This window comes from Humulus lupulus, chromosome 4 (assembly GCF_963169125.1).
Source record: "Humulus lupulus chromosome 4, drHumLupu1.1, whole genome shotgun sequence".
NCBI lineage: Eukaryota > Viridiplantae > Streptophyta > Magnoliopsida > Rosales > Cannabaceae > Humulus > Humulus lupulus.
The window spans coordinates 188,140,385-188,212,473 of NC_084796.1; the positions used below are offsets into that span (position 1 = coordinate 188,140,385).

A 72,089-nucleotide genomic window follows, 5' to 3' on the forward strand; every position below is an offset into this window, starting at 1 on the left:
TGTTTGAGGTAAGTTTTAGAGATTTTCGGTTTTAAGGGTTTTGATGGTTTGAGCTGTGTTTTGAGCTGGATTGATGGGAATCTCAGGGGATTTCTGGGCAAGCTTTGGGGGATAGCAATCTAAGGAGGCCTAAGGTTGATTCAAGGTCGAAATTTGCAGCAATGGTATGATTTCTAAGACTTTATCTTTGTGGTTTGCATGAATTTCTGGTTTAGGGTTGTTCATGGTAGATTTTGAGATTTGGGATAAATGATCTTGGGATTTGAGGATTTGGGATGCTTGGGATGAATGGAGAGTGTTCATAAGCTTGATTTTGAGTTTGGTAAAGATTTGGGGAAGTTTGGTTTGAGATTGGGTGAAAGAAATCGCAGAAATGCGATTTTGGGTTTTCTGGGCTGCAACTAGCGCTACAGCGCTAGTCAGTGGGCGCTGTAGCGCTAGTCCCTATTTCTAGAGGGGTGTTCTGCTTGTAGCGCTACAGCGCCCTCTTTAGAGCGCTGTAGCGCTGCACTGTTCACAGAGGGGAATTTTTGAGTTTTGATGAGGGATTTTGACCTAGGGTTCGGGGCTTGTTTCCGCCACTTTGTTTTGGGGATTTGGGACTTCCCGGGGGCTCGGGATTGGTCCCGAGGCTAGGTATTCGGACTTGGGGTTCGGTGTTGACTTTGACCTATGTTTGTGCCTAGGTGCGCGCGAAGGCTCGAGTGGGATCGTGCTCAAGGAGTCAGGTGATTTTAACTATCGCATTGTCAGGTAAGAAAACTATAACACCCGTAGGATAGGGTGTGGGCCCATAGTATGATTGCGGGGGCGCGGCCCTATATTGCATCACATGTTAGGGTGCAGACTTAAATGAATTAATATTTGATTGCATGTTGTTGTGTTATATGATATGTGTGATTATGATGAAATGAACGGCAAGGGCCGAGTACGGCGTAGGCCGGGGCGGCCGTGGGCCGAGTACGGCGTAGGCCGGGGCGGCCGTAGGCCGAGTACGGCGTAGGCCGGGGCGGCCGTGGGCCGAAAGTAACACCTAGCACATGGGATGCTATATTCAGGGTGGGACCCAAGGGATACATGAGTTATCCTCGCGGTGAGAACCGATACCCCAGGGCTTTGGTAAGGGTCCTGGGGCGGCATGGCCGTGTTTGCTTAGTCTAATGATTGACTTGTTTATTTGTGGATGATCTGTTATGATAAGCTGTATACATTGCATATGTTATGTTCTGCATGAGTTTTCTTGCTGGGCTTCGGCTCACGGGTGCTCTGTGTTGCAGGTAAGGGCAATGACTGAATCAACCAACCATGAGTACGGAGAGCGTGAAGCGGCGCATACATGTTTGGCCTGCCCGACTGCTTTGGTTGGGGGTTTATTTGAAAATGGCTGTAATAATCTACGATTTTATGATTTATCGACTGTAAACTTATTTCAAGATGTAAATAGTTTTCAAACCTTATTTTGGGATCCCAAATGTTTAATAATAGAAGTTTTAATGAAATGACGCATTTTCAAAGATTACAGCCTTAACTTTTAATTAGTCACACTTTTGTTTCAAAACCTCGGTTAGCGAGTCCATTGCACACTGTTTTGTCTTAAAAACTCACTTCGTAACGGCTCTAAGGAAGTAGGGCGTTACAAAGACAAATATGACTCGGGGGACGAGCTCAAGCTTTTTGCCCCCAACATCGCAACAACGGCGTACCCGCCGGGTTTCAAGATGCCCCAGCTATCCAAATTTGATGGGGATGGAGATCCGTCGGATCACTTAGGGATGTTCAACACCCTGATGATGGCCCACAATATCGGGCCCGAGCTGAGATGCATGATATTCCCTTCGACTATGATCGGGCCAGATAGGCAATGGTTTAAGAAATATAAGAAACATTTTATCAGCTCGTGGAAGAGTTTCTCTGTCGATTTCAAGAGGGCATTTTGGGCCTCTCAGGAAATTCGTGTCAAGGTGGACTCCCTTGCTAACGTAAAGCAGTAGCCCGAAGAACCCTTAAAAGCTTATTGGAGCAGGTTTGCCAACATTGCAGCCCGAGCTAGAGACGCGGACGAAAGTTCCAGACTCATGGCTATGAGAATTGGAATCCTTGTTGGGGGTGACCTATGGAAAGAAATCCAGGGGAAGGGCGTCAATACCGTGGATGAATTCCTGAACAAGGCCCAGAGATGGATAAACTTGGAAGAAGCACGAACGTCGGTCGCAGGAACTGGCCAAGTCCCTGACAAGCCCGCTCGAGCAGAAACGGGCGTCGTAACTACGACTCAAACTGTTGCCCTGAATAACTATGGGGGAGGAAGCAAGAGAAAGGGAAACGATGAGGGCGGCCAGAATGGTCCAAAGAAAAACAAGCCCGTGGAGAAGTTCAAACCAGTCTACGCGACTTATGCCGACCTCACGGATACTAGAGAGCGTATTTTTCTGGAAAATTCTACTCGCCTTCCTTGGAAAAAGACGGAGCCCTTAAAAAATCAAAGGGCAAAAAGAGACCCTTCAAAATTTTATCGATTCCACAACGACATTGGTCACAACACAGATGATTGCAGGCATTTTAAGGATGAGATTGAGACACTCATTAGGGCCGGACCCTTGGCTCAATATGCACAGAATTGAGTCCCTCCCACTCATCTCGCTGGGCAAAGCATTCAACAAGCTGCGGAGGCTCCTCTTCTGGCAGGCACGAGCATAGGTTCCTAGAAGAGATACATCAATGAACTGAGGTCTCATAACGGAGTTGAGTTTATCCCAGAGCAGCATCTACCTAAACAGTAGCGATTGGAGAGACAGCCCATCATTTTTACCGAAGAAGATGCTAGTCATGTCCAGTTTCCGCATAACGAACCTCTAGTCATAACCGCCCATCTCGCCAATCGGAGAGTTAGGAGGGTACTAGTTGATAATGGGAGTTCGGTGAACTTGTTGTTTCGGTCCACGCTAGAAAAAATGAGGTTGTCTGTAACCGAGCTGAAGGCCACCTCCATGATGTTGTATGGGTTTTCTGGTGAAGGGTCGGCAACGATAGGAACAATTGAGTTAGTAATAACCTTGGGTGAGGGACCCCGAACTGTTTCCAAGATCCTCGAATTTTTGGTCATCGATTGTCCCACCGAGTACAATGCAATTTTAGGTCGGCCTACATTGATGGCATTCGAAGCCATAACTTCTTTCTAGCACCTCGTAGTCAAATTCCCCTCCTCTACAGGGATATGTACGCTCCGAGGCGATCAGCTCGCTGCCAGGGAATGCTATAGCATTTTCATGAAGGGAAAGTCACAACCCGAGCAGCAGACGATGGCCATTCAGGGCGGGAGCGAGGAATCCCATGAAGTGAGGACTGGCCCTGGGATAAAAGAACCTCAGCAGGCCAGTGGCGTAGGTACCACTCGGAGTGATGATATCGACCCTAGAGTAGGCAAAGATAGATCCAAGCTCCAGGCTATTGAGGTAAACATAGATGTTAAAGACCTTTCGAGGGTGGTTAGGCTCGAGAAAAACCTTGGCGATGAGAGAAAGGCGGAGCTGCTAAAATTTCTACAAGGAAATCTAGTTGTTTTCGCCTGGTCTCATGAAGACATTGTAGGGATCAGCCCGAGCATCATCATGCATACCCTTAACTTGGACAAAAGCATGTCTGCGAAGTCCCAAAAACAAAGGTGTATGGGCACAACCCAAGCTGCGGCCCTGGAAGAGGAAGTAGCTCGACTTTTAAAATGCGGCTTTATTCATGAAGCACAATACCCGATCTGGGTCGCCAATCCTGTTTTGGTCCCAAAACCTAACAGAAAGTGGCGGACCTACATCGACTTCTCTGACCTAAATAAAGCATGTCCCAAGAATTGCTTCCCCTTGCTAAGAATAAACCAAGTATTAGGGGAATACCAAGCGCAGGGAACCAAGATGGCGGCCTACCTGGCCAAGGTCAAGAAAGAGCTGTCTGAATTTGAATATAGCCTAGTCGAGCAGATCCCTCATGAGTAGAACGCCAATGTTGATGCTCTAGAAAAACTCGCCACCTCCAAGGAGGCTGAAACCTTGAGCCTGATACCGCTATAATTCTTGGAAAGACCAAGCGTGGTGGAGAAACAAGGGAGATCGAGATGATCGACACTAGGCCAACATGGATGACTCCCATAGTGGAGTACCTTACAACAGGGAAGTTACCCGACGAGCAAAATGACGCGAGAAAGATACTCGATCAAGCTCTGAGGTATACAATCATAGACTGGACTTTGTACCGATGTGGCCTTTCTCTGCCTCTTCTACGATGTGTTCTGCTAGAAGAGGCTAAAACTATTTTGCAGGAGGTGCATGAAGGCTTTTGTGGAGATCACGCTGGGGGGAAAAACCTGGCCTTGAAGATATTGAGGCAAGGATATTATTGCCCCACTCTATCAAAGGACTCAATTTCCTACATCCGAAAGTGTGACAAGTGCCAACGGTTTGCCACGATAGCCCGAGCTCCACCAGTCAAGCTAAAGATGATCTCGTCCCCATGGCCATTTGCGGTCTGGGGAATTGATTTAATTAGAGCCCTGCCCACGGGAAAAGGAGGAGTTTGCTATGCAGTAGTGGCCATTGATTATTTCACGAAGTGGGTAGAAGCAGAGCCCCTGGCAACAATTATGTCAAAGAGAGTCCTCGATTTTGTGGTTAAGAATATCGTTTGCTGGTTCAGATTTCCAAGGAAGATCGTATCAGACAATAGAACCTAGTTCAATAGCGACCTCTTCACCGAATTTTGTGGAAGACACGGCATAATTAAGAGTTTCTCCTTAGTGGCCTACCCTCAGGCTAATGGGCAGGTCGAAGCTGTGAATAAGACACTCAAGGCAAGGACCCCAAAGATGGTGCCTTAGGCCCGAGCTGGGAAGGGCTCTATCAGATAATCAAAATCGTACAAGAACGTACTTTCAAATTGGCTCGACTTAATGGAGAAATGGTACCACAGACCTGGAATGCTATACATTTGAAAAAGTATTATCACTGATCAAACCACCTGTTTATGTAAGGCTTGAGTATAGAAGCCATTTAATTTTAGAAATATATAATTTAGTTCTAAGAGACAATCTATGGTATATTTGTGTCTTTGCACGATTTCATATGCATGTTAGTTCAAAGTAACCCAGAAAGTCCACTTCCTGATTACTTGGGCAGCAGACAACCCGAGGACCAGGTTCCAAAACTTGGAAGTTGGTTAAATTGATTAACAATGTTTTTTCTAAAGAAAAAGCGGAGTATTCAATAAAACTAACACGAACTAAGTTTTTAAATTAAATATCCTGGACACGACCAGGTTCCGAAACTTAGAAGTTGGTTAAATTGATTAACAATGTTTTTTATAAAGAAAAAGCGGAGTATTCAATAAAACTAACACGAACTATGTTTTTAAATTAAATATCCTGACATGACCAGGTTCCGAAACTTAGAAGTTGGTTAAATTGATTAACAATGTTTTTTCTAAAGAAAAAGCAGAGTATTCAATAAAAATAACATGAACTAAGTTTTTAAATTAAATATCCTGGACACGACCAGGTTCTGAAACTTGGAAGTTAGTAAAATTGATTGACCAGTGTTTTTTCTAAAAAACACAAAACGTCAATAATACTAACACGAACTAAGTTTTAAATTAAAATTCTGGATACGACCAGGTAAAAAACTTGGAGGTTAGTAAAAATTGATTAACCAGTGTTTTTTCTAAAAAAACACAAAATATCAATAATATTAATGCGAACTAAGTTTTAATTTAAAACCCTGGATGCATCCAGGTCCAAGCCCTGATGTTTAACAAGTAAGATATAAATCGGCATCAATTTTGGTCACGACCAAAGTTAAAGTATCTATCTCAACCTAAAACTCATTTCCCTTAATTTTGGATGAACGAGTAATAGGCATATAAAAAATATTTAATCAAAACCAAGGAATAATTGAAAAATAGATACTTAAATTACAGATGAATTGTCTCGAGGAAAATAACCTCATGTCAAGCCAAAAATGGCAAATGTGTACAAAAAAAAAAAAAAAGAGAAGTTCTTTAAACAAAGAAATAAACTAGGATTCCCCTGGACGCCTCGAAGAGGTCACCTCCTCGGTTTCTTGCTTGCCGATAGCAGAGGTCTCCCCGGTCTCAGAAGGCGGCTCTTGTTGAAGTCGAGCCTTAAACTTCTCGAGATATGGCTCCCACACCTTGGGGGCCAGGAAAGAGAAGTTGTCGTCTTGATTGAAGGCCCAACAGTGGTAGAGCATGGCCTCCATGGAAGAGCTAGAAGACACCTTCTCTGCCTTGGTCGCAGCCTCGACCTCCAGCTGTTTAGCCCTGGCCTCCGTGAGCTCAGCCTTCACAGCAGCCAAGGAGGCCTGGGCAACCTGCTTGCCTTATTGGGTAGCCATCAAGGCAGCCTTGGCACTTTGCTCTTGTTAATGAGCGGTTGCGAGGGTGGCCTGAGCAGCGGCCTGAGCAGTCTAGATCTCGGCCCTGAACTCTTCATTCCTGGCCCTGGATCGAGCTAGGCTGTGATGTAGGGCCAAAGTCGCCTGCAAAAAAGTAAAGAAAGTTAGGCGGGTGCTTGGAAGAAAGCCAAAGAATAAATTTAACTAAGTAGGCTTACCATGAGGTTCATCCCCAATGCAGACTCTATGATATTCTTGAGACTCCTCACCTCGATCTCCCTTAAGCTCTTCGGATTGGCTTTGTAAAAATGCTCCACCGTGTAGTTCGCGGTCTCATAGACCGTTCCCCGGAAGGTGTCTGGGATTTTCTCCAAATCTTGGGCGTTGACCGGGATACGCACAGTGGTAGTGGGGACTGGTGGAGCTCCGGCTGGTGCCACCTGGTCCCGAGCAGGGGCTGGGTGTCGTGGGGGAGGAGGTGGCATCTTCTCCGTAGCTGCAGGGGTCTGACCTCTCCCCTTGGCAGGGGACTTGGAGGTTGTCCCAGCGGCAGGAGGAGTTTTATTGGGAAGCCAGGGCCTCTTTACAAGTGGCCCGGATGGCCCAGAGGAGGGATTCCCCTCCTGGAAGATGGAGTGCAGGTCGTTGTCCCCGGCCTGTGCCATCTCCTCGCCTGAAACAAGAGGAAAAGGACGTTATTATACATGTAAAGTTATTATATTACAAAGGAAATCTAAAGGTGTATTGAAAAAGTCCTACCCTCCGAACTAGAGGATGAGTCTATTGCCACGAACTCCAGCCTCAAAACTTCTATAGGGGAGGGGGAATCTAAGTCTACTACTTCATGAATCAAAGGGGGTTCAGGGTCAGGATCTGCCTTAGGACTGGACTCCTCTACGTATTGTCTAAGTCTTGGAGCAACTATACCCTCGAGAAGGGAGGGCCACGACCTAAGGTTGGTCCCATACTCCTCAAAGAAGGCCGACCTAAAAGATAAGGTGTTGTCTACTACTACGGTACCCCTAATTGATCTATGCACTGGAGCAAGGTTATGTTACGGTCTAGGTCATTTTGGTGATGGTGTACAAGCTGGTTTGGGTTAAACCTAGCTAGCCTGAGGTCTACGGCAGCCCTGTCTAGGTCCCTAAAAGGGAGTGGGTTACCTTGGCCGAAAGGACCGGCTACTACCCCTGATTGAGCTCGTTCGAAATCAAGGTCCCGAGCAACCTCCAGAGCTTGCCTCTTTCGCACGAGCAACACCTCGGTCTCTTCTTCCTAATCATCGCCATTGTCAACTGCAGCGTCTCCCTCGGGAATAGGCACCAGCTCGCGGGCTACTGGGTAATTAGCCTGCGTCCTCCTCAAGGCCAGAGTTTGGTCTGTAGAGATTAACTTACACGCTAACATCGTGTCATCATACATGAGCTAGCGGTAGTCCTTCTCACTGAGCGGAAGCCCTGCCAGAGTATCATATTGACCCCCAAGGGTCACGGATTTGGCCCTCCTTGCAAAAATGGTTGCACGATGGTGCTCCAGTCAGTATACACGCGAAAAGACAGAAAAATAAAAAGTAATAATAATTTCGTGAGCTAAGAATAGAAAGGAAACTTACGAGGATGGCTGAAGTAATGGTGCTCGCAGTTGCAAAACCCATTCGACATAAAGAACTGATTTGGGATGGTTGGGCAGTTCGATGACTGCAGGTGAGTTCGGGAAGCGGGTCAGGTAGTAGAACCCATCACCTCGTCCCCGTTGATCCGAGCTGGCCTTGAGATAAAAGAAGTAGAGGATATCTGTAGGGGTGGGGACCTCCCACATTTGCTTCAAGAAAAGATGCCTCAGTCTGACCAGCAGACGATAGGAATTCAGAGGAAGTTGAAATGGTGCCAACTTCATGTAATTAAGGAAGTTGGAAAAGTACTAATCAAGGGGGAGGAAGGCCCCGGCCCTTAAATGCTCGTCACTCCAGGCCGTGAAGTCCTCCTCGAGGGGTGCGCAGCTCCTCTCCCCCTCGAAGGGAGGTCGGGCGATAAGAGCACCAGTCCCAATCTCGATGTTATGGGACAACATTATTTTGTTGACCCTCCCTTGGGTCGTGATCTTCGAGACTATCATCTCCGCCTCAAAGTAAGCATCAGGTCCCACCTCGAGCTCCTTCTCCACCGTGGGACCGAACTAGGGGATGGGGGATTCTACTGCGACCTCCTTTCCCTTGCTGGATTGCTGGGACGATGAGCCGGCCTCGCTTTTCTTGGACATACTCCTTTTGGGCGCCATCTGATCACTTAGCAAACAAGAATGATGAAATACTTAGTAGGCGACCTAAAAGTTATGAAAGGACAAACAACACAGGAAGAACAAAGGTTTTTCATACATGTGCTGAGGTAATCTCAGCCCGCGGTGTGACGCCACGCGCTGTCGTGAACACGAGCCTAGGTTTCCAACAGACCCCTGATGTTCAGGGATCCGTGTGTCAGGAGGGTCAAGCTATTACTTGCCTTGGGGGAGAGGTTTTTAGAGAAAAACCACCTAAGAAGTGTGACCCCTAAGCTACCCGGTTTTATACCCTAAAAACCTCTCATCTTCCGTATCCCAAATGGGTATTTCCTATTATTACCCAGAAGTCACCCAGAAATTTCCTAATTATGAACATCACAATCTTAAACAAATTTATGATCGACTCAATAAGCCTAAAATTGAAACTTATGCACCAAAGTTATTTACAAATAGCCTACCGTTTGTCACTATAAAGTACAGATCCACATAAAAAAAAAAAAACAGGCAAGTCTCGGAAAGACAGGAAACTTATAGTATGTTCTTCAAGTGAAAGAGGCAAGCAACATAGAGAAAAAGTTCCTAGGGAAATCCTTGATGCCCAGGTTTCCAAGGGTTCTTTTTGTGACGAGGTTATTGAGATTTTGGGATTTTAATCAGGAAAAGAAGAAGAAATTTTGTTTTCTTAAGCTCAGAAGAGATGATAAAATGGAGAAAAATTTCGAATGAAAGGTGGTGAACACTGAATATTGCCAGCCCTATTTATACGTAAAAGGCGTAAGGAAACGAGGATCGTCCAATCAAGCTGATACGAGATACGAGGGTCATGATTTGAAAGATAAAACGGTGGAGAAAAGGTGGCCATACCATTTAATATGATCCTCGAAACCCGAACAGACGCCAATCACGACGTTCCACGTGTCCAGTACTCAAGTGATGGGCAGGGTTTGGATGATCGCAATGGGAGTTTAAAAGTCCCTACTGTGTAAGTCAGAAGTGATGTCATGGAACACGAGCAGGGACTTGGGGGGCAAATGTACGCCCTGAAAATCAGCATGTACCTTTTTAAGCAGCTCGGGTACAGCTGGCAAGCAAAAGGATATAATTGATGTTCCACGTGTCCACCTTTTGTCCGGTGAAGTCTAGCATGATTCCCTAGACAGAATGGCACGAGCTGATGAGTTTGTGGCAACATACTATCTGGAATCACTTGTGGAATACAACATCCATTGGCACGAGCTTACAGTACGCTAGCTCGTAGTACGCCAAAGGTCTGACGTACCCCAGGGTCTTTATAACGTTGACTATGCAATGTAAACATGTGTGAACAGACATCACGTGTCTGTTTTATCCCGAATTCCCAGATACGCAATATAAACATGCGTGATTAGATATCACACGCCTATATTAGACCATGCATCCAATGATCCATTTTACCTAATGATTAGACCACACTTTAATATAAAATGTAAATATTAATCATTGATGCGACAAAGATGATGCGAGGGATCAAGGGATCATGGGATGACCTCAATACCTACCCAGGGATCATTCCCCTATAAATACCAAGACCCTGGGTAGTTTTGAGGGTTGGATTTTCTCTGTAATGCAAGGGCTGTAAAGTTATAGAAAGAGATACAGTAATAATACAGACTCGTGGACTAGGGGGATTTTAACCTCCGAACCACGTAAAAAGGAGTGATCATTTTCTTTGCATTTGACTTCCAACATCCTTGAGTATTATCACTTTCTTAGTACAGTTTATCATTAAGCACTAATCCATCCTAGTTATTCATATAATTCACTGTTGGCGAAAAACAGCGGCAACAGGTCCTATCTTTCTTTAGAGAAAGGTAGAACGTCTGCTAAGGTTTACTTTTGAGGACTCTATTTTATGGACTTGGTGAAAGTACTCAGCAAAAATTTCAACATTGCGTAAGGCACCTATCATTTGAGCCCCAACGATGGCTTGCACAAAGTTTGGGAGAAATTTCCAAAGGTGAGCTTTCGATGAAGAAGCAATCTAAAATAGCATGGCAAGGAGAGGGAAATGAAGCCATTTGATGTGCTTTAAACTTAATATGATTTCCCGCAGCCACACTGTAACAACCTGTGTTTTGAACACCCGATAGTAGCCGGTTGGAGCCGATGAAGAATTATGTGGAATATTATTTTGATAAATGATATTATATGAATTGGTGATGATTAGTGAATTTTATAGCTGTTGTAATAATACGTTAAATGATCTAGCTTTATGCAAAGAAAGATTGGTCTCGGACCAAGGAATAAACCATAATGGGAGAAAAATTTCGGATTAAATAAAATAGGAAATACTATGGCATAAAAATATTAATTTTTTTCTAGAAACTAAGACTTTATAGTCAAGCCAATAAGTTAAGAAAAATTGATTGAGCTTTGAATTCGAATCAACTGGGCATAAGAATGAGAATTTCTTGCTCTGGTCTCTACGGGCATTTTGGTCAATTTGATAAAATTACAAAAATTATGTGATATGTGACGATTTTATTTTTGGGTCACATTTAATTTAATTAATTAATCTTGGCGATATTTAGAAACTATAGGTTAAAAGTTATGGGAAATTTAGAGCACAAAATTCCCAAAGGGCTCTTGGATTCCTTATATGTGAGGTAAAATAAGCAAAGGAATAAAAGTAAACTCCAATGAAAGAGAGAGAGAGAGGTGGGAAGCAAGGCTAGGGGTAGACCCTAGGGCTCTCATAAGCTAGGTAACTTACCCCACAAGCTAAAGAATGGGAAAAAGTCTCTTACCTTCTTCCACAAGCCAAAACCTAATCATTTCTCTCACAAAGTTTCTTTTCTCTCAAGAAACACTCTCTCTACCTATCCCTCTCTCTAAAAATCCGAAAAACACTCTCTCTCTCTACTCTCCATTGCTGCAATTTTTCTCTCCATGAGCCAAGAGCACTCATTTCCCCATTGAAGGAGGGAGAAGCTCAAGAGCACACTTGTGTAGAGTAAGTTTCGAGACCTACTTCATTTTTCTCCACTTTTCCTCTTCAAACCCGAAACTCTAAGGGTTTATTTTGCATGCATTTGATCTAAAATCCATGCATGACATTGATCTTGTGTTCTAAGGGTTCAAGAGACACTTGTACAGGTAGGATCTCAAGGATTTAACACTTTGGTGATCAAGCGAATGCAAGGTAAGAGATCTTGGTAGTTTGCATGTTTTCTCCCTCATCTAAGTATTTCTACCCTAACTCTCTCTTAAAAATCTGCAAGTGGGACTTTGGGGCTCACTTTGAGATTGTAGAGCACAAGGGGGAGTTTGAGAAGCTAAGGAAAACACATCTCCAAGCTAGAAATATCAAAGGTAGAGATTTATGGTTGTTCTTGAGTTTTGTTATTTATGTTGGTAGATCTGGTTGTATAGGTTATTTTAATGGATTTTAGATTTAATTTTATGCTTGAGGTTTTGTTTTCGAGTTTGTGTGTGTCCACCGAGATAGACACACTTTTTATAAAAAAAAAGGGGATATTTGCGGCAAAATACCCCTATTGTTTTACAAAATTTGCGACAAACCCCCCAATCAAAAAATTTAGTGACGAAACCCCCTATTCTTTTACAAAAGTTTCGACAAACCCCACAATCAAAAAACTTTGTGACAAAACCCCCTTCCGTTAATGGTTTGTTGCAAGTTACCCTTTTTAGATGTTAAATGTCATGTAAGCAAGTTAAGTGCCAACTAAGATACACGTGGCAACACTTTATAGGGTCACATGTCAAAAAATAATTAATTATTATTTTTATAAATAATAATTTTAATTAATAAAAAAATAGAAAAAATAAATTTAAAAACTTTTTCAATTTTAAGTTTTGTTTAATTTTAATTATGTATTATTATTATAAAACATTAAATTAATAGAAAAAATCATTAAAACACTAAAAGAAAAAAAATTAAAAACTTTTTCAATTTTAAGTTTTGTTTAACTTTAATTATGTATTTTATTATTATTGTGAAACATTAAACGAATAATAAAATAATTAAAACACTAAAACAAAACATAAAATACAAATATAAATTTAAAAACTTTTTTCAAAACTTATTAAATTTATTCCCTTCAAAATTTAAATTTCCTTGAATAAAGTTCTTAATTTTTTTATTTTAAGTTGTTTTAAAAAAATATTATAATATTTTAATGTTGTATAATAATTATTATTATTATAATAATACATAATCAAAATTAAAGAAAAAAATAAATTGAAAAAAAATCAAAATCTATTTTTCTATTTTTTATTAATTAAATTTATTATTTAAAAAAATAATAATTAATTTTTTTGACATGTGGCCGTATAAAGTGTTGACACGTGCATCTTAGTTGACACTTAACTTTCTTACATGACATTTAACACCTAAAAGGGGTAACTTGCAACAAACCATTAACGGAAGGGGGTTTTGTCACAAATTTTTTTTATTGTGGGGTTTGTCGAAACTTTTGTAAAAGAATAGGGGGTTTCGCCACTAAAATTTTTTATTGGAGGGTTTGTCGCAACTTTTGTAAAAGAATAGGGTTTTGTTGTAAATATCCCAAAAAAATCAAATTTTGCCCAAAAATTGGGCTTTTCTCGGCAGTCCCCCTCAGGCTCGCTGAGATAGGCTTTCTTTTCTTTCTTCCTCTTTTCCCCTCTCTTCTCTCTTCCTTTTCTCCATTCGGCCAGCACCCAACCAGCCATCATTTTTTTTTTGGGTTATAATTGAAGTTTTTGAGTTATTTTTCATCACTATTTTCTTCTAACATCAAGAGTAACTTTGGGTACTTGGTATTGGTAAGTATTTTTCCCTAATTTCTAGTTTTTTTAAGTTTGAGAAATTGAGAAATATATGTTGTTTTATGGATGTGTTTAGGTTGAATCTAGAGTGGGTAATATTCATAGAAGACTAAAGGAGCTTGAGGCATTCATTTGGAACTATCTTGGGTAAGGTTTGCTTTTTTTTTTTATATTTGGCCGAAAATTGAATTTTGTTAGCTTTAATTTGTGTTATTTTTGTATATTATAGAGTTAAGTATATTGGGTAATGGTAGTAGTGATAACTAATTTGTTGTAAATTAGTTTAGAGTTATTTAAACCATTATTTTTTTATTTTGGCTGAAAACTAGAGTTATACTTTATTATTTTAATTTTTTAAATATTTTAAATGGTATATTGTGCTTATTTAAATCTTATTGTAGAAATGTATATGCTAGAGTAGTTATTTTGACATAATTTTTATTTTTAAAGTTTTTATTTTCTTGGTTTAGTAGTTTAATGAGATATAATTTTTTAATTTAATTTTTGTTTATTGTCTAGTTAATATCTTTAAATAATATTGTTAACATTGTAGGTGGATTTGGAAGGACTTAACACTTTGAAAGGTATGTGTTGCCCATATTTTTCACCGTGAACACGTGGCATGGTCAAACGGGCTTCATAGACTCTCAGGAAAGGCCCGGGCTCAACCAGGGCCCAGTGAACGATGAGCAACAAAACCCTATAGGCCCGAACCATGCTAAGCCCAATAAATAGCGAATAGCACAAGCATAGCAAGGGGCCCAGACATGAAATGTAGGCCCGAACCAACTTTACAAGCGCACCCAATCTCCATCCTGTGGGATTTAGATTGTGGTTGTGGACGGTTCATTCTAGAAGAAGGATCCCATCATGAGGGATCCGAATGAAGTTTCTAGATCCACCCTCAACATTTTGACTTGCTATCAGGATACGTCCCTCGATCCGTCATCACTAACTGATGTCCGCCTTGGTGAATGAACCCAGGTCTTAGTAAATGAGCCTGAATCTTGGTAAATGAACCTGAACCTTCGTAAATGAACCCAGACCATACGTCCGAGTAGAACAGGACCTGTTCTTCGTGCAGTTGACATATCCCTGGGAAATCCAGCAGTTGGTCTCCTCAACTAACCCAGGCAGCTGTAAGGCTCTACCATTCTTAAGCCGGCCCAGTGGGCCTAGACTAAACCATATGTAATTATGTTACACACTTGTATTATAGCTCCATTAGAGAGCATTTATGCTTATATCCTTATTGGGCCCAAATTAGTCCGCCCCAAGCCACATGACCGCCTATAAATAGGGTCATTTGTGCACTGTAGCGAGGATCTGATTTCTCATGCACGTATAAACGGTGCTGAACTTGCAAAAAACCTCCATTGCTAAACTCTCTAAAGCTCAATACTATTGACTCGTGGTCTAAGGATCATTAACGCCCCAGCCACGTAAAAATTGTGATTTTGTCCATTTCTTTGCCTTTCTTTCGAGCTTTTATTTGTCAATATATTTGTAGTTTCTGAAAAACTCGATAAACATTTTTGTGCTTTCATTGAGAGCCAGAAGAAAGCTTGAACCAGTCTTTGTCATCTACGAAGATTGTGAATACCAAACACATTGTGTTTGATCCGCTCAATAGCAGCAACAACAGGATAATGAAGAACCATTGCAAGGCCAACAACTTCCTCAACACCAACATGAGGATGTACCTTATCACGGGCCCCTTCCTCAACACCAACAGGATAATATGACTAAGAATATTACGAGGAAGACGAAGAGGGCTACGAAGACCATGAAGCCGAGAATCCCATCAATGCAAGTGAGAATGATGTGGAACTTGAACAGGAGGACCCAGTAAGTGGTTTGTTTGAGACAACAGGTCCTCAATCAAGAAGCAAGGATGGTAGAACAATAAGTAACCACCCGCCAGATGCAAGAATCCCTCTTGGTTCTTCAAGCATTTATTGCTGCTCAGGGATTTACAGTTAATCCCCCAACTGTTCCTCCCACAGGAACTTAGCCACCTGTCCCACCTACAGGGACTGGCGCTCCCAACAACGCTACAACCCCTACACCTCCTCTGGGATGATCCACTCATCCCGGAGTCAGTCCTTCTAACTCAGCTCAAGAAAAAGGGAAAGCCAAAGCGGCCGATCCCATAGGAAAAAGCAAACCCCCAAAACAAGACTCCTTCCACTCCAAAAACTAAGGTTGACCTAGGGCATTTCCCTAGGAAAGAACGGGTGAATCCTGTCCCAAGACGGAATCACCTGAACAATCCACAGGGGAAACGCCATCAGGGCAATAAGCCCCAAAATGTCCCGAGACATGACGACAAGGGAAGACGTTTTTATGCTAGAGCATCCGTGAACAAGGATCACGAAGTCCATAAACGCGGAGAGGAGCCGAAAGCTGTTAGTTCGGGAGATGACACACCTCGTGTAGATTTGCGAGAGAACCTTAATGCTCAAAAGGAGTAGGCCCATAAAGAAAAGATTCACCCTCGGGGAGGCGACTTGAGAAATAACCTCAACGACAGGAGGAACGAGAGAGTTCCCATTAATGATGGAATGGCTAGGCAATTCATAGAGCAGCTGGCCGATCTCAAAAAGGTCACGGACCACTTAGTCTAAAACCAAGAAGGAAAAGGTTTCAATTCAAAAGATGAAGAAAAGGAATCGTGTGCAAAACACATCCTCGATGTCGTGTTACCCAAGGGGTTTAAGATGTCGAATATACTCGTCTATACCGAAAACACCGACCCTAAAGACCATCTATCTCGCTACAACCGCCTAATGATAGTAGCCCATGTCTACGATAACAGAAAATGCCTATGCTTTTCGATAACCTTGGTTGGATCCATTGAAGAGTGGCAGAAAAGTCTCAAGACAGGATCGATCCAATCTTAGTCTGGATTGTAGTCGGCTTTCCATAAGCAATTCGTAGCTACCCAGAAACTAGACATGGAGGCCAGTGTGCTGGCAACCATAAAACAACATCCCATTGAGACCTTAGGGCTTACATCCAATGTTTCACAGAGGAAGCTTCAAAGACTAAGGTGTATGATGGGCAATGCTTAGTAGCCCTCTAGTCTGAAATTAGATCTGGATCCCCTCTCTGGGATGACATGCAACGCAGTAAGGCGACCATTCTTGAAGAATCTATTAGAAGGGCTCAAGGCTTCATAAATTGGGAAGAAGCTCAAATCCAAGATTTTAGATGGCCTCCGACACCACAACCAACAACCCAAACCATTCCTGGGTTCGAGGCACGATACCCAGCCAATCCCAATCTGGTGCCTCTAGCGATGCCCGAGATGCAATACATGACTCCGGCCGTATATGCACCTACTTCATCAGCATATATTCCAGCTTCTTTTTCTAGGTACAAAGTGGCACTGACCGGATATAGTGTCGCTCCCAGAGCAGTTCAACCATCCCAAATTGAGCGGTAGAGGCGAGCATAAACCCTTCCGGAGGAAAATGATCCAACAAGAATCAGAGTCGGGTCGAGCCTGCAAAGAAGAGAAAGAGGGGGTACGAGCTCCATTACACATAATACACAAACTTGGTGGATACTCGGGAGGATATCTACCTTGCAATGGGAAATGTAGTCCACTACCAAAAACTAAGCCCCATGTTTAAAGGGGAAAAAAACCCAAGAGACGCGAGCAAAAGAAGTGCCTATCAAAGGAACATAGGCCATGCAACTGAGGAATGTCATCAGCTGAGGGATGAGATTGAGAATTTAATCAAGCTGGGGCACCTCCACCAATGGGTCAAGATGCCGGCTGGAATTCCAAGACAACCCACAGCTCCAGGACAGCCTTTTTCCCATGGAGCACAAGAACATTTCAGAACTCCTCAGGGAGAGTACGCTCCAGGACTAGGAGCACAGGCCCCTCAGAGGGGCCCAATAGTGCGACCTCCTGGAGGTCCTATGGCTCCTGGACCCAGGATGTCGTATTAGCCTGAAACTGTGCCCCCTTGAGTAGATGGCCACATAGCCACCATCTCAAGAGGCCCGCACCTGGGAGGATCGTCCCAGAATGACCAAAAGAGGTACCTCAGTAAGATCTACCATGACCATGAGATGTGTGCGTTGGTCCAAACTCTAGCCCAACGCCTAATGCTGATGAATCTACCAATAATGTTCATGAAGGAAGATGCCTAAAATGTCCACTTCCCACATCACGATCCCTTGGTCATTGACGCCCGAATTGCCAACAAAAGAGTATCCTGAGTATTGGTGGATAATGGTTGTTTTTTCAATGTCTTGTTCAAGCCGGCTTGCACATCGATCGGCCTAAATAAGGTGGACCTAGCATCATGCCCAACGCAAATCTAAGGCTTCAATGGGATTCATTGGTCCTGGTGGGAAAGATATAGCTCCTTTTTACATTGGGGAATGATGTTAAAAAAACATTCAAGTATTTCACATCCATTATGGTGGATTGTCCCACTGGGTATAATTTGCTTTTTGGGCGCCCCGCTTTGGTCGACTTTGGTGTCGTTACCTCCATCTGCCACCTATGCTTAAAGTTCCAATGTGATAACGGCGGAGTGGGGACAGTACGGGGGGATCAAAAGAGCACCTAGAAGTGTTATCACGTCTCCACCCGACCAATCTTCATTGTCTGCGAAGAGCCCCTCGAAGAGGAGAACATTGCTCCAGTCCCAAAACTATAGCCAGCACGGGGGTGTTCCAGGAAGACGATGAATTGGATCCTCGGATAGAAGCGAATAGGGCATTAGAACCTATGGAGGAGATTGAAGAGGTGTGCATCAATGACACTGATCCGACTAGAGTAATCCGAGTAGGAAGAAATTTGAATCCGGAGGTCAGGGGTGCCATAGTTACCCGAGTAAAAGAAAACCAGGACGTCCTGGCCTGGTCCCACTCGAATATGACAAGGATTGACCGCAACATTATATGTCACACCCTGAACATCGATGAAAACGCAACTCCAATTTGGCAGAAGTGATGGTCGTTGGGCACGAAACAGGCAGAGGCTCTCAAGCTAGAAATCAAGAAGTTATCCTCGATTAACTTCATCTGGGAAGCATTGTATCCCATTTGGCCAAAACCAAACGGGACATGGAGAACTTACATAGATTTCATGGACCTCAACAAGGCTTGTCCAAAGGACTGCTTCCCTCTGCCCCAGATAGACCAGATGGTGGATGCCACATATGGGTACGAGTTACCAAGCTTTATAGATGCCTACTCCGACTTTAACCAAATTTTGATGCACATAGCAGACCAGGAACACACCAGCTTCCAAATGGACAAGGGTGTATACTTCTACATTGTCATGCCTTTCGGGCTAAAGAAAGTCGGAGCCACATATCAAAGGCTTGTCAACCGGATGTTCCAGAACCTACTCCGGAAGAACATGGAAGTCTACATAGACGACATGTTGGTCAAGTCCAAGACGTCGGCGTAACATGCAGACGACCTGGTTGAAGCATTCGCCATTAGCTGAAAGTACAAGATGAAGCTAAATCCCAAGAAGTTCACTGTTGGCGTGGCATTCGGGATGTTCCTAGGCTTCATAGTAAGCTGAAGAGGGATAGAAGCCAACCCAGATAAGATCAGAGCTTTGATCGACATGCCATCACCACAGAAACACAAAGACGTTCAGAGCTTGACGGGAAGAATAGCAGCTTTGAGCCGCTTGTCAAAGTGCACAGACAAGTGCATCTCTTTTTTCAACATACTTCATGGAAACCAGAGGTTCTAATGGACAGCCAAGTGTGAAGAGGCTTTCCAAAAATTGAAAGAGCATTTGGCTCAAGCACCAATCTTGTCGAAGTCGGTGGATGGGGAACCACTTTACCTGTATTTGGCCGTGTTAGAACATGCCATAAGCACTTCCTTAGTGTGAGAAGAGGGAAAGGTCCAAATCCCAGTCTATTACATTAGAAAAAGGTTGCTGGGAGCGGATTCCAGATACCCTTTGATCGAGAAACTGACATTTTGCTTACTGACCGCTTCTAGGAAGTTAAGACCTTACTTTCAGGCTCATGCCATCAAGGTATTAACAAACCATCCTCTACAACAAGCATTACAAAAACCAGAATCATCAGGAAGACTTTTGAAGTGGGTCATGGAGCTGAGCTAGTTCAATATTGCCTACATTCCCAGAATCTCCATCAAGGGACAGACCCTAGCTGGCTTCATCGTAGAATGTACCAGGATTGTTGAGGACAAAGAGCCAATCGACCCTGTAATGCCCTTTTTGGAGATCTTTATTGACGGAGCCTCCAATGACAATGGGGCCGGAGTCGGGATGATCCTAATTCCCCCCAAAGGTCACCAATTGCAAAGAACCCTACGCTTCTAGTTTGAAGCATCAAATAATGAGGCGAGCACGAGCCCATGCTGGCCGGATTACGCTTAGCTCGGGATGGGGGGGCAGAAAACATTGAAGTCCACAACGATTCCCAGTTGGTGGTAAGGCATATTTTGTAAGGACCCGAATTTGCTAATCAGGCTTAGGGCCTTGATTAGTGTGCATGGAGGGCAATAAGTGGTTTAGATATGCTTATATGTGAATCTATGTGTATATATGATTATGATGCATGTTAATTGAGTTAAATGTGATAAATGAAATATATGTTGTATATGTGTGATATGTCTGTACAGCACGATCCGAGACAGTCTTGGGGAGCAGTTAGCCAGGGAGTCACAACGGGGTTGAGATTCGGACTCGGGGCGAGTCGAGGGGTAATTCTGGTATTAGCTGAGTTATGGGATTATCGGGACATAGAAATAAATATTTGGAGATATATTTGAGGATAGAGTGTCTAGGTGGGAATATTTGGGGAATTTACCATTTTTGCCCTCGGGGACGTTTTGGTACCCCGAGCCTTGAGGTAACCTTTAGACTTAAGTCATATAAAACAAATAAATGAAATGGAACTGTATAGAAACTGAGGGAAACCGACTCATATCTTCCTTGGAACTGAGAAATAGCTTTTTGTCTCTCTCTTTCACTCTCTCTAAGGCTAAACTTGAAGAAACTTAAAGGAATTGCTTGGAAAATTGAAGGGGTTCTACTGGGAAACTCTAGGGGCTTGAAGCTTTGGGATTGAGGATCAAAATTCTGGGATTAAGCTGAGCAAGGTAAGCTTTAAACACTAAGGTCTAGTCTTTAATTTTCTGCTGGTTTAGAGGTTTGCATGTAGTTAAGCTTGCTTGATCTTTGGGTGTTTTAGCTAAGTTTTGGAGCATGCTTTGATGAGGTTTTGATGTTGTTTCTGTGCTGGAGTAACTGTGTTGAATATTTAGGAGTCTTAGTTTGGTTTTGGTGATAATTGGCTTGAAGAAGGGATGAAAAGTTGATGGAAATTTTGGGTTTGCTGTTAGTGCCGCGGCACTAGGAGGGGTGTGCCGCGGCCCGCATGCGCGCACAGCCGTGGGAGGCTGAAGGAATTCGGGTGCGCCGTGGCCCGCGTGTTGGTCAGTGGAGAGCTAGCCTTTGTTTTGAGGCTAGTCGCGGCTCTAGGGGGGTGAGGCCGCGGCCCTTAGTGTCAGTGAGGAATTTAATGATATTTTTGACTTGGGAACTTTAAGGGGAAGGCTCGGGATGGATTTTATCACTCGAAGTGATCGAATTCAAGATCCCGGAGGTTAGGGTTACGGTTCGAGGTTATTTGTTGGGTTGGAATTTGATGGTCGGATATTGTTATGTGTTGTGACTAGGGTTTCGGCAAGGCTCACGTTAGCGGACTGTGATCGGGGCATCGGTGCTCAGGAAGCTCGGAACTCAGGTAAGGAAACCCCTGTTTCCATAGAGCTCGTGTGCAGGGCTGAGCCCATTGTATTGAACGGAAGTGATATGCAGGGCCGAGCCCTATATATATGTTGGTATTGTAGAGCATGGCTCTTTATTTGTTTATGTTTGAATTATGTGCTTGTGGCTATATGGTGTTTGATATTATATGTGTGATCGGCAAGAGCCGGGAATGGTGTAGACCGGGAATGGCGTGGGGCCGGGAACGGCGTCAGACATGTTGAGTGCAAGGCTGAGAACGGCAAAGGGTCGGGAGCAGTGTTGAGCAAGAGGGGTGCGAGTTGCCAGGGCGAGTCCCTAAAAGGATACCTGGGATATCCTCACGGCGTGGTCCATGAACCTAGGGCTTGGTAAACACCTAAGCGGCTAGGCCGTATGCGTTTAGCCATTGGTGGCCTGTTTATATGTTTGACTTGTAATTTGCATATGTTATCTGTTTTGGATTTTCTTGCTGGGCTTCGGCTCACAGATGCTCTGTGGTGCAGGTAAGGGTAAAGAGAAGATCAACCAACCATGAGCACAGCTGGCGTGAGACGGCGTGTACATGTCCGGCCAGCCTGGCTGCCACAGCTAGGGGATTTTGGGAGATGTTTGTAAGGGAACTTAGGTTTTGTCGTCTAGTCGACTCTGATCAGTTTTGTGTTGTAAATATTTTCTAAACTTTGTTTTGGGATCCCTAGTGTAAACCTTTATGATTAACAATGAAACCTACTTTCTCTAATGTTTTCTTTTAATTATGGCTTAGTTACACGTTTTTGATTTAAAACCTCGATTAGCGAGTTGAGGCACAATTTTAAACACACTTGGTGACGGCTCTAAGGGATTAGGGCGTTACATATTTTGGGGGAGAAGATGACTGCCTATGTGACACGAACTCGAGAGTTACTCAAATCATTCGAAAGATGCGTCATCCGCCAGATCCCCAAAGAACAGAATGTGTTCGCAGACACACTGGCAAAGTTTGCCACAAATCTTGAAGGAGTACTCTCCAAGGTAGTCCCAATCGACCATCTACCCGCACCCAGTATTCAAGCCCCCAAAATTAAAAATGTCATCGATTACACAACGTCCTGGATTGGGACTCTCATCCAATATCTAACCATTGGAGAATTGCCAACGAACAAGGCTGCCTCCAAAAAGCTTCAGTACCAGGCCCTCAGATACGTCATGATGGATGAAAAGCTCTATCATAGGGGTTATCCATGTCTTATCTTTAATGCGTATCTGGGACCAAGATGAGTGCGATCACGCATGAAGTGCATGAAAGCTTTTGCGGAGATCAGTCAGCCGGACTCAGCTTGTCCAAGAGAATCCTAAGGCAAGGATATTTCTTGCCAACAATGAAGAATGACTGTGTAGATTACGTCCGCAAGTGCGAGCAATGCCAAGGGTATGCGAAGATCCCGCGAGCTCCTCCCATGGAGATAACCTTGATGACCAGTCCCTAGCCTTTTGTAGTTTGGGGAGTTGATTTGGTAGAATCCCTCCCGACCAGGAAGGGTGGATTGAAATAGGCCATTGTCGCTGTCAACTATTACACCAAGCGGGTCGAGGCGGAACTAATGAACACCATTACCTCCAAAAAGGCCTTGGACTTTGTCATTAACAATATTCTGTGCCGATACGGCCTCCCTCATAAAATCGTGTCTGATAACGAGAAGAAATTTGATAGCATCCACTTCACCGACTTGTGTGAAAGACATAAGCTTCTCCGCAATTGTAAGGCCTCAAGAAAATGGGAAAATAGAGATCGCAAACAAAATTTTAAAAAGGACATTGAAGAAAAAGCTACAAGCTTGCAAGAGCAAGTGGCAAGAAGAATTGCCTCGTGTCTTATGGGCATACCGGACCATGAAAAGAACTTCAATCGTACATACTCCATACTTGATAGTTTATGGATGTGAAGCAACCATCCTAGTAGAAACTACGGTCCCGTCCCATAGACAAGATACGTACGATCCCGTCAAGAATCACGCCTTGTTCCAGGAATCCTTGAATCTCATCGATGAGGTATGGGAAGAATCGCAAGTGCAGCTGAAGATGTATTAGTGAAGGATCACAAGACACTTTAACTCCAAAGTTAAGAGTCGAAGTTTCGGGACCGGTAATTTGGTCATGAGAAGAGTCTTCCCTGCATCTCAGGATCCGGGAGTGGGGGTTCTAGGACCTAACTGGGAAGGAACGTATAAGATCCAAAATGAAGTATGTTCGAGAACATATCGCCCAAAGCAGCTAGACGGAACAAAGGTCCCAAGGGCCGGGACCACCGAACACCTCCACTGGTACTACTAGAATTCAAGAGGATTTAGCCATATCTTCTCTCTTTAACATGTTAGTTTTCAAGTAATATACACCCCAGGGGCATTTCTTATTTAATGTAAATGGTGTGAACAAACCACCATAGGAAATGTTTTAAGAAAAGAAAAAGTTTATGTTCGTCTTTAATTTTTACATGAACAAGTGACCTAAGACTACACTCTTTGTTCACTTGGGGGGTAGGACCATCTATACAGTCCAGGATTAGAAACAAAAGGGGATGCAAAGCTTAGAGCTTAGTCCTAATCCAGATTCGTATAGACTGGGGTTCAAAACCCAACTCCCAAAAAATTGGTGTAGACCTTACATGGTCCGAGACAATTTAATCCTTATTTTATGTTTCCCCATAACGGTCTAGAACCGTTGGAACTCGAATCTTAGATTTGAAATAATTAAATTTAGTCTTTTAAACGGTCCAGGCCGTTGAGACTTGAACCTTAGATTTAAGACAAATTAATCAGATTATATTTGATAATTCCTTAATGGCCCAGGTCGTTGGACCCTGAACCTCGGGTTCAGAATAAGTTAATTAACTAATTTCTACCTTAGCCCAGGACGTTGGAACCTAAACCGTAGATTCAGGATAAATCAATCAAATTATATTTGGTAAGTCTAAAACGGTCCAGGCTATTGAAACCTGAACCTTGGATTTAGGACAAGTTAATCAACTTCCACTATTTTTTCCCTAATGGCCATGGCCATTGGAACAAGGATTCCACATCTAAAAAATTCATGCATAGTGGTAAAACACTTAGTGAATTTTTAAAGAAATATATGAGCATAAAATGGGAAATAAAGGTGGGCAAGGATAGAAACCAATATAATAACTGAAGAATAAGATAAATCATTGTCTTAAGCACATCAGCGCCCATAAAAACTATGTTAAAAAAAAGAGGGAGGAAGCCCCAAATAAAATTACAAAGGCTCAGGCCTGGGCTTCATTCTGATCCAGAACATCTGAAGCGAATTCACCCTGTGGATCCTCAGCAAGAAGCTTCATGTCTTCTTTCTCCTTGGCCTCAAACTCGGCCCTTTTTGCATCCGGATCTGGATAAACAAAGAGATTCATATTCTTGTCCTGGAACCAGGCCATGTAAATGGCTTCATCAAAAGTGGCCGCCAGCAACTCTTCAGCCTGCTCCTTCTCCTTGCGAGCCTCCGCGCACTTCTTCAACTCCATCTAAGCCTGGACCGCCAAAGCCTGGACTTGGGACCTGAGAGATTCCACCTTCTCCCACTCTTGACAAAGTTGGGCCTCAGCCACCTCCAAGAGTTCCTTGGTCGAAGCTTCTGAGCCACGAGCATGGGACAATTCTTCCTCCAAGTTGTCCACCACCTTCTTGTAGTCAGCATCCTTCCTAGACAAAACTTTCTCATGCTGAGCTTGAACCCGAGTAGTCTCCTTAGAAGTTTCCAGTTGCTTAACGGCCCCCTCTAGCTCCATCTGAGTCGTCTCTAGCTTCATGGCCATCTCATACACTAGGTCCGCGTTCCTATGAGGCAGTAGTGCAACATGGAACTAAGCAAAGTTAGAACACCACAAAAAGAAAATGGTAATAAAGAAAAAAGATGAGGAAGTGGCTTATCGTCGTGGCCTAATGATGGATGGCCTTGGAGATGAAGAGGACGTCTTTGCTAGCCAGGGTGGCATAGAGCTTGAGTTGAAGGGAGGACATAGATGTCCCCACATGGGCTAGTAATTTCGCAGCGAATGGGGCCACGTCCTGCCCCAACTTAGGCTGAAACTCAATCTCGGCTCCCAATCAATCCATGAAATGCTGAGGAGTGTTAAAAGCCTTGAGACGTTCAGAGAACTCCACATTCTGGTGAGTCATCAAAGCCCAGGCCGCCTCATTTTGTTCATTGCAACCCTCATCCCAAGCACGGGATACCATCCCCATCCTCTCCTTCAGGATGATTAACTCCTCTTCCCCAGAAAGAGTCAGGTGGATGGAGAGCATGGAAGCGTCGAGGAGCTCCAATGTGATGATAAGGCCATCTTCGGGGCTGTGTGAATGGAGCCCCCTAGTGTCTTGGCCTTATTTTCCCACTTCGAGGAATCATGGAAGCGGTGTCCATCTTCCTTTTACTCACCCCGCCTTCTACTGGAGGTTTCTGCTCCAAATTTATGACTTGGAGAGGAGCAGGTAAGTGTAGGCGCTACTCAACAGATGCCATAATGGTCGAAATGGCACCTTGAGTTCCCTCTAGGGCCCCCATAGTCGGTTCTGCGACCCCAAGTATCAGGTCAATGACCTTCGTCCTGGTTGGACCCTTGGTGGCCTTCTTCGCTGATGCATTGGCTTTGGCACTCCTGGCCTCGATCATTTCTTTCATCTTGGCCACGAGATCAGCCATCACCGATTCACCTGAAATAAGAGCAAAATATAGATTAATAACGAAGCGGAAATGACATATATAAAAGAAACATGCAAATCTAAGTCCTCTGGGATATACCCTTATCTATGGAATGGGATTGACTTAATTCTCCTAAGTCAAAAGCATGAATTTGATCCCCCATGTCATCCAGACCCAAAAAGCTACCATACTGAAGGAATCAGGACGAATGCATGAGGTTCAGCATGTCCACGGCAATGGGTCAAGGAAGCCCCATGTTGCTAACAGTCTCAGTTAAATAGTCTCGATGTTGTTGCCTATTCCTAACAAAACCCTTAGTATGAGGAGCATAAGTAAAAAACTAGAGGTGTTATACCTTGCCCTGAGATTCTGGCCCCGGGAGCTGAAGTGTTGGGTTACCTCCCCTCGAGCAAGGCCTCCAGCTCCATAGATTTGGCCAGCTTCTCAAAATGTGAATGCTCTGCCTTCAACCTTTGCATACGGACCTGTTCAAAGGAACGTGAGTATCTGATGAAAAAAAAAGGATGAGACAAAGAATGGGAAAGGATAACTTACCCACACTTTGAAAGTCCAGCACTAAAGTGGGGTTCTTCTCCAGAAGGAACCCAAATGTCATAAACCAGTAGTGTCTGACATCCGGGGGATGTTTCCAGGAGTTGTGTGGAGCAGGACTGACATTACGGCTCTTCAATTGATAAAATGAATCCCACGTCTTATCATTGGAGCTCAGCTATGGCTCCAACCGATAGTAGTAAAACACCTCCGTGGAGGTGGGTGCTACGATCTCCTTCCAGGCGCAAAATAGACGCCACCTCGCAAGCAACTGGTACGCTTGGGGTAGGAGCTGGAATGGCGCAATCCCCATGAACTTGAGAAATCGCGTGAAATAGTCGAAGAGCGGGAGAATGGTCCTGCCCTAATGTGGCCTGTGCTCCAGGCCCTGAATATGCCCACTTTAGTATGGGCCTTCTCCTCTTTCCGGGCTAGCCTGTTGAAGAAAATCCCCGGAGTTGACTCTATCCCAAAGGATTCTCTAACTCGTTCAGCATCTGGTAGTTCTGAAACATTTACCTCCGCATCCATTTCCCACGTGTGGCCAGTGGGAAACTTTTTTCCCTCCAGGACGACGGGGCCCGCATTTACAGCATCTTTCGGGTAGAGGGTAATGCCGTGAGCCATGATATAAGACCTAGAAGCGACCAAAAAAAGCAAGAACCAAGCAATTAGCACCAAAACCAAAAAATTGGTTAAGGTACAAGGATTCTCCTAAACTGCTTGAAGAGGTCCCCTCCAAACACAAATCCAGGAAAAATTAAGGCCCTAGGAGCATGAGTCGAGAAATAAAGGCAAAATATTGTTGTAAAAGGAAAATAATTCACCCAGACAGTTTTGAGGCATCTGGGTTCGATGATTTAGAGTAGTCCAGCCCACTCCATCGATCACTACCTAGAAAGTGTCACATAGAAAGTTCTCTATTATTCATGACAACCTAGAACCACCCTACACGGTGGTCACAGCCCTAACGACCACATATTCATGGAGGAAATATGATAATAATAAAAAAATAATGAGGGAAAATAAGGAATTGACCAGAAAACTTACTGAAGAAACATGAACTTGCGATTTGTTGATGTTCAGGCGATAACACCGGCATAAACTCACTCTTGAACTTGAGGAGGCGGTAGAACAGCTCATCGATGTTCTCATAAGGATCGTTCGGGGAGAAGTTGTCCTCTTGATGAACGGAGGGTGGCATCAATTGAAATAGATGGGCTCGAAAAAGCAACAAATGTTGGAAGAGTCATCTGCGATTTCGTACATTCAAATTTTTTTCTCTCTGCTCTCTAGTTTGAAAGTTTAAAATCAGTAAAAAGAGAGGAAAGGAGCCCGCCGGGGTATTTATAGGAGAAAAATTGCATGTTCGATCCAACGGTCCATATGGAATATCCCCAAAAGATCTACATCTGACAGTTCCAGATAACAAAGGCGCATTAACTAGCCCAATCAAGTGCTAAATCATAGATTCGTCAATCCGCGATCCGCGCCTCTCTCATCCAACTTACAACATTGAAAATCCCAAGGCAATCCTCTTCTGACGGTTCCAGATAATATAGCAACATTAAGTAGCCCACCCGAGCACTAAAAGTGTCTTTTCATCCATATGGGACCCTTCGAGAAATGCACTAATATCCATCAGTCATCCAGGACAACAAAGGATTTTCCCCAGGCTATTTGGGCACGAGTGGCACAAACCTACCATTTACCTTGAGACATGTGCCTGGGTCAGTGGGAATTCGAAAGGTAGAGGATTAACCAGTTGGCCCCCAAGTAAATGAATCGGGACTCAGGTGAACGAACCAGGAAATAAGTAAATGATCTTGGAGCTAGGTGATTGAACCGGAACAAAGAAGCAAGTTTCCACTGCGCAAACACAGATGAAGACTTATGGGGTAAATGTTGCCCATATTTTCCACCTTGAACACATGGCATGGTCAAACGAGCTTCATGGGCTCTCAGGAGAGGCCTGGGCCCATCCAGGTCCCAACAAATGATGAGTAACCAAACCATGTAGGCCCAGACCATGCTAAGCTCAATAAATAGTGAATAACATAAGCATAGTAAGGGCCCGGACATGAGATGTAGGCCCGAACCAACATCACAAGCGCACCCAATCTCCATCCTCCAGGATTTAGATTGTGGTGGTGGACGGTTCATTCTAGGAGACGGATCCCATCATGAGGGATCTGGATGAAGTTTCCAGACCCATCCTCAACATTTCAACTCGCTATCAGGAAACGTCATTCAATCCGTCGTCGCTAACTGATGTCTGCCTTGGTGATTGAATCCGGGTCTTGGTAAATGAGCCTGAATCTTGGTAAATGAACCTGAACCTTAGTAAATGTACCTGAGCCATATGTCTGGGTAGAACAAGACCAGTTCATCATGCAGTAGACATATCCCCGGGAAATCTGACAGTTGGTCTCCGCAACTAACCCGCGGAGAGGGTATGCACGGAATGTACGATGTTCCTAGGGTTCGGTTTTGCCACTACTCTGACAGCTTCTGTCTCCTAAGTCCCCCTAAGGGCTCATGCACATTTGTCTATATCAACATACAATGGGCAACTGTGAGGCTCTACCATTCTTAAGCCAGCCCAGTGGGCCTAGACTAAACCATTTGTAATCATGTTACACACTTGTATTATAGCTCCATTAGAAATCATTTATACTTATATTATTATTGGGCTCGGATTGGTTTGGCCCAAGCCAAATGACCGCCTATAAATAAGGTCATTTGTGCACTGTAGCAAGGATTCGATTTCTTATGCATGCATAAACGTTGTTGAACTTGTAGAAAACCTCCGTTGCTAAAATCTTTAAAGCTCAATACTATTAACTCGTGGACTAAGGGTCATTAACGCTCCAACCACGTAAAAATTGTGATCTTGTTCATTTCTTTGCCTTTCTTTCTAGCTCTTCTTTCTCAATATATTTGTAGTTTCCTAAAAACTCGGTAAACAGTATGTTATCATAAACTTTATTACATATTTATATATTATGATAAAGATAAATGATTGCTAGAGAAGAATTAGGAACTAGGACTTGTGTGTTGTGGAGAACTAAGGATGAACTTTATTGTGTGGCATTGTTTAATTGTTTTGTTGTGATATGTAAAATTGTGAATAGTATGTAGAAATAGGGGAAACTCTGCTCAATTTTTTTTAACCTCGTAGATGATTTTCAATTCCTTGTTAACTGGTATGTTTAAAAATTTATGAAATTGATATATTATGACAAAGATTAATCATTATTAGATAAGAATTAGGATATGAGACTTGTGTGCTGCAGAGAAATAAGGATGAAATTTGTAGTGTGGTATTGTTTGATTGTTTGATTGTCTTGTTGTGGTATGTAAAATTGGAATCCACAATGTTTTATATAATCCAAGAAGGGATCCACAATGCTTTATATAATCCACAATATCACTTGGTTTCCAGTTCAAGTATGATTTCAAATGTGAAACTTATTTCATTTGATTTATTTTTTATAATTGATTGAATAATTATAATAAATTGTCTAATATATATACAGGGTCCTTAACAACCCAATGATACTGTGTACGCTTTTTACGTCAAGCGGCTAATGAGATATTTAACTTTAGAGAAAAAACCAAAAGAATATCTTTTGAAGCATGTAAGTACTTAACATATCTTTTTACTTTCAATTTTAAATTATCAAGACACTACTAATATATAATTTGATATTGACTTTTCCTTTCTAGTGTCATGGAAAAACAATATATACAATGGATGAGAACGACACTGTGCGTGAGGAATGGGTGGACTACTTCACTAAGTATATGTCGGCATAACTCTGTACTTAGCTAGACTTTCAGTTAGCTTATTAGTTTATAGCTAAGCTAATAACTACTAACTTGCAACATGTTTACCCTAAAAACAGCTGCATATGACATGGCAAGGATTTCTCACACGTGGTTGACACGTGGTAGAAGTACTACTGGACTATCGACCAGAAGCACATCGCTTCCCCAGGGGTTAATTTTTAGATACGACCAAACTGGTCGTATAACCTGACTTATTTCCTTCTTAAACTATAATCTTATAATAATTGCATGGAATATTTCTTCATTATTATCTTGATACGCGATCATTAAGGAAAGATAGGGCACATTACCATATGTAACCCTCCTTGAGCCTATAAATATACATGAAATAGCTCAAGGAAGGGACTTTTGATTCCTGAATCTTTTTGCTAAGATAGAGAAAAAGAGAGAGCTATAGTGCAATTATCCATCGTTTTATTGTATTTTCTTCCAAGGTTTGTGAAACTCAAGAACCCTAGTTCTTTGATCACTGCTTGGAGATTCAATCTTAATAATAGCACTAAGTGGGCGTAGGTCATTACCATCTTTTGGGGCCGAACCACTATAAATCCTTGGTGTTTTCTTCTCTTCCATTAGATTATCTTTCTTACTTGTCGTTTTATCCTTTGTCGTATATTTGACTCTGTGTCGTTGGCCAAATCGTGGGTCAACATTCTGGTGCTTTCATTGAGAGTTGAACTCAAGACCTCCCGCTTACCAAACAGGTGCTCTAACCAACTGAGCTATGAAAGCACCAGAATGTTGACCCACGATTTGGCCAACGACACAGAGTCAAATATACGACAAAGCTGAAGGAAAATGGGTTCATCAGGGTGGCGTTTTATCCATCGTGGGTCTCTAATCCCGTGCTAGTTCCCAAGCCAAATGGAAAATGGTGTACGTGCGTGGATTGTACAGACCTAAATAAAGCCTGTCCCAAAGATTGTTTCCCACTCCCAAGAATCTACCAGCTGGTCGATGCCACTGCAGGACATGAGATTCTCTCATTCATGGATGTATACTCCTGGTATAATTAGATTAGTATGCATCCCCCTGATGAGGATCACACTAGCTTTCGGACTGATACAGGGCTTTACTGTTACAAAGTAATGCCCTTCGGTTTGAAAAATGCTGGTGCGACTTACCAGCGACTAGTCAACCACATGTTTAAGGAACTGATCGGCACAAACATGGAGGTCTATGTCGATGACATGCTGGTCAAGTCAAAGAAGGCAGAAGGGCATATAAAGGATTTGCAGGAGCGCTTCAACATAGCGAACAAATATCAGATGAAGCTGAATCCCCTCAAATGCTCCTTCGGAGTAGGATCAGGGAAGTTCTTGGGATTTATAGTTAACTCGAGAGGAATTGAAGCCAATCCCAAGAAAATCAAAGCCCTGATCGATATGAAATCGCCAGCAAAGATTAAGGATGTTCAAAGTTTAACCGGAAGAATTGCCGCTCTTAGTAGATTCATTTCGAAGTTAACAGATAAGTGTGTTCCATTTTTTCATCTACTTAGAGGCAACAAAAAGTTTGAATGGATGGAGGAGTGCGAGCAGACCTTTCAAGCATTAAGAACTCATATGGCGCAACCTCCCATCCTGTCAAAGTCGGTCGATAAAGAAACTTTGTTCATCTACCTGGCGATCACGAAGTATGCTGCTAGTGTCGTTTTAGTAAGGGAGGAAGAAGGCGTGCAGAAGGTCGTTTACTATGTGAGCAAAAGGCTAATTGGAGCAGAACAGCGGTACCCGACCATCGAGAAGCTAGCCTATTGCCTAATTTTGGCCTCCAGGAAGCTGCGACCTCACTTTCAAGCTCACCCAATAACGGTTTTGACCGACCAGCCTGTACGGAAAGTCCTGCAAAAACTAGAGGCTGCGGGTAGATTGCTAAAGTGGGCAGTCAAACTTGGGCAGTTCGATATATCTTATTTGCCGCGAGCAGCGATAAAAGGGCAAGCCCTGGTTGACTTCATTGCAGAGTACACTAAACTTACAGATGTCGAGCAGATAGAAGAGCCTAGTGAGCTTGAGTGTCAAAACCAAGCTCCCTCGTGGAAATTATTTATAAATGGTTCTTCTAACGAGTGCCACGCTGGATCAGGAGTGATAATGATAATGCCGGAAGGGCATCAATTTCACTGCGCAATCAGGATTGACTTCACTGCTTCTAACAACGAGGCCGAGTATGAAGCATTACTCGCTGGGTTGCGGTTAGCCAGGGACATGAATATAAAAGTGCTTGAAATTTACAGTGATTCTCAACTGGTGGTGAATCAAGTCATGGGAGAATACCAGGTGCGAGTTTTAAATATGGTTGCCTATTTAAACAAAACAAGAGACTTATTGGCTCTGTTCGACAAATACACCCTTCAGCAAGTACATCACGACCAAAATTCCAATGCTGATGCTTTGGCCAAATTGGCAAGTGCGAATGATGCTGATACTCTGAATATAGTGCCGATTGAGCGGCTATCTATGTTGAGCATCCAAGCAGAGGAGATCGCTATGGTGATCCAGATGGCGGATGCATGGATGACACCATATATAGAGTATCTGACGCAAGCGTATTACCAACGGACAGAAACAAAGCCAGGACCCTTCAGCGACAGGCTACTAGGTATACCCTGGTCGATGGAATCTTGTACCGAAGGGGATAATCAATGCCACTCCTCAAATGTGTTTCGAAAGAGAAGGCCAAAGAATTGATGAAAGAGGTACACGAAGGCTTTTGTGGAGACCACGCTGGGGGGCAAAGCTTGTCAAAAAAGATCCTGAGGCAAGGATACTTATGGCCCACGATGAATGAAGACTCAATGGAGTTTGTGCGGAGGTGTGACAAGTGCCAAAGGTTCTCCAAAATCCCACGAGCAGCCCCCAATGAGCTTAAACATATGCAAATTCCATGGGCGTTTACAGTTTGGGGAATAGATCTAATCGGATCTTTGCCCACAGGAAAGGGCAGCGTCAAGTATGTTGTGGTTGTCGTCGACTACTTCACTAAATGGGCCGAAGCCAAGCCGCTCGCAACCATAATGACCAGGAAGGTGCTAGATTTTGTGATCAAAAACATTGTTTGTCGCTATGGATTGCCAAGGAAAATCGTCTCAAATAATGGCACCCAGTTCGATAGTGATTTATTCACGGATTTTTGCGAACGGCATGGCATTATCAAGAGCTTTTCTTCAGTCGCTCATCCCCAAGCAAATGGACAAGTCGAAGCGGTCAACAAAATGTTAAAGGATACACTAAAGAAAAGACTAGAAGAAGCTAAGGGGGCGTGGCCAGAACAATTGCCTGAAGTCCTTTGGTCATATAGAACTTCCCACCGAACAACAACAGGCCATACTCCATTCTCTTTAGCTTATGGATATGAGGCTATGTTGCCTGTTGAGTTAGATCCGCCTTCGCATCGCAGAATAACGTACGATCAAGGCTCGAATAGCCAACTACTAATGGAATCCCTAGACTCGATCGATGAGAAGCGTGAGCAAGCCCAACTTCGAGTAGCTGTGTACTAGCAAAAAGTCACTCGGTATTTCAATTCTAAAGTTCGAGAAAGGAAATTCAGTGTCGGAGATCTAGTACTTCGAAGAGTTTTCCTGAACACCCGCGACCAAGCTGCTGGAGTACTCCGACCTAATTGGGAAGGGCCATACCAAATCGAAGAAGTCCTTCTCCCAGGCACCTACAAAATTGCTCACTTAAACAAAGATCTTGTTCCTCGCTATTGGAATGGAGAACACCTGCGCAAGTACTATCAATAAACAATCCTTCTTTTTTACAAGTTATGAAAAAAGGTTGGTCATTTTATGTGACTAATCACTTATAAGTGTAAGATCTTTTTTATCACTCGTACAGACACGTTTTGTCCATTTATTACGAGAAATATAAGGGACTGTGCGCAGCCAGTCATTCTTGCCAATTATTGTATTTTATACAAGTATTTGCTCATTACGTGTGTTTTTTTCTGTATTACAATTTTAATTATTTTGCTACGAGCAGTATTGTTCAAACAAGTTTTGGTCGAGACAAGTGACCAAGGACCTAAAGCTCCTTGATCACTCAGGGGGCATATAACGTATCTACTAAGCAAAGCATATCGAAAGGTATGTAAACACATGAGCAATATAAGTGACAACATGCTAGGGTACTTAGAGTATTTTCAAAATTTTGTATTTTGTGAAATCAAACCAAAGTACTATGCTAAGTTCGGGCATGTGCACATATATTATAATGTCAAAGTGTATCCTTTTACACCGCGAGCAGTCACTACTCGGATGTAATTGTTCAATTAAAAGTAAATGTTGCCCATGCAGCAATAAATAGTCAACTGGAAAATAAGTGTCTTTACATCACGACCTATAGGCTGTGTACTTGAAAAATAAAGAGAAAAATGGCAGACTACGAGGCTGGAGGATCTTGAGGGGTGCCCTGGTCGACGACATATGTAGGTTCATTGTCCGCCTCGTCCAAGCCATTTACTAAGGAGATTTCGGGCGAGGCAGGTACCCTTGCTTTCTCTTCTTTCGCTAATCGAGCAACGAAGCAGGCTATCTCAGCATGCCTAGCGCGCTCGGGAAGGCAGCTAAAGTCAGCCTCATGGTTGTGTTTCCAGAAGTCATAGAAACACTTAACCGTGGCGTTCTTGTACCTTTCCAAATTGCTGGCATTGGCTTATTCAAGCTTCTTGATCCGGCCCTCCAAGGCTGTAGTCTCTTGTCTACTCGCAGTCAAGTCCTCCTCGAGCTTTTTAGCTGCACGGTAATTGATGCGGTTAGACTCCTTGAAGTTTTCTCTCTGCTCGATGGCCTTATCCAGAGCATTTTTCTTCTCCCTCAACTCCTCAGCCAGTTTGTTCTTCTCCTCGAGCACCGCCTCAAGCTGTTCAGCGTATTTTTCTTTGGCAGCTTTGAGTTCGTCAGCGTGTCGTTGCTCCAAAGACTTGGACTGCTCGATAGCAGCATCCGAGCGGAGCCGGCCGACAGCAAGGGTCAGCATTGCCTGCGATCAGAGCAAAGGTTAGACTAACTGTAGAATGTAAAAGGGTTGTCTCCATAGAAAAAGATAACTTACACTGGCAAACTCGTTCAATGCGAGGGTTAGGATCTGGTAAACGTCCATTGTCTCCGTCGAAGCCATCACCTCTCAGCAACGTTCGTGCTTCAAAATTTTGGCGACCCTGTCTTAGACCGATCTTAAGGCGCGACTCGATATGTCACCCCCTGTGGAAGCAGGACTAGCCTGTTGAGTTGGGTCGGTTGGGGTCTGTGGAGACAGTGTCGACCCAGCAGGAGCAAGGGGAGTTTGCTGCTCGTGAGGAGAAGGAGGAGGTGTTACATTTGCTGAGGGTCCATCAGCCGAAGGGCCTGCAGTGTGGGCTTTCTTGGCCTGAGGCGTTTTACTGCTTTCCCTGGGATGCCTCTAGCTTGTTTTCTTCTTGCTCGAGGGAGCCTCGGGGGCACTGTATATGTCGAATACGTTCTCGGAGTCCATGTCTGAAATAGAAGCAAATACACGAACAGTGAGATAGTATAAACGATTGAGTATGCTATGTCAGGAAAAGAAAAAAAGAAAATTGTAAGTGAAATACCTGAGCTATCATTACTGGTCACTACTTTATATACTCTACTAGTCTTACACTCACTCTCTAGCATGAAGAAGTCTGGATCTAAATTTGGAGCGAACTTAAAATTGTCGTCCCCGTCAAATAAGTGACAGGGAATTGGCAAGCTATCTAAGAGCGAGAGATCAGTACCGTTCTCATCCGAAGATTCATTGAGGGGCTCGAGAGGTTTGGTGGCCTTCTTTCTTCCTTTTCCCATTGGGGCGGGGGGAGCAGCAACCAGCGGGGTGTTAGAGGGTTCCCTGATTGTTACTCCAGTGGCCCTCCTCGGAGGGGGTTGTTCCACGTCTGGGTGCTGCTCGGGAACCTCTCCGCCAGTGGCACTCCCTGCCGTTGACTCCCTCACATCCTGATGAAGGGCCAAAAGGCCGACCAATCTCAGATTGGCCTCCGTGACCAGCTGTTTGATGCTTTTCTCTATGTCGGTCATGCTGGCCAGGAGGGCTGATCGCATCTCCATGTTTGGAGTAGGATTTGGTCACAACCATGGGCCTGAAACGCACTGAATTTCTAAGGAAAATGCAGCAAAAAATTGAAGAAATATTGACGACCAGTGGTATAAAGACTTTACCCCCTTGAGTGAAGGCCAAGTTGTTCGCGACCATGTCAGTCGTCAGGAAATACTCCTGATGGTACTTCCCCACATTCGAGATATGAGTGGTGTCAGACAAGAAAGTGCAACCTATCTCCTAGTGACAAAAGTGGAAAAACCCAGTGTTTTCTTGGTTAGGGTTAGATTTCAGGTCGAACAGATAGTTAACCTCATGTGGAGTGAGGACAGGCCATTTTTTGTGGCTATAAAGGATATAGAGTGCAGCAAGACTTCTATATCCGCTGGGAGTTATTTGAAAAGGGGCGGCCCCGAAGTAATTGGCCACCCCTTGGAAAAAAAGGATGAAGAGGCAGGGTCGCTCCTGCCTCAATGTGATACCTCGACCAAGCCTGAAGGCGCCTCCAGGCAAGTTTGCCTGTTGGTCTTGAGTGGGTTGAACTAATGTCACCCTAGGGAGTCCATATTTTTTTATGTAATTAGTGATCATCATGATCGTTACCTGGCTGCCAGGTGCAATGTACCATTCAACATCTGGTTGAACGTCGTTTCGGGGCTGAGCATGAGTTTGAATGTTTGGGTCGGGGATATTCCTTTCCCGACCACTAGTCGAGGGAATTCCAGCCTGAGGAGCGGGCTGGTATGAAGGTTTGGAAGATTTCTTTTTATGGGCTGTGGATTTTACTCTACCTATGGCTGGAAGGTTTCTCTGAGGTCTATTGGGTGGGGTTCGAGAAAAAGGAATCTCTGACACCAGCTGCGACGGATGCTCCTCGTCTTTAAGTAATTGGGCAAGCAAATCGTCGTCGATAAGCTTCTCACCTCCCCAAGGATCTTGCATGAAGAGCTGCGAACAGAGAAAGGGGGAGGTGAGAATGTGAAGCCTTAAAATCTGTGTTGAAACTTAGAATAACGTTGCTCGCGTATAAAAGTTAAGCTTTTATACGACCTGCAACATTCTAGCAAAAACACTAAGTTCTATACGAGCAGTTTGAATAACAGATTGAAAAGCAGAAGTAAAAAAAATTTCGAGAAAAAACTTTTTCGACTCCGAAGGGGTGGGAAAAACCCAGTTTTTCAACTAGCCTAAAAGTCAAATTTTTACTTCGATTTTACGCCCTAAACCTACAATCTCGACTACCAAACTGGCTCTTAACCCCTACAAGACGTTGTTTCATCACCCTTTCAAGTGTCGGTTAATATTCCCTATCTCCCCAAAACAGTTTCAGTCAAGAACTCAGAAATCAGGAATAGAGACAAATAAGTACTGCATGGCATATTAACAAATGAAAGGTTCGAAGAAACATACTTGTATGAAAGATGGAGTGAAGTTCTGAGGCACTAAGTTGATTCGGCTGGGCAAGAGCTTCGTGATCCATCTGAATTTCTAGGTTTCTGGAAGTATAGCTCCTGGTTCTTCAGTTCCTTGAAGATAAAGTTAAAGTGTAAAAAGTAAAAACTAATTCTGAAGGATTATTTATATTAACCGAGGAGCGGTTACCAAGGTAATCAAAAAGGGTAACTTTCCAAGGCATGGGGAAGTGTGATAGCCGTCAGACAAGTTATTGGGAAGCCGAAAAGCCTTGATTGGACATGATTGATCGCCTTTTTTCGAGAAAGTATGGGCGGCTCTGACAGATTTCGTGGGGTATTCGAAGAGCAGTTTCCTAAGTTTACTTATTGCTGGTCGCAATAAATAAACTTGGGGGGAAAATGTTTACCCTAAAAACAGTTGCAGATGACGTGGCAAGAATTTCTCACACGTAGTTGACACGTGGCAGAAGTACTGCTCGACTATCGACCAGAAGCACATCGCTTGGCCAGGGGATAATTTTTAGATATGACTAGGCTGGTTGTATAACCTGACTTATTTCCTTCTTAAACTGTAATCTTATAATAATTGCATGAAATATTTCTTCATTAATATCTTGATACGCGATTATTAAGGAAAGATAGGGCACGTTACCGTATGTAACCCTCCTTGAGCCTATAAATATACATGAAATAGCTCAAGGAAGGGATTTTTGATTCCTGAATCTTTTTGCTAAGATAGAGAAAAAGAAAGAGCTATAGTGCAATTATCAATCGTTTTATTGTATTTTCTTCCAAGGTTTGTGAAACTCAAGAACCCTAGTTCTTTGATCACTGCTTGGAGATTCAATCTTAATAATAGCACTAAGTGGACGTAGGTCATTACCATCTTTTGGGGCCGAACCACTATAAATCATTGGTGTTTTCTTCTCTTCCATTAGATTATCTTTCTTACTTGCCGTTCTATCATTTGTTGTATATTTGACTCCATGTCGTTGGCCAAATCGTGGGTCAACACAACATATATCCACAAATCTATATACATTTTTTATGAGTTTTTGGGTAATATTTAGAGAGCATATTATCATATATATATATATATTCTATAATATGTCTATCTGTTGTAAATTGTCTGAGTTTGTTGTAAATACATGATATAATCAATGAGATATAGCAGGGGGGAATAGCAAAAAAGACTACAATTATTATTTCCCCCTGCAATACCATATCCCAGCGGAACGAGGCCGCCGAGATGAACTACTTACAGTCATTCTCAACGGGCCACAAAAGGCCCGTCGAGATTATCTAAATCTCGGCAGGCTAAGCTTGTCGAAATTGCTCCACAAGCCGTCGAAAATTGCCCAATCTTGATGCGCGTTAATTGGCCTACCGGTATTGGGTAGAACACATGATCATTCTTGGCGCCCAGATTCTTGGTGGGCCCCGCTCGTCGAGAAAGGCCCGTTTTTTAGTAGTGATATCAGAAAAATTCATATCAGTGCAATTACTAAAAAAGTACAGTCCTAACCTTTCATCCGAAATAAGATGAATGGTCAAAATTGTATTATACGATCTTAATGAATGTTGCTAAGGGACACCATTGGTGCCCGATAATACATGAAGTAACATACAGTTATTGGTGCAATCAAATACTAAGATCCACACATTTTAATTTAATAAATAAAATTAAATAATATTACTAACCAAACATAATGAGTCATCTCATGTGGTGTTAGACACCTTAAGATGTCAAATAACAACACTCATGTACATATAATAGAGATAAATGAAATTATCCATTTATTCTCGTAGACAAAAATAATGACAAAGGGTCCATCTGTCGCAGGCATTTAGATTCACTAAGGGCATCTCCAACCTATAACACTATATATGATGTTGCACCAACACCCAAACTAAGGAATTTTAGCACCATATTTTTTTCCATTCCAACCACAACACCAAAAATTACACCAAAAAATATATTATTTATTATTATATTATTTTTTAATAAAATGTAATATTTTTTTATTATTATATTATTTTATCATTTATTTATTTAATTAATCAATTAAGTAAAAATGTTATTATTAATTACATGAAACTTATTTCATAAATATTAAAACTTGACAAATTATAATAACACATTACATTTTCCTATTTAAATATTACACTACTAAAATAAAATACATTCAATTAACTCTAAAACATAACACACCCTTGAAATATTAATTAAATTAAACTAATTTTTCGATACTATATTCGTCCCACAAGTGTTCAATTAATGCATTTCGACGTGGAATGTGAGCATCCTTGTCTTTGATTTTTCTATGTCGACCTAGAAATTCTTGAAATCGAGCATCGTCATTACCCACCATCTCAAATTCTGGATTTGGCACTTCGAGTCGTTCTTCAATGGGTGCATTAAAGTCGCATTCATCTTCTATTATCATATTATGCATAATAATACATGAAGTCGTTTTTAAAATTATTAGAAGTATGTCTTAGTTTGTCTTGTGTTCTACAAATATATATATATATATATTGTTGTTTATAGTTTTATGTTTGGTGTGTTTGATTTTAATATTAGATGTAAGTTTGTAATATTTTAATTATCTTTTGTATCTTTAATCAATTTCAATGTTAATTTTACTTTCTTATAGTGTAAAGTAAGAATTTTCATACACAAATTAAAATAAATTATATAAGAAATTAATTATGAAATATTTGAAATTTTATTTATAAAATTAAATTACATGTGTATTTATAATTTAAAAACCCAACATAAAATATAGACCAAAATAATACTTATATATTTATATATACAGGATATAAATATTTTTATCTTTCAAAAAAAATATGAAATATATATTAAAAAATAAGAGGATTTTTGCCGCGTGAAAAGTGCACAGTATATATACAATGACACTATTGACACATGGCTAAATAGGGTAATATATGCCGTTGGGTTGGAGGTAGTCACGGCATATATATATATATATATATATATATATATAGGGTAATGCCGTTGGGTTGGTATTGGCCTAAGAAAGAAGAAACCAGAAGCTAGGGTTTGGAAAAGAAAACCATAAGACCTCAACCCTTGGGATATGCCCAGAGATTATTAATACACGGGGGACAAGTCCCACTCTCACTGCCTCGGGTCCTTTGGTTTCCTCACCTCACTCATCTCTCTAGCTGCATTATTCACAGTTATCGGTTACCATCATATACATAAATATACTATTTAAATTAATTTGCTGTACCACTCATGTTAAAGAAAAAAAAAAGAAAACCAATAAATATACGTATAGCTTTATGGGCATTACTCCGGCCTGTTTTAATGTGAGTGGAAGAATAAAAAATAAAGGGATATGCATAAAATGTTCCATTACACTAGAGATATCATAAGTATATTTATGTACTTCTAGTACTTCTATTATATATAATCAGACTCATTATTACAAGATTATTTAAGATCGAAATCAATTATATATTAATCCAAGAAATAGAGAACAAAAATATATAACTAATGACACAAACATTAATTGCTAATATAATTCATCACATTTTCTTATAAACCCCCTACACATTAATTATCTATAGATCAATATAGGAATTAACCAATTAATAAGTGGCAATATATCATCACTTTAACTAAAACTAATACCACTAGAAAAGAAGATCTTCCCACTTTTTATACATCTCATTCAGCCATGTATGTTATTGGCCTGCAAAATCAGAAATAGTGGGTGGGGGGGAATTCTTCAATAATACTCAAAATATATATAAAAAAATAGTGACTCAAACAATATTTTATAGTACAACTACCACATGATTTTGACATTATTGGTGTCTTGTCCACTAGACCAGGATTACACTACAGTGCCAAAAAAGAAAAATATTCTGGAGAGAGAGAGAGAGAGAGAGAGAGAAAGCAAAGCTGGTAAAGATGAACTAATAATAATCTAAGTTCTAAATATGAATTAATTAAGCTAAACCCAAGTGAGAAAAACAACTGTTAAACCATGCTGCTGCATGTGAAAACAAAAAAAAAGAGTTACCTTTCTTCCCAAGTAAGTGGTCTTAGATTTAGGGTTATTGGGATGTCCCCATGAGCTTTGCCTGTGAACTCTAGGTTTTCCATTTGAGTGATCAGGCGGAGGAATTGATGAGTGGGTCTCAGGTCCTCTATAATCAATCTCATAAATCTCATGACTATCCACCACAATAGCCCCTATTCAAATACCCAAAAATACGTACATTCAATTAATTCTGTGTATATATATATATTTATATACTCATAATGAAAACTCACTCGAACAATTAAATGTGCTTATATACCTATATTATTTACTAATAAATATTTACAATAGTTAATTTTAGTAAAATACAAACCTGTTGAGAAATAAGGAAGAGTGGCAAAGAGGAAGAGAATAAAGATGAGAGTGAAGCTAGACTTGTTGATGATGAACTCCATATATATTATATATAACTTTTTTGAGAAACTAAAAGGGTGTCTTGAGCACTTATTTATAAGGGGAAAGGTTTTGGAGAAAATGAAGAAGAGAGTTGGCAGAAGGAAGGGTTTGAGGTATTTTTAGGGATATGTTATGAAACAGTCACAATCTAAACAGCAATAAGTAGTGCGGTACCGATGTGGATGTGTTGTGTTGGAACATTAATGTTATAGTGTAGCTATATCAGATACCTAATAAAGGTTTTATCTTAATATTTAATTTTTTTGGTCCATATTTCTGTAAAAAAATAAAAATAAATCTTTCATTTGTTTATTATTTAAAAAGTTTTTTGCATTTTGGGTCCGGACAGCTGCATGTGTACATAATTGAAATGTCATATAGTATGGGCAAGAAAGGAAACCACATCAAAAGCTAGCTATATCTCTCCTTTGGCCAGCTGATACTCACATTAATTATATACTCATACCTACTATCCCTTATTTTGTTTCTTTCTCTCATTAAGCTATCAAAATCTTTGGTTAATTAATAATAATAATAAATATTATGGAGTGTGGTAAAATATAATATGTTTTTAGTCACTTTACATAAAAGTTTCTTTTTTTATAATTATTTACAAAATGATCTTACAAAAAATTATCAAGAAAATATCATTTAACATAATAACGTTAAAAAAAATAGTTTTCACCAGTTATTATTATTTTTATATAATTGGTGAAATGATGAAGCAAAATACATTTTACGCTTGGTTTCTAGTAGTGGGGATGGATTCTCTCTAGATAACTGGCTCCAATAAATCCACACCATTGATAATTTTTATTATAAATTAAATGATTATAACTTATATTTAGTAGATATAAACTCAAGTATATAATTTGTTCAATACATAAATTATAACATTAGGTGCGTAAATGATATGGTCAAAATTCAAAGTTTTAGTGATGATGATGATGATGTGTGTGTGTATATGTCATGTGCATATATGTTTTTATATAATCATCAGTATGTTTTGTGACTAATATCAATTAATCATGTAATATTGACTCAGAACAATTAATAAAGAAGGAAAAATAATGGTCAATATTAAGGTCCAAGTTAATGTTGTAGTTTGCAAAGATAAACATACATAAAAATTGTAATAGATTCCCACTACTTGAGAAAAACTTTACATCATTTAATTAGTTTGCTGGTCTTTTCAGAAAAAGCATTGAGTGAAATTAAAATTGTTAAAATTGTCAGAAAAAGCCTTTAATTTCTGATGTTAACTTAAAAGAAAGAAAGAAAAATAAAGTTTATAAAATCTTGTAATGAAGGCATGATAAATTAATCTTCACTTCAATCTATAATCTCTCTATATAAATCTAATTAAAGGGATCAAAATTACTCTATTAATAATTAAAGAATCCGATGTATGTGATGAGGTAAGATTTAGTTATCATTCAATTCAACTCAAGTTGTGGTTTGATTTTGATGTGTAATTAATATATTATTATTCCCTAGCTATATAACTAGACAATATATATAGCAACAATTCCACAATATCTGTTTCCATTTAAATCAACAATAATTAAAGATTTGCCTGACAAGATTTCATTTCCATATCCTTCTTCATAATCAAGTAATCGACCATCCAAGCCTTGTTTTTACTCATTTAAATCTTTTGATAAGATAGGAATCTTACAGCAAATTGTAATCATTAGATAAATAACTGAAATTAACAGAACTTATTCCAATGACATAAAGTTAGTAATAATATATATATAATAAACTAATATATGTTAGAATGCGTAGAATAAATTACGAGATTTATCTTAAAACTAATTGATAAGTGGAGTAACATACTCTAAATTGATAAGTGAGTAACATACTCTAATATTGCTCTAATATTATAAATTGTACGAGAATCTCATCCATTTTCTATTCTCTAACAGTATACACATATGATATCTCAATTATTTATAACACACCTACTAACATGGAAATGTCTTTTAATTGTGCTCTTTTAATAATAAGAGATGGGTTACTAGTAGTCAAACTACTCCCTACTCAACCTTTTGCACGAACACATACATAGCTTAAAATAATATATATATATATATTTATATATTAATTAAACAATTCTACAATAATATTATTTCCAAAATACAATTTGAATTTTAAATTTTAAATTTTGTTTACACAAGATATATTGTTTAATCATATATTTACGTATCCAAGAACATAATATATGTATTTAATGGATCTAATTTATTGGTCTTAGGAAACAAAATATACAACCCTCAATTTGATCATAATGGTATCATATAAACTATAATAAGAAATGCTTTGAATTTGGTATAATAAGAAATGTTAGAGTAGTTTCGTTGCATGCCAAAAATTACTTTTATGTAGTAACTACGTACATTATATAATTGTTATTGATTATACATAAAATACAATTTTTAGACATACATAATGAGCCATATATACCTTGGTGGCACCGAATGCAATCACAGAAATAAAAATGAAAATCTTGAATCAAAGATAGAGATATTTTCACGAAGGGGGAATTATATTAGTTAGATGGGATATTATAAAACTAGAGAGTTGAATGTGAAAACTAATAAGGAGATGTCAAATGAAATCTGATCAATACAATCAGGATGTGTGTGCACCAAACCAATCAATTTCAACTCATGCTCTGATTTTTGCATAAATTGTTAGCACTAGTAGGTATGTAGTAGTGCATGCATGCAGTTCTTTATAGGGTTTAAATTTTGACTAATAATTGAGACTGGAGTGTATATTACTGACCACGAAATTTAAGAAGAAAAAAAGGCAAAATATATACATATAGTTTCAGCTCGGTTATTTAAAGGTCAAGTCATTTTCATGAGATTTATTATGAGTGGACCCATTATATGTTAAAGATATTGAATTCGAACATTGAATGTAAAGAAAGTGCTGAGAAAGGGTATGCAAAATAGAATAATATATATTGCTTTTATTGTATTTATATATAAAGGACATACAGCTAGAAAATGGTCCAATTTAATTTTTCCATTTGGCTAAAACTTTTTTTTTTTAAATATTTGAATAGTCACTATGTATATAAATGTATGTATGTATGTATGTAGTTAATTTTACATTTACACAGAATAATAAAAGTTAAATAGCATTTAGAAAGCTCATAAATGATTGAGTTGGTTTAGCATCGAAAGTCAAATGCAAATATATATATAGGGTCGTACAGCTAGAAAACGGTCCAATTTCTTTTTCCCATTTGGCTAAATTAGATTTAGAATTTTTTTTAAAAATGAATTACTAAACACATTTAAAACAAATTTTTGAATAATCACTGTGTGTGTGTAGACTTACATTTACAAAGAAGAAAGAAGTTGAATAAGAATTGGAAAGCTCATGAATGATTGAATTGGTTTTAGTTTGTTTTTCTGCATCGAAAGTGAAATGCAAAGATATATATATATATATTTTAAAAAAAAATAAGAAGAAGAATTATAATTATTAGTAGAGTGCATTAGGTGATTAATGAAGACCACATGGTATGATTTATTAGAGTTGTATTTTGATTGATGCATTGTCGGGTCCATCATCACCTAACAGCAACTTAATGGCTGGAGATATAGAAGAATGGGCCATCTCATCTCAATCTCATCCATTTTGTATATCATATACTTACATATATAAATATATATTTATATATTCATCATCATCATCATCAAGTTGAAGAACTCTACTTGACCAGGACACTTTTAAGTTAACATTCTTTTGACTAATAATTTTGTTTAAATCTATACATGTGTTGAAATTATATAAATTTCTATATACATAAATATCTATAGTGTTTTTGCAAACTAGTCCTTTAAAAACCTTCAAATGACAGTTTTGATTCTTCTAATTCTAAATAGGGTGGTCATCTCTGACCATAGGAAATGTGGTATTTCTTATTCTAATTTCCACTAAAAAAACAAAATAAAATGTGAAGAGAGGGGTAGTGATGATCTTTTGAGAAAGCAAGTAGATTTTCTACAAATAAAAAGATGAAACATTTATAAATCTTCAACTTCATATTATTGTTATTATTATTATTGATAGATGGAAAATTTTGAAGAAAAACAAAAACGTTTTAAATAAATAAGGAGCACTTTTAATAGTTACTGCCTATGAGTGGTTACTTAATATTAATTATTGTATTAAAATCAATGATCCATATTTATAATTGTTAATTGCTATTTCTAAAAATAAATTTTGATTTTTTCAAACGTTTGAAATGGCTATCTAATTACATGACAGTCACATATTTATTAAATAAATAATAAAAAAAATCTTATTTAACATTCGTTCTCCATTCTTGATTAATTCTTTTTATCCATTCCATGAGAAAAAAATTATTTTGGAATTAATGAGAATAATTAATATGACCATTATTTTTCCAACTAATGTTTATTACCTAATTAATCTAAAAAAATTGAAATTATTGATTTTATATATTTTATTTACTTATTTTCATCACCATTATAACCATTCATCATCAAAAACTTGTTTAGTAATTTATGGTATTCATTCATGGGTAGTAACCATTGAGAAGTCTTCCAAATAGATATATAACAGCTAGCTAACATAAAAATATTATCTTTAGTACCTAAACTCTAAATTTGTTTCAGTATTTATAATTTGTATTAATATTATAAATTAAGTGATCAGCTCTGTAGCTTAAAGGTGAAAATTTCATTACTAAGAAATATACTTAAACTCAAAAGTATATTTCTATCTATATAAAGAAAGTATTTATCTCATAGGCTAGAAAGAAGACTAGAAGAAATTAACCCAGAGCAAGAACAAAGTTGATATGTGTAATTTGTAAACATATACTTCCTTTTAATATCCCTTTAAAAATGATCTATTTTAATAATTATTTGCAAAAAAAGAAAAACTTCCAAACAAAATGTCTAGTGAAATCTTACAATGTGTTGAGTAAAGTCGGAGTGTATTTAACTGGATAAGAAGTGTGTTTGGGAAAGCTACTTCATAAAAAATTATCAAAATGAAACTATTTTACAAAAAGGCCCCAAAGCATTAAATTTATAATGCTTTTCACTACAAAAGGAACTCACAAATATAGACAGAAGAAATAAAAAGAGTAAGTAGGCAATGTTTAGAAACTTGGGTGGGATGGATTTTCGTCTTTAACATTATCTTCCAGAACGAGTTTGATACCATTGTTTTTAAGTGCATTAACAATGGCCCAAACTTTGGTACGATTCTTAAAACCTTTTTTCTCAACCTCCATATTTACATCATCAACATGAATCCCTCTTCCTTGTCCCTGGTCAAGGCCTTCCACCCTCAGCCGTATAGCCAACACCTCCACCACAATTGTGGCAGCCTTTGCATTACACGAACGACCGCACTCAAGCGAGTTCTTGATTGAATGTTCGACCGTTGATGTCGTCGCAATGATCCGCCAATTGTTTCTATCAACTACATTTGTTGTAATGTATTTCAACGACATGAACAACTACAACACATAACGTTTCAAAACTGTCATTTTTGCTTTTTAAATCTCCTGTTGTGTGCACTAAAAGCAAAGACTTATAAGATTCAGAAGCCACATAGGAATAAGAAGTGTCAAATTAAGTCTAGATATTGAAATTTAGTTATTACAGCCTCGTTCCCCAAAACCCCACCAAATAAATACCTCGAAAGTACAAGGAAAAAGAAACAATATGGTGCTAATAAAGGCATAATGCCTAACAACCAAAAGCTCTTGCAATGCATCACTACCAAATTCACAACAACCTAAGCCCAAAACCTCAACGAAAGAGAAATACAGCACCCACGTTTATTTTTTTTTAAATAAAAAACATATGATCCCCTACTAATCCTAGGACTTGAACCCCGAGACTTTGGGGAGGTGATCACATGCCAGACCATTTAAGTTATCCCTCTTGGGTGATATACAACACACCCTTTTAACTTAAAGTCTACAAAAAAACATGGAAAGGAAAGGAACAGGAAAAGAGCACTGCATTACTGCTACAATATCATAAGTCAGTGACTCACGGCCACAAGATCACAGAGGACTTGGTTAATCTCTGGTAGAAAGTCGAAGTTTATAAAACTTTTAATCTAAGATGTAACAAAATAAAAAGTAGTAAAATACCATCTAATAATATTTGACAACCCAGAAATTACTAAAGTATAGCATAATGGCACCATTAACTCAAACCTAATTCCTTATAGACTTTTCCCAACAAATAATGGACTAGAAACAAAATAATAATAAAAATAATCCAGGATCAAAATTGTAAATCTCGAAGTGCCTAAATGGTGACTTTGATAAATGATAACTACATAAATTTTTTCCATGAAATGTATATTTCAAAAGGAATCAATTAAACTACTACAAATATTCAAGTAACAAAAATAGTAGACAAATCTAAAATATGAAGATCGACCATATGCTTTTATGTAACAATAAAAACTATTTATCCACCCTCTAAATTTAAATTACTATGTCATCTAATGTGGGTGGGTTCGGCACTGCCTTATAGCAATATTCTATATAATACCGTCCCATTTCTGAACCGACTATTCACATTAATGCCTAGATATTAGCCTAACAACTTGGTGCTAAAACATACTTAATTCCTGATAACATATCTTAGTACTCTCACAAATAGCATTTCCAAAAGCTCTTATAATGCATCAGTACCAATATCACAACAACCCACAAGCAAAAGCTCAGAAAAAGAGCAATACAACACAAATACACCCTTTCAACTTTAAGCCTAGGAACAAGATAAGGGAAAGGGTACAAGAAAAGAGCACTACATTAAGTGAACAGAGTAAAAATAGGAAGTATTGATAACAATGAATAAGTACATGCAAAAGAAATAATGTATCATATCAGGAGAACATAATATTGCCATTATAGAGAAGACAATAATTATGGCTTAAGGTTTTGGCAAAAAAGAAGAATGAGTAAAGGAACAAAAACTCACCACATAAGAGGTTGAAACAGAATTTGGAGAAAGGAAAACCAAATCGGAGCAAGCTGAAACTTAAAAGTTGACCATATGCAAAAATAAGGCAGTAGAAACAGAATTTGAAACCTTTGTATCATCATCCATAAATTCCTTACGAAGAACAAAATAAGAATATGCCCAAAAGATAATCTATACATAAAATTAAATGGAAAGGAAGAAAAATAAAAATTGGAAGGTAAATATCAACCTGCGCTATTGTCTACATTTAACTCATATCTGATGTATAAAATACTTCCTTCAACCATTTAAACACAATCTATAAAATGGAAAGTAAATACTATCCCATTTTCCTAAGTATAAAATACTAGCGCAGGTTGGAAGGTAAATATCAACCTGCGCTATTGTCTACATTTAACTCATATCTGATGTATAAAATACTTCCTTCAACCATTTAAACACAATCTATAAAATGGAAAGTAAATACTATCACATTTTCCTAAGTATTATCATGGTGAAGCCAATTTTATTCTTTCAAAGCAATAAAGTTTCTTTTTGTGTTCAGAAATCAAATTGGGTTTCTTGTAAACACACACACACACATATGATAAGGTGAGGCCCAAATACCAATTGCATTGTATACACAATAGTTGAATCAATTCAGTCAGGTCTGGATTAGGAAGAAACATTGCCCAAAGAATGAACTCGATCATAACAACACAACATATAGTAAGCACAAATAGAATCAATATATCAATCAAGTTTATATAACAAGATGTATAAGAAGTAAGATGAGAAAAATTATAAATACAAGAAAAACCTATGAATCAAACACTTGCTACCTTGTATTTAATTCAAAGGTGCTTCAATTATTCCATGTTATTAGAGAAGGGGGGAATAAAAATTCATCTTAATCACAAAAAGTTGGTGTACATGAATTTACGATACCCAACCTTAAGATTTTCACGAAAATCAACTCTGAATCGAGCTTCTTCCCATTTCTGTTTCACATCCTGTTAGTATGAGAGGTCATCCAAATCCTAAAACATCCGCTGGTTTTTATTCTTCTTCTACTTCTTCATTCATTGTGCATGCCGACTTGGAAAACAATTTCTCAAATGAAGTTGACTCGTCAACTTCCTGACAAAGCTTTAACTTAGTAAATTCCGTCACTTGGTAAGTCGGCAAAAATATGAAGCATTCTTATATGCTAAGTAGAATCCTAACTTGGTAAGTGACCACAATAATAACATAAAAATTAGTTAAATTCTTTTGCCAAAATATGCAACAACACCAATGAAGAGTGACAAGACAAAGGAAAAATGACTTTAACTCAGAACTTCTATCAAACAGATGGTGTGCCAACTGCCAAGGACTATAATATTAGCTCTCAAGACTAAGATTCATAACCACCCAAAAAGAAAATAATCTGCCATCAAATATTAATTATTTCAATGCCTTAGACTCTTCAAATTTTCGATGTCAAACATCCAAAAGTAGTTAAAGAACTTCCAACTGCAGAAATATAATTTGAACTAAAAATCCAATATATTATATGAACACCAAAACTATAAAAGAATACAAACAGAAATTGGAAACCAAAAATCGAGTAGAAACAAGAAAGGAACGTATGTAAATAAATATATATATCTGAGGCATGGCTAGCTAATATATTTCATATAGAAAGTTATACCAACATTTCAAATCTAAGAGCACATTCAAATCAAAATACAAATCATTACCTAAAATAAATTAGCACCAAAGCCTTAGAGGGCCTGGACTGGAGAGGACCGACAACCATTGCCCTCGTTCCCCAGCAGCCATGAAACCTATTTCACTAGCCATCGCACTTGTCGGACTGGAGAGGGCCTGGTCCGAGAAGTGCGGTAGCTATAGTGAAGGAGGTTTCATGGCTGCTGGGGAACGAGGGCAATGGGTGCCAAGAAAATGATATTTGAATATAAGGCTGGTTAAATTGGAATTGTATAATTTTAGTGGGAGTAATTTGGCCATGTAAAATATTCATTAAAGGGAAATTTTATAAGGTGTATGACATTGTTTTCAGTTTTCAAAATTGTGTTTTCAAAATTGAGAATAGAAAACACTTTTTGTAACTTTCAAAATGTAACAGTGTTTGGTTATTGTTTTCTAAAAACAATATCCAAAAAAACAAAAAACCAAAAACATAAACATAAACATGTTTGGATGATAAAAAACAAACAACTTTTAGAAAATAGATTTTAAGCCAAAATAGCCACAAGAGAACTCCTCTTGGAAAAGCATATATCGATTAATGAAACCTAATATAGAAAATATACGGTAATGTCATAGTGTCTACAACATGCAAAATATAAAGGAATATATATTAAATGAGTTCAGTCTAAGAGTGAAGTTTTCTAGTGAAGTGAGAATAAGAATAAAAAGAAGAAAATAAATGAAGCTATAAGGACTAAGAAACATTTTTTCTCTGAAATGACGAATGGATTGGTAAGAGAAAAGAGATCACTTAATGAATGGGCTTGCTTAAGTATTAGTTATTTATAGAGTTCAGAAATAACGATAATAGCTTAATAACTAATCATAGTTGTCATGATCCGCTTCAGTTGTATACTCAACATTGAAGAATTATGGGCTCTTTCTATATATATGCTCTAAAACACCCAGCATATATATCTAAAACATTTGTTAAGAATCCACATAATCCCAACTTTAAACTACTCGGCTAAGGACTAAATTAGGAAGAAAAAAGTTAATAAAATATTGTGTTTTTTTGTTACTCAAATGCTTATACTCAAAAGATGTATATCATAGTATCTGCCTTAAGGAAAAGTTCAAAAAATAGAAGAATGGTTCTAAGGATCTATGAAAAACTAAAACTGAGATCCTAATAAAATAGCAAATACGTAGTTTTATTTCTACTTTGCTACACTTTTTTGGATGTGCTTGGTTGGTCCCTAAGATACCCATATAAAGTATTGCTTACTTTATGATTTATAAATTGTTTTTATGGAAGAAAAGAAACTCCTGCATAAAAGAGAATGTCATTTTTTTTCTTTCTTAAAAGTAGTTTGGACACTAAAATAAGAGCCCTCATCTGGGCTTGTGATGGATTTTGAAATGATATGGAAATGAAGCTGATTGGGACACATCCATGATAAGGGGAAAGGTCTCTAATGGGGCAATAATGTAAAAATCTTATTAATAGCATGAAAATTAGAAACAAAAAAATTCAACTTTACAACACAACATGTTCAAGAATTCAACAGATCAAATTCATTGTAGGTAAACTGAAAAGAAACCAGACTCATTGGCCATTGCACATTACCCAATGCCTAATGCCATATAGTAGAGCAATCTAGCATGTCAACCTAGAAACTGTTGAGAGAATCTGCTCTAGTCTGTAGTACAGAGGAGAACAATGGAGCTTTGTGCGTGGAGAAGGTACTCAGAGACAGAAAGATGGAGGAGAAAAAGGAGCTCAGAGCTCCACTAAATCGACAGATGAATGAGAGAAGTGAGAATAACTTTGGGTATCTCCGTGAACTAACCTATTCAGCCCTATATTTATAACTCTAACCTTAGTTAAAGTTTTTCACATTTTTAACAAAATTAGCCCTTTTGTTAAACAACCCAAATAAAACTCTTTCAGTTTCTTCCCCTTCCCCCTTCCCGTCCATTGAAAACCCTCCCTCCCAAACCCAGATTTATTCCCGTTGAAGTTGCGGTGGTACTCCGGCCAGCACCCACCTTGTCCCTCCTCCCACTTGCGTCATCATCTCCATAGCCACCAGCCCCTTTTAGACTCTTGGTCCCGAACCCACGAACCCATCCCCTTCGCTTGGTCCCGACGCCGAACCCACCCACATTTCAGCCATATCGTCGAGCCCACGTCGCCGGAGCCCAAGGTTTACAACACCTAAGACCCCACACTCCCCTTGCAAGCCCGATACCCTAGCCCAAGGTATTGTTGTTGGGATCCCTTGTTGTTATTATGACTCCTTTGTTTATTTTGAATTTGTACTTTGGTTAAATTTCTAACTACTTGAGGCATGTTTTAATTGGGAAATAAGGAGTGAATTTAGTGTGAATTTGGTGTGAAGTGAAGTTATTGTGAACCATATGTAATTTCAGTGTGAACAATGTGTGAAATTGGTGTGAACCATGTGTGATTATGGTGTGAATTTAGTGTGAACCATGTGTGAAGTGAAGTTGTTGTGAACCATATGTAATTTTAGTGTGAACAATGTGTGAAATTGGTGTGAAGCATGTGTGATTGTGGTGTGAATTTAGTGTGAACCGTGTGTGAAGTGAAGTTGTTGTGAACCATATGTAATTTCAGTGTGAACGATGTGTGAAATTGGTGTGAACCATGTGTGATTGTGGTGTGAACCATATGTAATTTCAGTGTGAACGATGTGTGAAATTGGTGTGAACCATGTGTGATTGTGGTGTGAACCATGTATGAAGTGAAGTTGGTGTAAACCATGTGTGATTTTAGTGTGAATAGTGTGTGAATTTGGTGTGAATAGTGTGTGAACGATGTGCGAACCATGTTCCGAAATTATGGTGAACAATGTGAGAATGATGTGTGAACCATGTGTGAATTTGGTGTGAATGGTGTGTGAACCATGTTTAGAACTTATGGTGAATAATGTGTGAATTATAAAAGGAAACTACACTAACTAACCCTATTAAAAGTGATTCTTGAACCTTTTCTTGATTATAATAAGCCATTATTAGACTTATTTCCTTGTAGTGAGGCAAGAGTATGATGAGAAACTTGTACATACTGTCAATATCAAATTGTACTGTCTTATTTTGAAGTGTTGAAATAATTTCTAAGTGATGTGTATTATGGTATGGCCTCGGCTGAAATCATGAATATATATATATATATATTTCTTAATATAACCATGAAAAGGTTGACTAGAATGAGGAATGGGACTGTATTTTGGGAACTTTTGAGGAAATAATATTCTGGTTGTTGTGGGGTATGCACTATGATTAGGCTTGTTTTAGTTATAATAACTGTTATTTAAGGATGTCTCTCACATTAGTTACCATATGTACTAAGTGGTCAAGAGTAAGACATATCTTATGGCAATGCTGGCCAGAGTTGCATTTGGTTCTGCAATTGCAGCCAATGGGAAAGCAACAGTGAGTGAAAAATATTTAGAATATGTGTTAATATCTCACAGTGTCCAAACAATTTTCTTGAGCAATATTGTTGAGGATCATAATCATATTCAGACCACATGTTCTGATATATATTTATGGCAAAGCAAACAACTCAACAGTGGAGAAAATGTGGTTTAAAATTAAGGTGACAACTAGAATTTGCAGTTTGTACATGTGGGGCTGCAGAATTGGTTTGGCAATCATTTTCTGATGTGTTTTAATCATTACACCTCTGATGCAAATGATTGGATGAGTTATGGAAAACTTGTACGGTAAATGGCTGGTGAAAAAGGTAGAGAATAGAGAAAAAGAGAGAAGAGAAGCTTTGTAACTCTTTGAGAATAGCGAATTGAGATGGCAAGACTAGCAAAATGAACTTAGGAGACCTTTATGTTCTGAACTCCCCTGTGTTTTCTTTACTTGTCATTGCTGCAGTGTTTGGTATTTTGGTTTTGGTGTGATATGGTTGCTGTAGAGTTTCTAAACTAGTGTACATAAAATGTACCTCAATAGTAAATTTTTATATGACCCCACAAATGTATTACCGAAAATATATATTTTTACTCTTGTTGTAAAAGTTGTTTAAATGTGGAATGGATAAATCTTTGACACTTTTATCTTATTAAGTTATGTGTGAATTGGGTGTGAATTAAGTGTGAATCAGGATTGAAATATGTGTGAATCGGGATTGAACTATGTGTGAACTATCTGAGTTATGTATTAAACGCTTATTTAATTTACCTTTTCAGATGTCACTCCTCATGCTTCCTACTGAAAGGCATTATCCAGCAAAGGCTGCGTATAGGGGAGGGAGCATTATGAGTACAATAATAGCGAAGTTCACGACATTTGACTTGTTGGAACGAGCGAAACAGTCACCATTCAAGCAATTCTTCTTAGCTCCGCCTCTACAATATTCTGGAGTTATTATTCACCAGTTACTGCTTAGGAGAGTTGTTGGTAGAGGAAAGAACGAATACTGCTTGAATTTTAATATTTGTGGTCAGAATACAAGGTTTGGAATTAGTGAATTTGGTTTGATCACTGGATTGAATTGTGGAATTTCTCCGGATCAGGCAAAGTATAAAGAAATGACCAAGAGTAAAAGACTTCTCCAGACATACTTGAACAATAAAGAATGTTTGTCTTCTGAAGAGTTGGAAGATGGATTCAAAAGGTGCGATGTGAAAGAAGACGTATGGAAATTAGGTCTATGTTTTTTGGTAGACTCTCTTTTATTACCTAGTGAACCAAAGAAGAAATGCTTTATTGATGTCCTTTCCATGGTGGAAAATGAAGATGACTTCTTCAACTATCCTTGGGGGAGATTATCATACGAGAAGACATTATTCGGCTTGACAAAAGATATGGAAAGGCTAAGGAATAAATACTTGAAGAATGTTGAGCAAAAGAGAAAAAGACCAGCACCTCAGTACACAATTTATGGTTATGCCATTGCTCTGCAATATTGGGCCTATGAAATTTTCACAAAGTTCTCTGCATTTGCTGATCAACAACCCCTTGCCTTTCCAAGAATGCTTAGCTGGTCAGCGCATAAAATGCTGAAAGAGAAAGATATTGAAGGTGTATTTAAGAAAAAAAGTGTAAGTCGTTAAGATTTTATTTGAGTTTGTGATTTATAAGTAATGTTTATACCTTATTAATTTATTATTTTGTTGCAGAATCTTGTGAAGGCCACGCTCAATCCAAGACCCGAAGAGAAAGAATTTCATGACTCTATTATTCAAGGACCAGATGAACTACTCATGGGACGTGTTATTAGCTTTGTAGACGATGATGTGGAATTGGAGTTTGAAGGGGAAGAACGTGAGGAATCTCCCACAAAGCCCGATGTAGCAGATGGGCATCGTCACGAGCAAGACAAGAAAGAGATACCAACTCCAATTAACACCCACCATGAAAAGTTGTTAGCTGATATTGACACTTTGAAAAGTAACCAACAAAGAATGGAGGAGAAGTTGGATTATCTAATTGAATTAGTGCTCTCGCAACGTAAAGGTAGTGATTCTGAGGATTCATTATCAGATGAGCATCTTGCTTCACCACACCGTACATTTATTATGGAGCACGTTGTTGGAGAAGATAGCCCTAGCTATAAGGTGGTATCTCCTAGAGATATGGCTGGGGTGGACTTCAAGAGAAGGAGGGTTCCAACGAAAAGAATTTTTGGTTCCGAGTTTACTGATCCAACTAAGAAGAAAAAGAAAGCAAAGACAATTGTAACTGATCCTTGTGAAATTAATCCCCTACAGCCATATGACGAAAAGCAAATGAGACGTTTTAAGAAATGGGTAATTGGTTTAAAAAAGAATGATAAGCCTATTTCTCTCTTGGATGGTTCGTGCACTGCGAAATGGTTTATTCAGCTACTTACACCACGTACATGGCTGGACGGACTGGTAAGACTACTGAAATAATTTTTTTTTAAAAAAATATATAATTTGAATGTATATATACTTATAATATTTGGCATACAGCACATTGATGCAGCTTTAGGGTTGATGAAAGAACGAGTGTACACTTACAAGAAGACTTACTCCGAAAGATTCACCATCGTGGATTCTATGTTCCAACAGTTCTTCGAACCACATTGGGAACAATTCAACAAGAAGAAAATCAAATCAAGCTACATTTGGCCACAAGAAGTGCTTGATTACTTGGTAGGTGATGATAACAATTTCAAAAGGAGTTGGACAGACATTGACGAAGTGTTTACCCCAATTAAATTTTCTGGGACACATTGGGTGTTGTTAGAGATATCATTGACAAGCTGTCTTATAAAAGCTTATGACTCTGATATCACTGTGGTCTCCAACAAGGAGTTTGAGAATAAAATGAGCAGATGGGGAAAAATGCTACCATTTCTAATTCAATCCAGTGGGCTGTTAAGCCATAGGAAAGATGTCCAACTACAAGCAGAGAAAGTGTGTTTTTAGTTCACAAGACTTGGCACAGAAAAAGTGCCACAGACCAAAACTAGGTATAACTTTGTTAACCATATTTATATTAAAAAACTTTGGTCTTCCAATAATCAATATGGTCTTCCAATAATTAAAAAACTTTATTTCCTTTGCAGTGGCGATTGTGGGGTGTAATGACCCACTAATCTAGACTATTTGGACCATTAACGAAACTATACATAAACTTACATTTTTACGAAAATACCATAATTTTATTGAGTAACTTGTAAAAACAAGAGTTTCTTACAAAAATAGAATACTAAGAAGGATATGGGATCCCATTGTCTTTAAAAACAAAACATGATTTAAAATAAAAGACATTACATACATAATGCGGAAAATACATGTAAAACCATAAAAAAGTAAAATGAGACTACATCCTCGAATCGAATAACACTCGGCCCCTTGACTCCATTCACCATCGATACACATTCTCTAAGCGTCACGAATCTTACCGCCTCTAAAGCTATTTTCCTGCACATAAAACAGAAAGGAGTGAGCCTAATGCCCAGCAAAGAAAAATCTAACACATAGTCATACACATAAATTTCATAAGAAACATAAAGACTTAACATAATACATATAACATACACTTATTATAATGGTCATTATTACTTGGGGTCCCATAGACTAAACAAGCATATGCCCATGGGATTAGTGGGGTCCTACTAGCTAAGTAGGTCATATGCCCATAACCCATTTGGGGTCTTGTTAGTCATATGGGTCATATGCCCAAGCCTACAAACATACATACATACATATCATAACACATTTAACAACATAAAACATAAGATAACATAAGCATATAACATATTGATTCTAGCCTATTTTCCTTACCAAAGTTACCGGGATATGTGGACTGAGTTGGGACTTTTGGAACACTCCTAATAACCATAATGAACAAGAGTGAGTTGAAAGAAGAAAAGAGATGAAAAGGAAAATGGGAAGACTAAACCATTTGAAAATCATGCTTACCGAAACTTATGTGCTCAAGAACTTAGATTCCCTAACCAAAATGAAGATTAAGGTTAGAGATTGAGTAGAAGACTATGAGAAAGAAAATAACATAATACAGAAATGAACTAGAGTTTTGGTTACCTCAAAGACTTGAAAGACCAATCTACACCTCAACCGAAATACTATAGAACCTCACTTCCCAAAGTGTTTGATAAGCTTATGATGTTCAAGCTTATGTTTTTCCCAAACCAGGTGTTTATACCCTCACACTCACTTAACACTAGCAGCTTCTGAACTTAGAGCAAAAGGTGAATAATGGCTGGGTACTAGGTCCTATTTATAGAGTTTGGGAAAGAAAGTATCTTGATTTTACTTGAATAAAAATAATGGCTTTTTAGGTGAAAATCATTTGAATAATCGTTCAGCAGAGGCTGAAGACTTGTTCAAAAGATGCTGGATTGTTGAAGGAGTTTGAATGGCTGAAAGGAAATTAATTCAAAAACGTTTGAAAACATACTGGAGGAGGCGATATATCGCCCCCTATAGGCGATATATCGCCTGGACCATTGTTCCCGAGGCGACCGTGCATCGATTCGTGTTTTCTGTATCTACGTGCTGCGATATATCGCCCCCTATAGCTGCGATATATCGACACACGCTGAATATTTAAACACGAAATTACACATTTTTAGCTAAGTTTGAATGGAGTAAATAGCCTTGACTAAGCCCTCAACGTATTCAAAGCTGATGACTGACCCTATAACATTCAAACTTTACTCATTATTTTTAATCCTAAAAAATACTTAATCCTTAAGCACCATTCATAACATGTGTTTAAAATCCTATTTGTTGATATCTAAACCTTATAGTATAATAAATATAATCCTTAATATCAGTCACATTAATCAAACCTTAGGTTAAACTTAATATTCTTAAACTATAGATTAAACTTAGAAAATCTATAAGTACTACTATGAGTGTCCAAATAATTCCCGGTCTGAACCAAAAATCCACAGTAACAAAGATAATGCTATAAATACTATCATACTATTATCTGTCTTAGCTAAGTAAAGTTCTTGGACTCTACAATTCTCCCCTACTAAAAAGAATTTCGTCCTCGAAATTTACTTATCAAATAACTCCGGATACCAGCCTTGCATGTCCTCCTCTAACTCCCACGTTGCCTCGCGTTCAGAACTATTGCTGTAACGCCCTACTACCTTAGAGCCGTTACTAAGTGAGTTTAAAACAGAAATTGTGCATTTAATTGACTCAAAGTGGTTTCTAAAACCAAAAGTGTGATTAAACCAGAGTTTAAGGCTGTACTCTTTTAAAAATGTTTAACTTCATTAAAAGCGTTAAGTATAGAACATCTGGGATCCCAAAATAAGGTTTACAAAATGTTTACAACTCAAAAATAGATTTACACCAGGTTATCTTTCAAAAGAATGGATTAATACAGCCATTTACAAAAAAGCCCCCAACCAAAGCAGTCGGGCAGGCCGATCATGTACGCGCCGCTCCCACGCTCTCCATACTCATGGCCGGTTGACTGACTCCTTGCTTTTACCTGCCACACGGAGCACCCGTGAGCCGAAGCCCAGCAAGAAAACCCAAATAGCACATAACATATGCAAATAATATCACTGGCATAATTCACTGATAAATAGGAAATCATCAATTAAACAAACACGGCCATGCCGCCCCAGAGGCCTTACCAAAGCTTGGGGTCTCGGTCATTACCGTAGGATATCCCATGTATCCCTTGGGTCCCACCCTGGCTATAGCATCCCATGTGCTGAGCGTTACTTCCGGCCCCGCTGCCGTACCCGGCCTACACCGCTCTCAGCCTTAGCCGTTCATTCCATTACAATCACACATATAATACATTCAGAAATAACCATTCAAACATACAATAATTTATCTAGGATTACACATTTGCACACAATACAATCTAGGGCCGTGCCCTGCAATCACACAGTGGGCCTATGCCCTATTCTCGGGTGTTACGGTTTTCTTACCTGTATTTCGTGCTTTCCGATGCACCACGGTCACGAGCACGGTCCACTAGCACGAGCCACTCTGAAATCCTAGTCACAACACACATAAAACACTTTTAATACTAACCAAGCCCAAAACCACTTCCCGGTACTAATCTCGTACTCCCGGGACCTCTAAAACCTTAAAACAACACCTCGGAGACATCCCCCGAACCCCCGGAGCAAAGGCCTAAAATTGCAAAAAAAGGCATCCTGAAAAAGGCCTTGTGCCGCGGCACCCAGCAGTCAGGGACTCCCACGCCGCAGCACACAAAACCTGTGCCGCGGCACGCCTTCGCAGCCCAGAATTCTGGGTTTTTCCTTTGCGTTTTCCCGAGCTTCAACCTCTCCAAATCACCCCAAACCCCAAAACTCAAATCCAAACTTCATATGAACAATCTAACACCCTATAAACACTAGGATCAAGATCAACACATCAACACACCCAAGATCCACACCTTTGATCTCAAATTCAGCAACTCAAACCAAAACCCATGAAAATCTTAACTTAAGCATTAAACTCCTCAATCAACACAGAAAACAAACTTAAATATGCACAAGATCCTTACCTCAAGAGTAGAATACACCCTAAAAGTTTCCTTGATCTCCTCCTAAGCTCCCACTTCTCCTTCTCTTCTTCTTCTTGCCCTAGCCTTTCTCTCCTCTCCTTTTCCTTCTCTTCTAATTTTATCAAAACACTAAATGATCCAATGCCCAAACCGTACACCCCATATACCCAGCTGAAACTTGTCTATTTGCCTTGCCAAAAGACCAATTTACCCCCTTCCTAATAATCCCTCCTAACTAAACCTTCAAGGGCACTTAAGTCTTTACACTTCTATTTCAATTCTACCATTTTCTATCTAAAACTTGTTACTCACAGCAGTTACAAATGGTTACCAAAATACCAATAACAAACCACTCATTCTCAACTCAACTTATAAGATTCCCGAAGTACCCCTAGGCTCCTCCCGAGCCGGGTACAACATCCCGTTGTGACTTTAAGACTAATTGGCTCACTAGGACCGTCTCGGTGCGTGCATCCTGATAATAACATCACACTCACATGGCACGATCACATAATACAATTATCACAGTCGTGCTCTAAAATGGCCAAATTACAATCATGCTCATTCTAAGACAATCAGGTCTACATGCATACTAATTCACATAGTCATGCATCTCAAATAATCAAATAGTCATATAACGTGCAATAAGTCATAATCATGCATAAAACTCATTAAAGACACACACAGAATTCCATTATGCCCTCCTGGCACACTACTCCAGGCCCTTAAGCCTTAACACTGAATTTGGGTCGTTACAATTGCTCCATAGGACTTCGACTATAGGAAGGCTCTTAGACCGTAACTACTTCATCCCTCTATCTAGGATGCTAACCGGTCGTTCCTCGTAACTTAAGTCTTTCTGGAGCGCTATTGTATCGTACTTGAGGACGTGAGATGGGTCTGACACATATTTGCGTAGCATCGAGATGTGGAAGACATTGTGACTATCGGCTAGTGCTGGCGGTAGGGCTAGTCTATACGCAACTGTTCCCACTTTGTCCAATATCTAAAAGGACCTATGAATCGGGGACTAAGCTTGCCTTTCTTTCCGAACCGCTTGACACTTTTTATAGGAGATATCTTGATCTCCAACTTGGAATTCCACATCGCGTCGCTTGGTATCCGCATATCTTTTCTGATGGCTTTGAGCAGCCAGCATACGCTGTCTACTAAGCGTTACTGCTTCTTGAGCTTGTCTAACAGCTTCGGGCCTTAGAAGCTGCCTTTCTCCTACCTCGTCCTAGTGCAACGGTGATCGGTACCTTCGTCCATATAGCAACTCATAAGGTGCCATTCCGATCATTGACTGGTAGCTGTTGTTGTACGAGAACTCGATCAGTGGTAAGTACTTGTTCCACGATCCTCCGAAATCAAGTACACATGCGCGTAGCATATCCTCTAAAATATGAATCGTACGCTCGGACTGCCCATCTGTCTGAGGATGGAAAGCTGTACTAAGGCTTAATTTAGTACCCATAGCTTGCTGTCAGCTTCTCCAAAATCTTGACGTAAATACTGATCCTCTATTTGACACTACCGTCTTGGGGATTCCATGCAATCGTACAATCTCTTGGATGTAGATGTCTGCATATTGGTCTTCCGTGCATGAAGTTCTAACAGGCAGAAAATGAGCCGACTTGGTTAGTCTATCTATTACTATCCAAACGGAATCATGTTGCTTGTTCGTCTTTGGTAGCCCCGTCACAAAATCCATGGCTATATCATCCCACTTCCATTCTGGTACGCTAAGAGGTTGCAATAAACATGCAGGCCGTTGATGCTCCGCTTTCACTTGTTGGCATACCAGACACTTAAATACATACTCCGCTATCTCCTTCTTCATCCCTGGCCACCAATAGACTGCCTTGATGTCATGAGTCATCTTGGTAGACCCTGGATGAACTGAGTACGGGGTACTGTGCGCTTCTTCTAGGATCGTCTTCTTAACACTTTGATCATTTGGCACGCATACCCGATCCTTATATCTCAATAAGCCTTGGCTAGATATTGAGAAGTCGGTATTCTTGCCTTCTCTGACTGCTTCCATGTGTGCTGCTAGCGATTCATCATGTCTCTGACCAATCCGTATGTCCTAGCAGATTCGATTGGATAGAAAAGTTAGCCAGCTTGCCTATAACTACTTCTATTCCGGCACTAATTAGCTCCTGCTGTAGCGGCTTTTCTATTCCGGCTAAAGCTGCTAAATTCCCATAATTTTTCCTACTAAGTGCATCGGCAACTACGTTCGCCTTTCCCAGGTGGTATAGGATTTCGCAGTCGTAATCCTCTACTAACTCTAACCACATGCGCTTGCCTCATGTTGAGCTCCTTCTGCGTAAAGAAGTATTTTAAACTCTTGTAGTCCGTATAAATCTCGCACCGTTCTCTGTAAAGATAATGGCGCCAGATTTTCAACGTAAAGACCACCGCTGCCAACTCCATATCGTGAGTTGGATAGCGTTGTTCATACTCTTTCAATTGACGTGAGGCGTAGGCTATCACCTTGTTGTTTTGCATCAACACGCATCCCAATCCTAGCTTTGATGCATCGCATTAGACAACGAACTTATCGTCGGGTGTTGGTATACTAAGTACTGGTGTTGAGCAAAGCTTATCTTTAAGCAACTGGAAACTTTCTTCCCACTTATCGTTCCAGTTAAACTTTTGTTGCTTCCGAGTCAGGTTGGTGAGTGGAGTGGCTATCTTAGAAAATCTCTCTACAAACTTCCTATAATAACCTGCTAGCCCAAAGAAGCTTCTTACTTCAAATGCGTTCTTTGGTCTGGGCCAATCCTTCACGGCCTCTACCTTTGATGGGTCTACTGCAACTCCGTCTTTCGATATGATGTGCCCGAGGAACGCCACTTGCGAAAGCAAAAATTCGCATTTCTTGAACTTGGCGTAGAGTTGATGCTCCTTCAATCGCGTCAAAATCATCCTCAAGTGTTCCTCGTGCTCCACTTCATCCTTGGAGTAAATTAAAATGTCGTCGATGAACACAACGACGAATTTATCCAAGTAGTCCTTGAAGACCCTATTCATTAAGTCCATAAACGCGGCGGGTGCGTTAGTAAGACCAAAAGACATAACCAAGAACTTGTAATGTCCATAACGAGTCCTAAAGGCTGTCTTAGGAATATCTTCTCCCTTTACCTTGAGCTGATGATACCCAGACCGTAGGTCGATTTTTGATAATACCGTCACGCCTCGGAGTTTATCGAATAAATCGTCAATCCGAGGTAGCGGGTACTTGTTCTTAATCGTTACTTTGTTCAGCTCACGGTATTCTATGCACATTCGCATACTTCCGTCCTTCTTCTTCACGAATAGTACCGGAGCTCCCCATGGTGAATGGCTTGGCCTAATGAAACCCAAGCCTAGGAGTTCTTGTAGCTGCGTCTTTAACTCCTTGAGTTTCGTAGGTGCCATTCGGTATGGTGCCTTAGAGATAGGCTCGGTGCCCGGTACTAATTCTATCGTGAAGTTTATCTCTCGAGTTGGCGGCAATCCTGGAAAGTCATCGGGAAATACCTCTGGAAATTCTTGTATAACTCGAACATTTCCAACCTTAAGTGGCGTCTTCTTTTCCATGTTCGTGATGCTGGCTAAGAACACTTGACATCCTTTCTCTATCCTTTGTTGAGCTTTGAGAGATGACACTAACGGGGTGCGTAATTCTGAAGCTTGTCCCATGAAGCATCGTCTCTGGCCGTCAGGAGTCTCGAACATCACCTTCTTGCATTGATCGCTGCGCCATGCCGTGCTAGCCGATCCATGCCTAGTATTACGTCGAAGTCCTTGATCACTAGCTCTATCAGGTCTCCTTCTAGTTCTATGTCCTCAATCTTGATCGGTACGCCTCGTACTATTCGTGATGATAGAACTACTTTTCCCGAAGGCAACTCGGTTACAAACCTAGTTCTAAATCTTTCACTAGGTTTGTCTAGTTTTTCTATCATTCCTAACGAGATATACGAGTATATTGCTCCCAAATCAAGTGATACTAGAACATATACTATCGAGGATAGAATCTGACCTGTAAATCCTTGTTACTAGCATGGGTTCCTCCTTGGGTCAAGGCAAAGACTTTGGTCTGGAACCATCGTTTAATCCTTCTTCTCCTCACTAACATTCATCTGAATCCTTTCTACTTCTATTGCCGTTTCTAGAACATTGGCATAGGTAGTGGTTCCCAGGTTTGCTAACTTAACCCCTAATTCCATCTTTGGTCTAAGTCCTTTGACGAACTTGGTCAACCTCGTAAAGTCGGTTGGGACCAACTCTGGTGCAAACTTGACTAATCTGTTGAACTGACGAGCATATTCTTCTACCATTAGCGATGACTGCCGAGGTGTAATACTTCTTGTGGAACGACTCCACAAATCTTGTCCATATCATGGTGGTGACATCGTTAGTCTGCTGAACTAAGTCCCACCATATTCTGGCATCCTTCCTGAGTAATGACGAGACGCAGGATATGCGGTCCGTATTACTGAGGTTCATGTGCGTAAGAATTGGCTCCACATTCCTTAGCCACTCTTCTGCCTCAAAGGGGTCTATAGTCCCTTCGAAGTTTGGAGCGTGCTGCTTGCGGAACCTCTCATACACTGACTCCATATTCGGTACTGGATGTGGCGCGTAGTTCGTCACTGGCCATCCCCCATATGGACCAACTTGTTGGGGTGCTAGGGCCATTTGTTGTAGCTGCGGGTGCGGTTGCGGCGGAAGCTGAGGCTGAGTCTGCGCCTGTTGACGTTGTTGCTACAAGAGTTCCTCGACTTGTTGTCGCCGTCTAGCGATTTTCGCGATGTTGTCAACTGACGGTGTCGGCGCGTTGCGGCTAGTAGTAGCACGCACTCCTCTTCTGCGAACTGGAGGGCATCATTGGTCGTTGGAACAACGTTGGAGGCGTTTCCGTTGGTGCGTGCAGATCTTCGGAGCGACATCTTCACCAAAAGTTCTAACAGTTGAGAACTTGTTAGAACTTACCCTAATAGGCTCTAAGGCAAAAACTTATTCTAAAACAAACATATCTCGGACCTATTTATTATGACTTCTTATGAAAAATTATATAGGTCTTTATTTATTATTAGAGTGGGTTTCTATACTTAGAAAAACAAGTCATCTTTATTTTCTAAGTGTGTTTCTAATCTTCCTATATGACTTAATTCTCAGGCTCGAAACTTATCTTTGTTCCAAAGTTAACCATATTGAGGGAGGGCTAGGATCAGTAAATCGTTCCCACTACTAAGGCCCCCTAACTCTCAATAAGGAAACTTGGTTCATTGATTTGTATCCACCCTCACCAAACTTAGTCATTATTCATTTTATTTATTACTTATTATGATTGCGAAAATAAAATCAAACTCATACATGATGATAAAATAACATGAAATTAATTTGGAAAAATAATTTTCACTTATTACAATCATAAAATAAAGAAATAAACAAAACAAACAATGAAAAACTAGCTATTCTAAAAAATCGGGATCTTCTACATCCGATCCTTCATCTAGCATATCATCATCTATCTCCTTATAATCATCATTGTCTTGAGCCTCAAAATTTCCTCGGGGAAGATTCAAGAAGATCCTATGTTGTTGTTCATTAGTGAATTGAAACTCTAAATCATAGGTGAACTTAAGTATGAGAGAATAATATCTTAGGGCTACTTGTAAGTCATCATCATTATTTATAGTCCCCCATATTTCTTCTAAAGTTAAAATTACTGAAGGAAAATCTTTTAAAAGCCTAATTACTAGGGCATATTGTTCTGCAGCTCTCATCATGATTTGCTTAGACTCTTGAAGGTGACCTATCTCTTTGTGGAACAAGATCAATCTTCGAGTGATCTTTTCTAGTGCTCCTACGGTGTTCCTTGGCTCCCTTATTCTTTTTAAAGCCTTAATGGCTCGGATATCCTCATAGGTTAAAGCTCCGTTCATACTTAACTGAAAACATACACTAAAGTTGTTAGCTATACACATAAGCAAAATAACTATAACTTAAACACTTACTTGGCGGTCAGATTCGGAGCTTTGAGCGTGTGTATCGAGGAGAACTTCATGCGAAGGAACCATTTCTCTGATACCAACTGTAATGACCCACTAATCTAGACTATTTGGACCATTAACGAAACTATACATAAACTTACATTTTTACGAAAATACCATAATTTTATTGAGTAACTTGTAAAAACAAGAGTTTCTTACAAAAATAGAATACTAAGAAGGATATGGGATCCCATTGTCTTTAAAAACAAAACATGATTTAAAATAAAAGACATTACATACATAATGCGGAAAATACATGTAAAACCATAAAAAAGTAAAATGAGACTACATCCTCGAATCGAATAACACTCGGCCCCTTGACTCCATTCACCATCGATACACATTCTCTAAGCGTCACGAATCTTACCGCCTCTAAAGCTATTTTCCTGCACATAAAACAGAAAGGAGTGAGCCTAATGCCCAGCAAGGAAAAATCTAACACATAGTCATACACATAAATTTCATAAGAAACATAAAGACTTAACATAATACATATAACATACACTTATTATAATGGCCATTATTACTTGGGGTCCCATAGACTAAACAAGTATATGCCCATGGGATTAGTGGGGTCCTACTAGCTAAGTAGGTCATATGCCCATAACCCATTTGGGGTCTTGTTAGTCATATGGGTCATATGCCCAAGCCTACAAACATACATACATACATATCATAACACATTTAACAACATAAAACATAAGATAACATAAGCATATAACATATTGATTCTAGCCTATTTTCCTTACCAAAGTTACTGGGATATGTGGACTGAGTTGGGACTTTTGGAACACTCCTAATAACCATAATGAACAAGAGTGAGTTGAAAGAAGAAAAGAGATGAAAAGGAAAATGGGAAGACTAAACCATTTGAGAATCATGCTTACCGAAACTTATGTGCTCAAGAACTTAGATTCCCTAACCAAAATGAAGATTAAGGTTAGAGATTGAGTAGAAGACTATGAGAAAGAAAATAACATAATACAGAAATGAACTAGAGTTTTGGTTACCTCAAAGACTTGAAAGACCAATCTACACCTCAACCGAAATACTATAGAACCTCACTTCCCAAAGTGTTTGATAAGCTTATGATGTTTAAGCTTATGTTTTTCCCAAACCAGGTGTTTATACTCTCACATTCACTTAACACTAGCAGCTTCTGAACTTAGAGCAAAAGGTGAATAGTGGCTGGGTACTAGGTCCTATTTATAGAGTTTGGGAAAGAAAGTATCTTGATTTTACTTGAATAAAAATAATGGCTTTTTAGGTGAAAATCATTTGAATAATCGTTCAGCAGAGGCTGAAGACTCGTTCAAAAGATGCTGGACTATTGAAGGAGTTTGAATGGCTAAAAGGAAATGAATTCAAAAACGTTTGAAAACATACTGGAGGAGGCGATATATCGCCCCCTATAGGCGATATATCGCCTGGACCATTGTTCCCGAGGCGACCGTGCATCGATTCGTGTTTTCCGTATCTACGTGCTGCGATATATCGCCCCCTATAGCTGCGATATATCGGCACACGCTGAATATTTAAACACGAAATTACACATTTTTAGCTAAGTTTGAATGGAGTAAACAGCCTTGACTAAGCCCTCAACGTATTCAAAGCTGATGACTGACCCTATAACATTCAAACTTTACTCCTTATTATTTTTAATCCTAAAAAATACTTAATCCTTAATCACCATTCATAACATGTGTTTAAAATCCTATTTGTTGATATCTAAACCTTATAGTATAATAAATATAATCCTTAATATCAGTCACATTAATCAAACCTTAGGTTAAACTTAATTTTCTTAAACTATAGATTAAACTTAGAAAATCTATAAGTACTACTATGAGTGTCCAAATAATTCCCAGTCTGAACCAAAAATCCACAGTAACAAAGATAATGCTATAAATACTATCATACTATTATCTATCTTAGCTAAGTAAAGTTCTTGGACTCTACATGGGGTATATGTCATTAAACATCTAGAGTACTTGCTAGCCAAAAAACCACTATCTGAAGTAAATGACGACAACATGGATTTCTTTAGAAAAAAGACTTGTGCAGATTTGTTTTACCATAACTTACAACCATAGTTGTCTTTTATTTAAATATATGTATCTTACTTTTGAATGTATGAAGAAACTATGTCAACTTCATCTCATTAAATGGTATTGAATGACTTCGTTTATTTCATCTTAATAGTGGAATGGATAAATCTTTGTCACTTTTATCTTATTAAGTTTTGTGTGAATTGGGTGTGAATTAAGTGTGAATCAAGATTGAAATATGTGTGAATCGGGATTGAACCATGTGTGAACTATGTGTGAATTATGTGTGAATTATGTGTGAACTGCGTGTGAAATATGTGTGAATAGTGTGTGAATTAGGTGTGAATTATGTGTTAATATGAATTAGGTGTGTCCGAAACAACAAACTTTAACACAAAAAGTCGTATTACTGAACCAATCTAAAAATTCAAATTCTGCAATTGAAGAGTACAAAGTAAAACAATAAAAGTACAAACTAAGCATGTCTATACGGCGGGGGACAAACAGTGGTGCACGTCACTCGATTGTGGCCCAGGACACCTCATCTACTACATCTATGTTGTTTGCTATTCTTCTCACCCTTTGATAAACGTCATTTCTTCTTTGGACGACCAGCCTTCTGCTTCACTAAAGGAGGAGCTATCATCATACTTCCTATGTCATTTGGTATCACCCAAGATTCTTCATTACCCAGCGTATATACAGATCCACCATAGGATGACAACCACACTTCAACTGTGTAGAATCTGGAGCATAAACTATATGGACTAATGCCACGATCTCGAGCACCAGCTAGAGCGTGTTCACAAGGAAGACCTGTCAAATCAAATCTTCTACAACTACATGTTTTCCTCCTCAGGTCGACATCTCCATCAAGATCACCATCCAATACTGTTATTTCATATTGACTAGACGGAAAAGAGAACGAGGTAGTGGACTTGTCTGTTAACTTTCGCAAATCAGCTTCCACTTCTGTGGCAAGAGGACTTGTAGCCGCTGATGCTGCAGTTCGACGCTCGAAAAACCATTTTTGTAAAGTGTGCCTCATAAATTCCATGAGACAAGTAATTGTCCACCCACGTGCCTCAGCAATGACATTGTTCCAGCTTTCGGCAATACCTGTAGTCATTAAATTATATCGATGACCAGGAAAGAAAGAACAAGCCCACTTTTCAAAACCCACTTGATTCTCTAAGTATTGAGCAATTGCAAGATCTTTGAATTTAATCTTCTCAAAATGGCGTAAAAACTCTCGCTTTCTATAAGCTTTCGCTGCAAGGAAGAATTCTTCATGGCAATGGTCAGTTTTGAACTTCGCACGGATATTCATGCTAACATGATGTATACAAGCACCGTGGTGTACCTCAGGAAAATTTTTAGTCAAGGCACTTGCTATACTAGTATGTCTATCAGACACGAATAATAGATTCTCCACTTCACCAATCGCTTCCTTCAACCTCAGTAGAAAATACAACCATGAGTCATTATTCTCTGAGTCAACTACTGAAAATGCAATTGGATATATTTGCTTGTTAGCATCTTGTCCCATGGCACATAACAAAGTACCTCCACACCGAGTAGTCAAGAAGGTTCCATCTACACATATAACTGGGCAGATATATGTTTTAAACCCCATTATAGAAACACCTAAGGCCATGAAGCAATATTTGAACCTACCTTCATTGTCCATTTGCAAATGAGTAACAGTTCCAGGATTTTTTTGCTCCATCATGTATAGAAATGAGGGAAGTTTCTGAAATGATGATTCTGGTGTACCTCTTATGTAAGCCAATGCATGCTTTCGACACCTCCAAGCTTTAGCATAGCTCATATGAACTCCATATGATAAACTCACATCTTTTACAATTGACCTTGGCTTGTAATTAACATCATCACCCTCAAATTTTCTCCTTATGACATGTCCAATAAGCCATGGGGATGCCTGACAGTGATCTTTATGTCGAACATCCAATGAGCATGTGTGTTCACCGAAAAATTTACGAACCTCGAACATATTGGAATTAACCAATTTTGTAGCCCTCAACCTCCATTTACATTTATCATCAACACATACTGTACACCATATATTTTTCGCAGACTTCTTTACTTTAAACTCAAAGTTTTTCTTTAATGCATAAAGATGGAGTTTCATCTTCAACTCTTTCTTGTTCTCAAATATTTGACCCTCTTTTATTTCCCACGAATTGATACTCGAAGAAGATGTCAGTAATTGAGCTGTTGAGGCTGAAGTAGAGCCTTTTTCCCCTTGATTCAACAAAAGTGGAGTACTCCATAGATTATCTTCACCAACCTGTCTTACTTTACGACCTCTATTATTTGAGGAATCATGGCTCTTCAATACTTCATTGGAGGTTGACTGTTGTAAATTATGCTTCACAAGTACATCATTGCAGGTATACCTATCAATATTTTCATTATCATCTGAGCTTAATGCATCATTATTATCATCATCACAACTGTCTTCATTGCCATCTGCATCATTATTATCATCATCACAACTGTCTTCATTGCCATCAATGCAAAAATCATCATTCACTTTGGTTTCAACTGGAGGAATAGTATACAACTCACGTGTTTTAGTAACCAAAGGATCATTACTTCTCTTCTCTATAGTAGACACACATAGGGGTGTCCGATGATTGATAGATGTTCCTATCTCATCAAGAAAAAAAGCAACATCATCATCATTACTAATCAAAGATGGAGGGATACCTTTACTTCCAAAATGATAGATTACATTTAAGTCAAGATCAATACGAGACTTGTCAGCTCCGATTAAAGTATACAATTGATCAACAAGACTATTGTAAGTGATAGTCTTTGGCACCTTCATACCCTTGCTTTGTTTAGCACTAAATGACCAACCTTCGTTCAAAACTTGTTCCCATGATCCATTATATAACACCACAATATTTATATGTGTTTGACCTGTATAACATATGACAAAAGGTTCGAAATCC

General features: G+C 39.5%; 3 protein-coding genes, 1 long non-coding RNA gene and 1 other non-coding gene across 7 annotated transcripts in view; all 5 read right to left on the minus strand.

Annotated features, from left to right (window-relative positions):
- Nucleotides 1-31,009: 31,009 nt before the first annotated feature.
- On the minus strand, nucleotides 31,010-31,083 carry TRNAT-GGU (transfer RNA threonine (anticodon GGU)). Its single transcript has one exon. It is a non-coding gene; the product is annotated as a tRNA-Thr (tRNA).
- Nucleotides 31,084-34,569: 3,486 nt separating this feature from the next.
- Nucleotides 34,570-35,894, minus strand: LOC133829330 (uncharacterized). Its single transcript, XM_062259125.1, has 2 exons — nucleotides 35,412-35,894; nucleotides 34,570-35,339 (listed from the first exon to the last, which is right to left on the minus strand). Exons 1-2 carry the CDS (start codon nucleotides 35,475-35,477, stop codon nucleotides 35,013-35,015), a joined length of 393 nt encoding a protein of 130 aa, XP_062115109.1. The 5' UTR covers nucleotides 35,478-35,894; the 3' UTR covers nucleotides 34,570-35,012.
- A 4,104-nt stretch (nucleotides 35,895-39,998) lies between these two features.
- Nucleotides 39,999-42,434, minus strand: LOC133831038 (uncharacterized). Of its 3 annotated transcripts, none has more exons than XM_062261197.1 (3): nucleotides 42,218-42,434; nucleotides 41,884-42,056; nucleotides 39,999-40,262 (listed from the first exon to the last, which is right to left on the minus strand). In XM_062261197.1, exons 1-3 carry the CDS (start codon nucleotides 42,297-42,299, stop codon nucleotides 40,158-40,160), a joined length of 360 nt encoding a protein of 119 aa, XP_062117181.1. In that variant the 5' UTR covers nucleotides 42,300-42,434; the 3' UTR covers nucleotides 39,999-40,157. The 3 variants fall into 3 exon arrangements, with proteins under 3 accessions (XP_062117181.1, XP_062117183.1, XP_062117182.1); XM_062261199.1 differs by lacking the exon at nucleotides 39,999-40,262 and adding an exon at nucleotides 40,763-41,017 and having other exon boundaries at nucleotides 42,218-42,431; XM_062261198.1 differs by lacking the exon at nucleotides 39,999-40,262 and adding an exon at nucleotides 41,289-41,550 and having other exon boundaries at nucleotides 42,218-42,427.
- A 4,833-nt stretch (nucleotides 42,435-47,267) lies between these two features.
- LOC133831039 (uncharacterized) lies at nucleotides 47,268-52,897 on the minus strand. Its single transcript, XR_009892366.1, has 2 exons — nucleotides 49,302-52,897; nucleotides 47,268-47,815 (listed from the first exon to the last, which is right to left on the minus strand). It is a non-coding gene; the product is annotated as an uncharacterized LOC133831039 (long non-coding RNA).
- A 16,803-nt stretch (nucleotides 52,898-69,700) lies between these two features.
- LOC133832736 (uncharacterized) overlaps nucleotides 69,701-72,089 on the minus strand; it is a 14,390-nt gene continuing 12,001 nt past the window's right edge. The window contains exons 3-4 of the mRNA XM_062263044.1: nucleotides 71,641-72,057; nucleotides 69,701-71,550 (exon numbers count right to left, since the gene is read on the minus strand). Of these exons, the coding sequence (XP_062119028.1) occupies nucleotides 69,701-71,550; nucleotides 71,641-72,057 (2,267 nt within the window). The remainder of the gene's footprint in view (nucleotides 71,551-71,640; nucleotides 72,058-72,089) is intronic.

Excerpts from the sequence above, each read along its gene's own strand:
- LOC133829330 (XM_062259125.1), bottom strand. The coding sequence starts at position 35,477 with ATGGCTTCGACGGAGACAATGGACGTTTACCAGATCCTAACCCTCGCA. Across the intron at positions 35,340-35,411 it reads CATTGAACGAGTTTGCCAGT|GCAATGCTGACCCTTGCTGT; the intron begins GTAAGTTATCTT and ends CTCTGATCGCAG.
- LOC133831038 (XM_062261197.1), bottom strand. The coding sequence starts at position 42,299 with ATGGAGTTCATCATCAACAAGTCTAGCTTCACTCTCATCTTTATTCTC. Across the intron at positions 42,057-42,217 it reads TCTTCCTTATTTCTCAACAG|GGGCTATTGTGGTGGATAGT; the intron begins GTTTGTATTTTA and ends GTATTTGAATAG. Across the intron at positions 40,263-41,883 it reads CCACTTACTTGGGAAGAAAG|AAGATGAATGCGACTTTAAT; the intron begins GTAACTCTTTTT and ends ATATGATAATAG.